Source organism: Oxyura jamaicensis, chromosome 7 (genome assembly GCF_011077185.1).
Source record: "Oxyura jamaicensis isolate SHBP4307 breed ruddy duck chromosome 7, BPBGC_Ojam_1.0, whole genome shotgun sequence".
In the NCBI taxonomy this organism is placed as follows: domain Eukaryota; kingdom Metazoa; phylum Chordata; class Aves; order Anseriformes; family Anatidae; genus Oxyura; species Oxyura jamaicensis.
In genome coordinates, this window is record NC_048899.1 from 14,441,475 (window position 1) to 14,513,563 (window position 72,089).

At 42.0% G+C, this 72,089-nt stretch overlaps 1 protein-coding gene across 1 annotated transcript; it reads left to right on the forward strand.

Moving 5' to 3' along the window:
- The first annotated feature begins 18,048 nt into the window (after nucleotides 1-18,048).
- Nucleotides 18,049-28,060, forward strand: LOC118170052 (inducible T-cell costimulator-like). The gene is made up of 6 exons (XM_035331959.1): nucleotides 18,049-18,293; nucleotides 24,174-24,212; nucleotides 25,171-25,509; nucleotides 26,355-26,467; nucleotides 27,077-27,167; nucleotides 27,679-28,060. Exons 1-5 carry the CDS (start codon nucleotides 18,236-18,238, stop codon nucleotides 27,164-27,166), a joined length of 639 nt encoding a protein of 212 aa, XP_035187850.1. The 5' UTR covers nucleotides 18,049-18,235; the 3' UTR covers nucleotide 27,167; nucleotides 27,679-28,060.
- Nucleotides 28,061-72,089: the final 44,029 nt, after the last annotated feature.

The following is a 72,089-nucleotide window of genomic DNA, read 5'->3' on the forward strand; positions in this document are numbered from 1 at the left end:
GGTGAAATTCAGAAAACTTTTGAGCTGCAGAGAAAGAGGAAAGAATCACAAATACAGGGCACCGTACTGTTGATACTGCAAATTCCTGAGCACTTGTGCATGATTATTCCTGTACTTCTATATACAGATATTTAGCACTTAAGAGACTTTGTTATCATTTTGTGTGAATGTTTTCTGTGACTGATAAAAGAACAGTCTTATTTAAGGAACTTTTATATCACATATCAAAGAAGAATGTTGAGGAACTGTGGCATGGTTGAACAAATTAACAGCTACTGATACAAGATCTTAGTAAGTCAGGGCAGGAGAGTTGTAAAATGAGTCCCTGAAATTAGTTTAGAAAATCCTTTTGTTTGCTAGAGGGATACAGCAAGGAAGAGTTCAGACAGGGGACAAAACTCCATTTGGAATCATTAATAATTCCTTTTGATGTGACCTGGCAGATATTTCCATGAAATAGAAGATTATTAACTATTCAAAATGTCACTTTTCTACTTTTCTTTCCTTTTTCTTTTGACTTCTAAAATGGAGTTTTCTTTCAATTTCCAAAGTCAGCTGCCTTAACCACATTCATGGTTTTATATCTTAATGAACGTTTTTTAGTGGTTATGAAGTTACAGTTGAACAAAAAGTTCTCAGTTTCTTCACTGACATTTTTTCTCCTTCATTCTCTTCTGGCTGTTGTTTTGAAAAAAGCAGTCCTTTAATCTGTTCAGTTTGATCTGCTTCATTTTCTGCTCTGGGGTGGAACATTTCTACACAACACCACATCTGTTCTGTTCAAACATCCACACGATACGAATGAGGTCCCAAACATTTTCAGTTACTTTAACTCCCAGGAGCAGCAAGAGGCAAACTTCTTGCAGCACAAGCGGTAAGACACAGATATTTTTCAATATATTACAAATTGAAAACAAATATATGTGATTGCAGTAAAAATTAGGATTAAAGAATAGGATGAATTCTGTTATAGTACAATATTTATTGGCATGCAGTTTTCTTGCAAATATACTACGTAGTACTTCTTTATTTGCAATAAAATTGAAAATAAGAATGCATATCTTACTTATTAATGATGAAGTAATTGACTGTTCAAAATAAAAAGTAGCATACTGATGGTTCTTTATTTTCATTACAACCTCTTTACATAGAGAGCAGCCATTAGAGTCATCTTTGGTATCACAGACAGCAACTGGGCAGCTGCAATTGCACAGCGTTGTCCTGCCAGAATGAGGGAAAACCATGGCAGAAATCTGAAACCATGTATCAAGCAACCAGACAGTATTGACTTTGATTAAAAATGAAAAAAAAAAAAAATTCTTTCTTTATTGGATGCCTTCTGGATTAGTTTGTTAGGTTTTTGGTTTGGTTTGTTATTTTTTGTTTGTTTGTTTTGTTTTCAACAGTAGGCAAACACTTGTTTTTAAGGAAAACTGAATTTCTCACATAATTAATTACATGATTCCAGTAGGTGGGACTTTGAGAAGAACACCTCCTGTAACAGGTTATGCGATACAACGAGGAGAGCTTGAATTACCAGGTAACATCTGGTTGGACCATGTTGTGCCGTGGGTGGGGTTTATCATTATTCATGCTCTGCCCTGTGAAGCAGCAGCTTGTGTTGAAAGCTGGAGCAAGCAGCAGGATGCCTTGATCTTCCTAGCCAGGATCAGTGCCCAGGATGTGGGTTTTCTGTTTAAACTGGACATTAATGTTTGGGCAGAGAGCTCTTGAAAGAAAGGACTGCTGTTTGCATGTAATACATAGGATTGCTCTTTTTATCTAAATAAAAATGGCTACACCTAGCAAATACTCCAGGCTTCTTTCAAAGTATGAACTGAGTGGCTAGACTCCAAAGACTTGTACAACTCAGTACGCACAGGAAGTAAATCAATCCTGCTCTACATGAAATGTAGACTGTTAACTTACTACTCGTTAGGCAGCTCTTAGTCTTGCTTTTAGAGCTTCTTCTTGGGGATTTGCAGCTTCCTTGAACTAGCAATGAAAGGGGCCAGCAGAATTGCTTACTTTTGCATGGTCTCTTTCCAAAGTTTGAGGGGATTGGCATGTACTGGCTTCCATAGTACTTTGTGCTGGGCACTTGCATCATCATAAACTGTAAGAAATATCTCAATCTCCTTCTTTTCTGTGAAAATTCTCCTTGGTCTCTGTTGGCCTTCAGTCACACTGCAGAGCCACGCTGCACTTCATGTACAGCTGTTTGGGGAAAGCTGAGCTGTTTGAAGTTCTGTAGGAGTTCTGATAATACTTCTTTTCTTACATGTTTTCAGAGTCTATATTCTTACCTGCTAGACAAAGTCTCTAATTCCTGCCACTGTCATCTTTTTACTTAATTTGAACCCAAACAAATAGAACAAATAGGTGACTAAAAATAGGCAGTCTCTTTGCCTATGCTAGAAACTGTGCCAGGCAGTACTACGGAAACACAAAACGTGCTCTAATTTATTTGTGTCATACAGATTAAAAAGTTAGATGCAATCAACTGGTCAAAAAATATAGAAATAATTGGGGTGGGGAACAAGAACTAAAAATAACCCCCATTTGAAACTGTTATAAATTGTGGTATGTTAGCAGCACTTAATCAAGATCAGAAAGCAAAACAGTTCATTTCTCTGTAAGTTATTAAATCCTTCTGGTAAGTGACACTCTGGAAACATTCAATAGCTTCATAACTGGCTGACTTAATGTTTTACATGCAGGAAAGATGGCTAGAACAGCAGTAATCAGCAGAATAAGTTGGTTTCATAGTTGAGCTTTGGTGAGGTGTTATATTGTGTGGGTAGCATTTATAAGAGCTCTCTCACTTTTAATTCTGTAGCAAAGATGACTGTCTGCTTCACAAATTAATAATATTTTCCTTTCTCTTATAATACCAAGCTAATTCATTATATCCTATTTTATTTTATGACTATTTGCTTAGCCTGCTCTTTATAGCACTCTCTCACTGAGATAAAACATCTTTTAAGTTCTTTACTTGTCTCTGCGCAATAATATAATGTAATTATACCAGTAGTTTCCAAACTCATGTTACCCCCTCCCATATGTGAACCACAGATACATATCCTGTGTAAAGATTCTTCACATTAACGTCATCATTTGTATTGTAACTTTCAGATTAACTTCCATTATTGTTTCTCATCTTTTTACTCTGTATTCTATGATTAAGAAAGACCAGGTTTCCATACCAGTTTTCTAAATACAGCAATTTCTCGGCTATCTCTGAGCACAAGCTACTAGTTGTTCTTTCATAGATGTGGACAAAGTCACCTCACTCTCAGGTTTCAGAGGCCTCAGTCTGAAATGCACCTTAAGCATTTGCTCTATGGTTCCTGGAACTAGGACAGTTGTGATGCTAAATGTGGACATTTATTTGTTCTCTCCTCTTTCATTTTTCAATGGTGCTTGCTCCATAGGACCAGATTGCTAGTGTCTTGTGCAATTAATATATGAAATAGTTAGGAGGACAAACAAGGAGATGAAGGCTGTGTCTTATTCAGTGGGTGGATGACATGCAGAGGAGGGTAACAACCTGCATGGAACCTGAACGAAAGCCAGGCTTCAAGAGGAAGAGCCTGGAGGAAGCGAGAGGAAGTCAGCCTGTGTGCACATGGCATAAATGTCTTCTTTAAATGTAGTGCCTTTTTAAATGGTTCTTCCCCAAAAATGCCAGTTTAGGTGTGGCAACATAGATGTTGTTAGTGTTATTTTCCAACATGCAGAGCAGGAAACACTCAGCACCCACAACTGCTCCAGACAGATGAAGTATTTCAACTGAATACCCTTTTCCACTGATAAGCAGCTCACATAAAACATTTTGTCTATGTTGATTTTGGTAAATTCATGTGTATAGAAAAAAACTGGGGGAAAAGGAGGTATGTTGGTATTTCAAAATGAAATACTTCTTTGAAATGATGCTTCACTTTAAAATTTACTTTAGCCATGCTGAATTTCTAACAACAAAAATGTTTGTCAGATATAAAACTATCTTTTTCTCAGCTTCCGACTTTGTCAAAAAATCACATTCTTTTCAGTTATTCTCATAAGCCTCGTTTTTGCAAAAGAACGGAAATTATGTATCTGAGTGAGAAATCTTCAAAAAACAAATAATAATACCACAAAAGGGAGATGAGGCCAAATGTAGCAAAAGCTATTATTGTGTTGATCCTCCTTTATTACCTTACAATAAAGCCAAAAGCATTTTGAGTTAATTATGGCATTTTAGAGGGTAATGAAGGTACAATTCTTTTTCAATAATTGGTCAACCTTTTTTCTTTTCATGCTATTAGATAGCGACCATTACATGATTCCAAATTCAATTCATTATTAGGATGAACAGAACTTTTGAAACTTTCAGTTGGACCCAACTAGATCTTTCCAACTGCCATTTCACTTAGTTTTTTCTTTATTCTATGAATTTAATCTTCTGGGAGGCCAGTGTATGGATTAAAAGCATTGACACTTATAGCTAACTAGTCAGATTGCAAGCTTGTTCATGTGGCTTATGAATAAATCACAAAATCTTACTCATCATACAATAGTAGCATCTGTGTAGGGTAAAGTTTTGCAAAATGTTTCAGTGTTGTAGAAAACTGTCCTTGAATCAGAGCTGGAAGAGCAGAGGCTGGAAATAGTTTGTTGTATGTGAAGCAGGTGGTGTGGGAAAGTAGAATTTAAATTTACTAAATATATAAAATAAAATATATCAATATAGAAATATGCATCTGAAATACACATAGCTATATGTTGAGCATACCCAAAGGCTTCCCATGCTACCTCAAACCACACTTCATTTAAAAAAAGTGAAAAAGTCACTTATTCATAAATACATTGTTTTGCATCTGTTCCGAAATAAAACTTATAAATTGGCTGAAAAATTAAGTGTTGCTAGTTTCTGTCTAGGTGCTAGAAAATAGTTTCATATTTTGCTGAAATGCTGTTTTCAGTTCTTTCAACATGAAACTGATGTTCTGATGATATTTGATCAGTAGATACCATGGCATTTTTGTAATTGTAAAGTGTTTAAAGAGAATACTCCAGCAAAATCTCAAATCCTGTCATTTTACAAGTCATTCAGAGTTCTCTTTAGTTCCTGCCGTAATTTGTTCACTTGGATATGCATGAGTAGGTGGCTGCCACTTTCCAGTGGTGGGTGGGTTGGTCCTATTAGTCACCTTCACATAATTGGAGTTGGCCAGAAGCTTCATACAGAGAATGATCATTTGTTTTAACAAGTGTGTGTGTGTGTATAGATGTGTGCATGGACAGCAACTAAACCTTTTTTTGACAAAACTTTCCCTGAGTCAAAGTGAGATCTTCTGCTCAGTGCCAGACACAGGAATGCAAAGAGCATGAAGGTTGTGGTACTCATCTGGGAAATGAGACACACAGGCTGCTGCTCCTTTGCCTGATCCCACATCAAAGGCAGGAATGTGCTCAGACCACTGACTATCCCAGGAGAGTGCTCACTCCCTCTGTACTTTTCAGCAGAAGACTGTCAAGGCTGGCAAGCTTTCCTGGTTTTTACTGAAAAACTCTGAATGGTTGCATTTTTGCCCTGATACATAATGAGAAGTTCTTATCTTGAAACTTAGCAAGAATAATAGCACACATCACAACAATTTATTTGTTTAAATCTATTCAAGATTGTTAAAAGTATATGTTGCTGACAACACTGCCGTGTTAGAACATGGGGCACCAGCAGATTAGTGATGAGTACTGTGAATCTGTATCTTGCAACAGAACTAAGAATCGCTGTTATCAACAATTTTGAGACACTTAGAAGTCCTTTGCACAGCAGATTTTAATGACAGCAGAAACTGTATGAGGTTCCAAACCAGTAACCTTTGTTCTTTCTTATGCAAGAAAGATCTCTGGTCTGAAAAACTCCTATTACCAATTTATGTGCTAATACCTACCAAGGTTGGAGTTTTATCTGTGCTGGTAATACTATGTTTAATTTTTCTTTTCTCTTTCCAAGTCACACACATCGTGAAGTCAGGCATCTTATTTGTACAGTTTGTAGGTATTTAAGCATGAGATACTGTAGCTCATCTTTTTAAAACTGTTTCTTCTTTCCATGGACGCAGAATAAATCAGCCACTGTTAACCTACTGGCTGGGAGAACACCAAAAGATGTTCCATTCTCTGGTAGGACAACACATCAGCCATTCTCTTGAATGTATTTTATATGAGATAATATTCATATTTCCAATAATAAGGACAGTACATTATAAATGAGTACTAATCAAATAGTACTTGTTTTACAGTATCTGCAGGCCTGATTCAAGACCAGACAGCAGGCAGAAGCAAAGATAGGAATGATGCAAAAAGACACTGCAGCAGTTAGGCAGATGGTGATTTCCACCTCTGAATTCCTAGGCAGATAGCCTTTCCCCTTTGTTGTTTCTGTTGGAAAAGCTGAGTCAGGATGAAACCTATATAGACAAACTTACACAGACACATCACAATGCCAAAATTCAGATGCCTGGAACAAAGGCATTGAGAATCATGGGATGGCTGAGGTGGGAAGACACCTCTGGAGATTGCCTAGTCCAAGGCCCCTGCTCAAAGCAGGGTCAGCTGGAGCAGGCTGCTCAGGGCCATGGCTGGCTGGGTTTTGAACATCGCCACAACCTCTCAGGGCAACCTGATCTGGTGTTTGACTACCCCCAGTAAAACTGTTTTGACATTTAAATGGAATTTTTTGGACTGCTTCTTGTCCTGTCACTGGGCACCAAGAGTCTAGCTCCATCCTCTTTATCACTACCCCCTCAAGTATTTATACACACTAAATAAGACGCTTCCTGAGCCTTCCCTTCTTCGGGTTAAGCAGTCCCAGTCTCTGTGAAATCAGGAATGGCCTATGCTTGACATATATGTGAAACTACTAATGAAAATAATGGACTGTGTTGGGTTTCCACAGCAGCATCTGCTCGAACTGCTGCAGTTTCACTGATAGACTCTCTCCTCACTGGAACATCCGTAAACCAAATGTTTTTGTACTTGTATTCTCACTCCCTAGATTTGTATTTGGGAATTCATGACAATACTAGGATAACAGTTGATGCAAATTGCTTTCCTTTAGACAACTGCACATAAAAGTGTATACACACATGTATTTGCATACGTGTAACTCAGATGTGACACAAACCAAATGACATCTTGGGTGTGTAATTAAGCAGCTAACTTGTTAGAAGATAAGACATTTAACTCACTTTAAGCACGCAGTCTGCAGGCTGCTCATGGAGCTATTTTTTCAAAGCTGATTGCTTCCTTTGTCTGACTGAGTACATCCAACTGCTCCCACCACTGACTGTGTCGCAGGAGATGTGCTTCACAGATGAGCTGGCTGCTCTGTAAGGGAAATGGCAGGTTGGTCAGAGAACTGGAGTTGTTGGCCTACACGATCACCCAAAAGCGTTACCTTTTTCCTGCAAGGCAGTAAGTCCACCTGAAGGTGGGCACCACATGGCACCACTGCTGTGCCATGAGCTTCAAATGATGTGGAGCACACTACATTTTTCAGGCTTTGATGCCATTTAGCAAATCGAATTGCAATTTGCTATCCTAGTCAGCAACAATGAGAGCATAAGAACATAACTGAGTCCACAGCAGGTCAGACAAACGATGTACTCTTTCTACTATCCACCTCCCAACAGTGACCAAGAACTATATCTGGGAAGAGAACAACAACATGGAAAGTATGTTATGAAATTTCCACAAAATACTGTACCCGCCTTCCCTTACCAGCAGCTTTGGAACGTCAAAGTTTGGTGTCTGTATGTTTAACAACCTTGAGGGATTTCTTTTACATGGATTTATCCTGCCACTTTTTGAAACCTTGTGAACTTGAGTCCAGGTAAGCAAAAATGATCGGCTGTTCTGATTGTTCTGATTCTGTTCTGATTTGTTCATTGTATTACATAAGAAATGGAAGAATTTGAAAAACCTTAAATGGCCTTGAAATCGGCAGAAAAACCTAGATAGAAAAAAGGTGCTATTTGAGGTAGTTTTCAAAGCTTTGGAAACAATGAAGTGTTTCTTTTCTTAGTGGAAAAATAGTTACGTTTCCATATCAACTAAAATGATTTGTAGCTGTATTGTAAAAAAGCATGTATGTAAAGCATATTAAAAAAATCACCACTTGCTCCCCAGTAAACCACTAACACTACTCACCCTGTTACAAAAACATGACTAGAAGGAAAGATGCAAATGGACAACTTAATTTTTCCCCTTCAGCTACTTTTTTTTTTTTTTTTCTTCAAGCAAAAGAGGCACCCAAAACAGTCCATCACGCAAGCATTACAGAGTCCTCACTGATGTCAGTAGCAAACACAGTGTAACCACAGCAACCCAAAGAGAAGTGAAGTGACTGGCTCATTTTTTTTTTAATTTTTTTTTTTGCTACTGCTTTGTTCTTACTTGTTCTTACTTAGCACAGAACGAAACAAACAAATGGCCCGCAGAACTTAATGCCTGAATCGATATAATAGGAATTAATGACTTGGGAACTAAAGAATCCCATGTTTTGTGGATTGCAGGTACAGCATACACCCTAACATAGAAAGTAGTGCATTTGTACACTTCTCATTGTACTGGGAACGCCAACAAAATGAGCAATGGTTACGTACTCACTCCTGGGCACTCCCAGGGGCACTCGCCCCCCCAACATCAGGTGAAGAGAGAAGTCTAAGAAAAACCTGGGTGAGCCAGTGAGTACATAATCACATCCAAAACCACCTTTGAAGAGGTACACAGCAGCACCTGCAGGGAAACTTTCATCAAAACGAGGCTAGTCCAGCTAACAAGAATAACATCAGCTGTGATGCTGATCTCTGTGGCATGGTGCACACACAGCTTGGTCACTAACAGCTTCCCAACAGCCAGATGATGCCCCTTCTGCTAGCCCAGCATAGCACAGACCATACAAGCAGAAAGAATTCTAGCAAACAAACAGGGCAAGTGGTTGATTTTGAATTAAAGGGAGAGATGATGTGCAGGTGTGACTTTTCAATGGTCACCTGAAGCAATGGGATGAGTAGCTGATCTATAAACTGGTCTATGAAGAGAAAATTGAAATTTTCACACTGTTTTTTCCAGGGCTATCTGAAGAGCCATAGCTCCATTCTTGGCCTTGCTGCAAACCAAGGCAGCTCCCAGCCAGTAGGAGATTCCTGAGGAATTAAGTTTAAGCTCAGGAACAGTGCTATGAATAGCCCCAGACAATAATGTAACATTAATGCTTAACAGTAACATCCACACAGCAAGAACAGAGAAACACCAACTTTCACCTGTTCTGATAGTCATCTAAACAATTCACAAGAGCATGAGCCTAAGGGCAGCTGAACCAGATGAGAACAGAAATACAGCAAGTCAAGTATCTTGTCTCTCAGGTAAGTGTCCAAATGTGGATGCTTAGTGACAAATATAAGAACAGGAAAAACACATGGTAATGCTATCCTGAAAGACTCACAACCAAAACAAATTTGCAGTTCAAGGACTTTTCTTGGGGTTATGTCTTTGCAACTCAGCTGACCAAGGACACAGAAAATCCGTGATTCTGTAGTATCCATATGAACAATATGGACACTCCTATTTCCCCAGCTCTTTGGATTTGGGTCTGTTTTGCTGTAGCTCACTCAGAACTGTATGAGGCTACAGACCCAAAACAGAGGAAGCACTTTGGCTAGGACAACAAAAGCCCCCCTGAGCAAACTTTCACTTTTAATGACCACTAACCACTGAGCTGAGATCAAAGAGACCAAGAGTGAAAAGCCTGTTTCTTAAAGTTTGCCAGCAGTCCGTCATGAGCAAGCAGGGAGCTGCACGTTTCTATACAAGGTGTCTACAACTCCCTGGGCCAACTTAACAGTAATAGCAACACACCAGTTTTATTCTTTTTGCACTCTCAGGGTGAAATTCATGAGAATCAAGCTGATTTTGACATGGTAATATGTAGATGTGGAGGGCCATCCAAATGAAAAAGAATGCCATTATCTTGAAGGTTCAGCAATGAAGAAGTTGTATAACTTACAAAGTAGCTACTCCTGCTTCCCAGGGGCATTCAGAGGTGCACGAAGGCTGGGAACTTCAATTAGGAAATCCGAGTGTTTACATGGCAAAGGCTAATTCACCAGAATATACTATGGTGATCTGTAATATCATCAATGTGGTTAAAGTGATGTTCTAAAGTAGTCATTTCAATCATTCATGTTCTCTAGAGAACACAGATATCTTGTTTCTATGTTTTATTCACTGCTGTTCTAATTTTTACTTTTTTTTTTTTTTTTTTTTTTTTTTTGTGGTGACAGCAACCAAGCTGTCTCTGACAGGAGTACCTAGACCCTTCCCTTAGTGAGCTCCCAAAGAACATCAAGAACATCAAAGACTTTTAAGCACAGAAAAAGCCATACTTCACTGGATTAAAAGTAGCCTGAGACAAACAGAAAACACATCAGAAGGGTTTATGGACAACTCCCCTCTTGTCATTCTTGCAGATAGGCTTTTGCTCCCAAGCTTAATGTAGGTTAACTCAGTGACTTTCTGAGTGGCAGCAAACTGAGTTCTGACTGATTCCTGGAGGAGTTCCTTCAGTCTCCCTGGAGGCATAGCTGTCCTCACTTTCTCTTCATTATAATGTCTCCAAGTCTTAATGAGTCAAACCTTTGCAGTTTGTTGCTGTGTTTCCCTGGTCTTTCACATCCAACTGATCCTTCAGCTGTCCCTTGGCCATAGCATATTCAGCTGATCCCACAGGGATGAAGCAGCCTTTGCACCCTCCAGGGGTTCCCAGCCAAGCCTCCCCTTGTGGAGGACAGCAGTCCGACAGCTGGCCAGAGGCAGCACCCATCGCAACTGCTTCCACAGGGGCTGCATCTTCCTACCCACACCAGCTCTGCACACCGCAGCACAAGTGTTCTGCTCGTGCTGCAGACTCTGCGTGCACCATGAAACTGGAGGAGAAGACGATGCCTTTGGTCACTGGGCTCTTTGTGCAACTGCACAAAACTGTTTCTGGACAGGATCCAGAATTAAGGGTTGCTGTAACAGAATTTATTTTGCTATCAATATTTTTTGTAACCTCGAGGTTACAAAAGATGCTGGTATCAATGTCAGGGGAAGGTATTATTAGCAAGATTTTCTTCCTTGTTCTCTTGAGAATGCAATGAACTGTTAGAATTTTGTCCTCTTTTCCAGTTTAACAAGCCAGTACCACACACTTCCTTTAACATGTTTTGTGTGGCAGACATTTCCAGACCCTGTGTGGTCATACAAGCTCTGCTGAGCATGACTAAGCCTATGTTTATCAAGTAACAGCTCTGATTTCAACATGGTCATCAATAAAACTAGACTCGGTAAATTGTTACTGATCATGCAGCAAGGGGGAACCTTTCTTCCTGAAGCATCCCTGCTCTGGATGTGGGCAATCCCGACTTACTAACCAGGCAGTGAGCTTTTTCCTCACCCGCCCCCTGAGGAGGGCCTGTTAACAGCCAGAACGAGACACGGCGACATGACGAAAAAAAGTGACTTTTTTTCACACTCCTTTGTCTCTTGGCTTTTCCTGGCCTGCTGGAGGGACCGATTGTTTTCACGGCTTGTTCTTACCCATCAAATTACCGGGTGCAGCCTGACAATTGCGAAATGCCCGCTCAGAAGACAGAACCTCCCCCTCCGCCGTGACAGCGAAAACATGGAGCCCTGCTCTGGTCTGCACGCCTCGCCCGTGCAGGTGTCAGAAACGTTAAAAATGAGAAAACCCCAAATCTTTACAAACTAACGCTGTGTGTCCGCGGGGTCGAGCCGGGCACCCGCGGGCGGCTCCCTGAGGCGCGGTGCCGGGAGCAGCCGGGCCGCGGCTCCCCTCAAGCGGCGGGGCCGGGCCGGGCCGGGCCGTGTGGCAGCGCGGTGCGGCGGCGCCCCCGTGCGGCCCCGTGGCGGCGGGGCGGGCAGCGGACAGGGGCTGCCCGAGGGTTTTCAGCCCGGGCTGGCTCTGGGGCAGGGGCTTTGTCTCGCTCTTGTGCACGCCCTCGCAGCTCCCCTGTCTTGCAGCAGGGGGCTTGGCTCCTCCAGGAAGCCCAGGCCGCGCAGGAGGGGTTTTACACTTAACACATTGCCCATGTCAGCTCTTGGATCATCTCCTACCAAACGGGACCAAACCCCTCCACTGGTCGCTTGCTGAAAGTGTGGCACAGGGCTGCAGTGTGTCCAGCTTTCCTTAGCTTTGTCCTGGCATCCATAAGAGGGGTGCAGCAGGACCATGCTTTGAGTGTGGTGGAGCACAGTATCATTATTCTGTGCTTCTTTTAGCTTTTGCATGCATGGACAGAGCATTTTGTTCCCAGTACAGTAACCTCTGTGATACTGAACATGACATGCACAAAAAAAAAGAGGAAATTTAGTTACATGTTTAAAATATATTTAATTGATTTTATTCCTCCAAATCTGTCAAGGCCTGAGCTGTCTAAGTGTATCATCAGTTAACCACTAGTAGGAGCTGCAAACCAAAGCCTGGCTCAGAAACACTGGAAAAAAAAAAAAATAATAAAAAAAAAATTCAAAAGTGCTTCATGTAAGCTGGTAGCAGACAGCAGCATGGGTGTCCTAAGCCACTTCAGTGCTTCTGGAAGTCCAGGCCTGGGCTGTGCCGTTAGACCTGTCTTTGCAGTTTTCAGCATGCCATTTCAGTTCTCTCTTATCTACAGGAATGCATCACAGCTTCAGGGGCTGTTTCTGTAGGGGCAAGTTCCCCTCGTGTTATACTGTCAACTCAATGGTAGCGAAAGTTTACCTTTAAAACGTAATCACAACAATGCTGAGATAAAATCACACCACAAACCCCAACTACGACTACAGCCTGCGGCTCTTTCAGTCCTAACTCCCCCAAAGCAGCTGACCAGACAACCACATAACAGGAGGCCCTACCTTACTGAGAGCTTTGAAACAGCTGGGGTGTGAAAATGCTAAAGAATGTGTTTAATTCATCACTGTCATACCCAGAAGAGAATTAAATTCAAATCCAACAGCAGAAAAACTTCCATGGCCATCCAGCTCAACATCGGGTAGCTGTCATAAAGTGCTCTACAAGTGGCAAGACAAAAACAGCCTGAGTCCCCAAGTATACATTTCTTTTGGATTTTGTATATTTACTGTCCACTCTGGGAAACCTCCCATCTGAACCCAGATGTTGGCCGCACTGGTGACAAAGCTCCAGGCAGCTGCACATTGGCCACAGAGGAACTGCAAAGGCTTCAGAAGGTGTCCTCCCTCTGGCACACATGAACCCATGCTGCTTACAACCCTGCTGTTCTACTAAATAACTCCTGCACATTCAGGCATACGCCACTCAAAGATAACTGCTGCTCACAGTCCTCCTCCCAGCACACCTGGAAGGGCAGGAACACAGTGTTGGTTGTTACCAAGACAGGAAATCGTCCACAGCCATCCCATAGGCCTGCAGTCCAGGCCATGGGCATGTGTGTTGACCGTCACTGGTCCATGCCTCCCTATGCTCAGTGATCCTGGAAAAGTGATTAGGTACCTCATTAGGTAGCTGTGTCCCAGTGGGCAGGAGGCCAGACACACAGAGCATCAGATCTTGAGGTCAGCTGGAGAGAGGCCTTGAGGGCCTTGAGCCAGCCAGCACAAAACATGTGTCACAGGGCCTGAAGTGGCATTTCAGCCAACTGCATTTGCCACTTAGGCTCCTATTGATTGAGCTTATTGCACGTGTGTCAGATCTGGGCTTAACTCCTTAACATACCTGCACAGGGAAGTGTCTGCCCTGCCGCTGAGCTGAGCTGAGTCCCCTCTGGCACGCTGGTGGTCAGAACATTACAGCGTGGCACAGGCCTGTGGGAGGGATCAGCCCCGTGCCAGCAGGGGAGGCAGCAGAATGACGGAGGGAGCACACGAGTTCCATCTCCGGCTGAAACCTGTACACCATGAGTGACTGCGGCCTGTCTACACACCTAATAGAGAGTGATGCTGATGGGAAGGGGGATTTAAACCTATCACAGAACCTTAAAAATAGCACAGAGAAAGTCATTTTTCCCCTTCTCTATTCAAAGAAGGGGAAAGAAAAGTGCAGGAGTGTGGAGGCTTTCTTCTCCAGCCCTGAGGACATGACCCAGAGTCATGAGAATATAGGCCAGATATTGAAGCAAAGAATAAGAAGCAGCAGGAGACAACAGAATATAATTTGTGTGGATAGACTGTAACAGCCCCTGCAGAAAGAATCACAATGCATTTTATTGAGAGAATATTTTACATTGCTGTGGGCAACTGCTCATCATCCACAAGCAGAAGTGGAAAACTGCCAGTGAGACACAACAAGCTTCTTCAATGTAAACACCACCGCTATTTCATGGTGAATAAACGGATACAACACACTAGCAGGTTGCTAACATGGAAATTGTTTTGGGTGATAGTGATAAGCATAGTAAGAGTTAAGTGATTAAACAAGGCAAAGAAAAATACACATCGTACATCACAGGCAAAATCCTTGCTGTGAATCAGTCTCCTCTGGGAAGCAGCAGAAATGGTGCTTTCTGAGTTGCTTGGAGCTAGAAAGGACAAGCACTGAAGATCGCAGGGTAGAGAATATTGATGTACAGATCAAGGGATGGGCAAGCCCGTTTCTCTTTGGAACTCGGTATGCCACTGGCTGTAGTTTTAAAGGAATAAAAATATCCATAAGGAATTTCCAGGTTGTTTACAGTCAAGGAGATGGCAAGTCTGTTGTGGGTTAACCCTGGCAGGCAGCTAAGCACCACACAGCTGCTCACTCACTGCTTCCTCTAGCAGGGTGGAGGAGGAGAATCCAAAGGGCAGAAGTTAGAAAAGTTCTGGGCCAAGATGAACACAGTTGAGACAGTTCAATAAGTTAAATAAAAAATATAAAATAAAGGAAGCAAAAGAAAACAAAACCAAGTAAGGAAAAAAAGTGATGTGAAACACAATTGGTTACCACCAGCCAAACAATGCCCAGCCAATTCCCGAGCAACAGCAGCTCTGGCAAACTCTTCACCCCCCTCAAGATTTTACTGCTGAGCACAATGTCATATGGTTTGAAATATCCCTTCTGTCAGCTGGGGTCAACTGTCCTGGTTGTGTCCCCTATCAGTTTCTTGTGCACCCCAGCTTCCTCAGTGGCAGGACAGTTTCAGAAACAGAAAAGACCCTGACTCTGTGTAAGCACTGTCCAGAAACAACAAAAACAGCAAAAACAGCATTGTGTTATCTACACTGTTTTCATTGCAAATCCAAAGCATAGCATGATATGAGCTACTATGCAGAAAATTAACCCTATCCTAGACAAAACAAGTTGGAAGTGAGGTATGAGAAAAAGTTTATCGCTGGGATAGTAGTCATGGGGGTAAGATATACAGAAAGAATGTGGCCTGGGGGCAGGAGGAGCCATGTTCCAGAAAGGAGCTAAGACACATGCTGGAGAGCAGCCTCTGCTTGAGAGGAGGACAGAGAGAGGGGCATAGAGAGGGTCCATGGGCAGTCAGATTAGAAAAAGAAAGAAGGGAGATCTGAGAGGAGCGTGTGGATGAAAGACAGTCAAAATCAAAATGAAGGAGGGAGAGAAATAAGTGACGATGGAAAAAGGAAACACGTGTGTGACTCAAAATAGCTACAGTTATAGGAAGCGTGTTGTGGAAACAGGCTGCTTGTCCCAGGTGGTTAACTGCAACCAACTGTAGTATTTGTAAGAAACACTTCTAGTTGCAGTCACAGTGTCTTTGTGAGGTACAAAAGCATGACAGAGGAGGGAGGCAAAGACGGAAAGAATAAAGAGGAAGAAAGGCAATGAAGGCGTCTGTTGGCGTGGGAGTACAAGGTGAGCATCCCTCATGCTCAGCCCTGAGACAGACTTTGTGTCTCTCAGCTTGTGAACAAACACTGAGTGCCCCAGGCTCTGCTGGCTCATAATCAAATACACTCAACTATCTGAAAAAAATAAAATAAAAATAAAAATCCTCATCAAACTTCCTACTGCTGCCAATTGTACTCCAAACTGTATCCTGGGCTGGACCCTTCTGAAACAAGGGGAGTGGTGTGTTCTAGCAGTTCCAACATTATTGGGAAACAGAAAAGGAGAAGAGGTAACTCCAGATTTGAGGCTATAAGGACAGGAGAAAGAAGACGACCTATTTGCTGGGCAGTGGAACTTGCTCCAATTGTCATAGCTTATGTCAACCAAGCTACACGGGTAGCTACTCTCACTCCAGGAGGGAAACTGAAGCATAATCGTCTTTTCTGCATCAGTGTAACTGATAAAGTCCCAGAGAAGGGAGAGAAGAAGTAAGTTGCTCCAAAACAGCTCTCTTGGTTTTATATATATATATATGTAAATATATATATAATTTTCCTGGCAAAATGTTTACATTTTGAAGAAAGCCAACATGTTTTATGAAGCCCAGCGATCCTGATTTGTTTTAAAGCTCATTTCTACGTAAAGTTAAACCTTTGCTCAAATGCTTACATTCCCCTGCACCTTTACTGGCCTTCCCAGCCAGTGGTAGTCTTTGTAGAGACTTAGTCCTTGGTATGCTGTCAGTAAAGCTCTCCCAAAGGTGGCGGTGGGGGTACGTTACACATGATTCTCTTCCTTCCTTAATTTTGCTTCAGCCAGCAGCAGCTCTTTTTGCTATCAGTCTCTCTCACGGCTTACTCAGGGAGCAATAAAGGTCCCGTCCCAGGAGAAGGCTCCTCTGTATTTCAGCATTTCCTGTAAGTTTCTGTCAGGGATGGGAAAGGTGGTGCTACCTGGAACCTCAGTAGGTTGGAACCTGGGTCATAACTTCATTGGCAAAGCTCAGGAGTCAGGTGTATCTCTCCTAGCTTTATCATTGCTTGAACCTTCATATATTACCCTTGAGCTTCCGAATTAAAAGCATACTGCAGAAATTTTCTCTAGTTAGAATTGCTTGCATTTGGCTCCAGAGACCTGAGCTGAGAATTTAGATCAAATCCTGACTTGACTCTAACTTAGCTCTGATTTTCATTTAACAAAAGGCAAAGATTTGCAGGGATTTGCAAAGATTTAAAGAGAGTAAAACTCTCTGCCAGTGTCCATGTGAACAAATCTTTAGCAGTAGTAATGGAAGAAATTAAATCACTTTTTGAGGAAGAGTAAAGCAATGGGTGAAGACTTATTCACAAAGTACGAAGTAGGAGAGAATCTGTAACCCGATCCTATTATTCACAATTACCGGGTACCACTCCATGACCATTACAAGGACATCAACCTCAGGAGTGTCTGTCAGGCACCAGAATTAGTCCTTTGTGTCTTCTAACATGTATATGACAGTCAGGAATGCTAAATGCATCTAATTTATTAAAGAAACTGTTTTTCAAACATATTATCTGCCCTAAAATCAGCCAGATCTAAATGGCCGCAGAACATTTTATCCCAGAGGGTCCCACACCACTTCCTGAACACAGATGTACCGCAGGCCAGAGTACAGCGTGCTGCACAAAAGCAGGGAAAGGGAAGGAGAGAAGCTTCTGCCCTAAGGCCCTGGGGCACTGGGCCAAATCTCCTCTGCTCAGAGTTGTGTGGGATTTCTCATGTCCACCCAGAGCAAGCCTGAACTCCAGGGTGGAAGTTTTACATCAGAGTGAGCCTCCGGGATGTCACAGGGCTGAGTGGGTCCTTCTGTGATTTGGATTTGTTCTTCCACTGAATTCAAGGACCAGGACAAAGATGATCCTGCTCCCCTACTGGCCATCAGCTTCCATGCAGAGCAACACCACCAGTTACACATGCCCAGCTGAAGGTGGGGAGGAAGCCTGGTTGCCAGTGGCAAACATGGACATACAATAAGTTAATTTAAGGAACAGGTCACCAACACCTGGCTATCTGCAGGAAGAGTGCTGTAGGTGATGGTAGCCTCTGTCATGACAGATTTCACCAGAAGCAGTCTTTGCGGAAGTGATTATCAAAGGTAATGTACGAAAAATTTTTCATCTTCCGGTCTGTGACAGCAAGCCATGAGGTGGGGCGGGGGGAGCAGCAAACTCCACAGGTGTGGGCGACAGCTAATGCTGACATAGCTATAACGTAGTCAGGTGTTAAATTAAAAAGTCCTTCTGACTATCATATAATTTCCCCCATTGCCCACAAACCACTTCCTTTTCTACCCAAGAATTCTTCCCCATCTCCACAGCAGACAGAAGGCTGGTGCCTGTGTGTCAGGCAAGCATGAAGTCGATCGCTGTAACGCTCTGTCTCCTCTGCTTTCAGTTTGGAGCCCTGTATGGTGAGTAGCAGTTTGTCTTATTCTCCTCGCAGTAGATGTCCCTATGGAATATAGCCCACCCAGAGAAGGGAGGCGGTAAACAAGGTCTGATAGCACGGGGTTGGAGGAATGGAGGGAAGGAAGGGAAGCAGCTGCAAAAAGACCACTCTTGACTTTAACATCACTAGAGCTGGTGGGAAGAGAATTCCTGCCAGAAAGGGCATTTGGTCTGAGACAAAATGTACAAGTTTTCATTGTCTGTATTCTTTAGCTCATCTGCTCAGTGTTATCCGCTAGCTGTTTAGACTGCAGTGCTCCAGCCAGCTTCCCTTGCTGGGCACAACGTCTTAGAGCAGCGTGATGGTGAATGGCTTAATAAAGAGACACTAAGTTATTGATATTAATCCTGGTCATGTTTGAGCAGGGAATTTTTGTACTGTGAAAAATGTGTATGGCATGGAAGGGTGGATGAGATCATTTTGGTGCAGGCTTGAAACGCGGACAGACTTAAAAGGAGGTGTAGCTCTCCAAAGGCTGTGTTTGAGAAGAGGCAGGGTGACAACGTTGATCTCAGTCCAGCCATAAACATGGATGTAGCATTTTGCGTGGTTCGGTGTTTTGTAACAGCTATGCAAAGTGAAATACCAGAGTTCACATTTATCTGAGACCTGAGATTTAGTGAACAGAGTTTCTAACTGAAGCATTCATTATTTAAACATGTTGTTTGAAGGTCATGCAAAGGGTTATTGAATATATTTGCTTCTGAAATTCCAGTGATAGATAGGTTCCAGATAGGTTTCAAGTCCTTCTGTAGAATTTGAGTAGTCCTGAGATTTCATACAGAATTTAAGCTTTCGTTTAAATAAAAGCTCATTTCCAGCTCTTTAGGCAATGCAGATACCCCTCTGAAGGTTAACTAATACAGCAACAGCATACTGAGCTTTCAGACATTGAAAAATGGGTGATATCAAAGGGAAGGAGGATAGTGGCCAGTATCAATAAAGGGACACAAGCTGTTCTTTTTCTCCTTGAAAAACCATTCTTAAATGTAACAAAAACATCCTCTCAATTTTGTTAAATATTTCTCAGCTAGTCAATTTAGCAGGTATACTTCACCAGCACACTTTTACATGTGGCTGGAGCTATCTAACAGGTCACTCCCTTGGAAGAAATAGGCTGGAATTTTAAGGGTGCAAATAATTGTTCTATCTAATACTGGCAGTTTCCCCTTCTTTCTTCCTTTCCTTCCAACATGGAGAATAGGTCTTGGGCAGGGCCCGGACAGAGGAGATGGCAGGAGAAAGACATAGCTTCCAGTGAGAAATGGCATCTCACTATTTATTTTTTACAGGACTTTTAGTATAATAAATACTAATTATTATCATTACTGCTAAAAAGAAAAGGGCTGTAAAACAGCAGCTCTATGTAAGACACATGAGTATGACACCCTCATTTAGAGAGTGAGCTAACACTCCAGCACTGTGGCAAATTTTGGGTAGTAAAATCAGAGTAATTTAAAAGCATGTTTTTGTTGTTTATTTGTTTGTCTCTTTGTTTTAATGTAGTTATTAGGAAGCTCTACTTCTGATCTGTGGATATTGTTTCAATATAAATACCTCATGGAAGGTGATATATGTGTGTGTATGTATTGTGCAATTTGGTAAACCAATTGTGACCAAGAAATTGCCTGTAAGAGCTTCTTAGGTAGACAAATGCAGGCAATGGGATTTTGGAGTAGAGCTGTAGGACTCCATAGCACTCGAGGCCCTTGGCTATGAAATGCTGTACATGAGTCTTTTGCATGCCAACGTTTGCAAAGTATTATCATTGTTTACCCGCATAACTCCTGCTGTCAGCACCGGATGAAGCCATGGTCACTTCTCAGAAGGGTGTCTGAAACGTTACCAGCAATTACTGAAGTGTTAGTGGTATATTTTATAATAGTTTCCACATTCCACAACATATCTTATAGCACAGAAATAATTCAGATAGTTTCCTAGAGTACTTCTGGCCATTACTTGCTTTGCCCAGAAGGACTGCCTTCCTCTTAACCCTTGATTCCTGAAGGACAGGAACATGTTAGTTTTAGGCATATGACTAATGACACTGAATTGAAGTGCCATCTTTCAGAGTGCCTTGAAAGATTAAAAGATACAGCAATTTAAAAATGGTGTGTGGTTTCATCGGACATTTAGTAATAGTAAAACAAAAGTGCTTGTTTGAAAAGCAGGGTCTGCACTCTGTTTGCTCATGTTCAGTGGCAAACACACCCAAGCAAAATTATGCTTGTTCTTTTAATCAGCTGATTAGTTTCGGAGAGCTGGGGCAGATAAAACAAAATGCAAGAAAACTAAGTAAGATCCTATCCTATCCTATCCCATCCCATACCTGTTCTGTTCTGTTCTCCTACTTTAAAATCCAAGTTCCAAAATTAACCAAATGTGGTTTTTAAGCTTCTGTTAAGACCCGAATATGTAATGGATTGTGGTGTTTGCAAATAGCGTTGGGTCTGCTGAAGAGCAATGAGAAAGCTCAAAATTGCTGTCCCGTTAAAATGAAAATAACCTGCCTTCTAGTGGCCTCTGCGTCCAAGCACCACAGCTGCAGAAATTCGCAAGCCTCTGACAAAGTACTTTCCCACTGCAGTAAAGATGAAAGTAAAAATGTCTATCAAAGGAGCTGAGGTAGACACACTTGTTATCCAGGTAATCTCTTACAGAAATGTACAGGACTCTAAGTACACACAAACATAGGATGCACACACACACACACTCTTCACAGTTTGACATAACAAGATGCTTCTCTCATACCCAAATTCATCTCTTGGATTCGCATCTGCTTGACAAGAGGTGAGCTAGGAACAACTCTACAACTCTACAACAACATCAGTGTGACACTTAGAAAACCACTGAAAGATTTGTTTCCTCTTGTTATAAATATTACAATTGCATTAGTTCTTTTATGAAAAATACCAAAAGGAACCTTACAGCCAAATGCAAGCATTTTTACTGCTGAACCAGTGATATTCTTCTGCTCATTTTCAACTCTAACAGGATATATTCTTTTATTCACATTTTTGTGGTAGTATTAGGGAGGTTTTGTGAGTAAATCTCTCAATATTATTGGATGTTTTAACCTCCATTTCCTATATTCCACCTCCCTAAATGTACATTTATTCTCATAGGAGCTTGGCAAATGACATGCTTCTGGCCATTAACCTCAGAGTGCTACAGGGTTCATAGGATTACCCTAGGAATGAACCAATACAAATGGGAACAGGAGAAGGGCAATCGGCCGTAGGGAGGGGGAATAAGCTGCCTTTAGTATGCAGTGACAGAACATTCACATCAGGACTTGATGCAGAATAGCTATTGAGCTGGAAATTCATATTGGATCTCACTCATTGTGGTTACCCATGTAGACAATTTTGTGTTTTAATCTCAGGCACTGTTAATCTCATTTTAAAATATGCTCCCTTTATACTATGCTAAGCACACTCTTCTGTGTAGTCACTTGTTTCAGAAGAATACTAATTGTATTACTTTTACTGAAATGGTCCTTCACAGAAACACATTACTGAGCCTTTCATGAAGATAGGCAGTTACAGCTTCTGGGCCTGAGAGGATGCAAAACAATTTTTCAGCTTGCCACAGGGTCACATGAACTTCACACTTAATCACCTCGCTCTGCCCTTTTCCATTAAAAACAAATATTAAAACCATGATCTCTGACAAAGATTTCAAACCACCCAGTATGAAAGGGCAATTTCATTAGCCAACAGCAGAACTGAACTGTTCTCGGAGGCGATCAGACGCATGAAATTCCAAGCTGTTCCTTCACGCAGAGTAGCGCAGCCCCATTCCCCTCCGGGGTGTCGGGGTCTCTGGGACCGCTTGGCTCTGCAGCTGCCCAGACCCCGAGCCAGCATCTGCCTCTCCTCTCGGACATGCAGTATCAAAAGTAGAGGCCTCGGTCAGCTACAGGTGGGGGACCAGGCCAGCTCGCGTATACCCTGCTCTCCCTAGCTTCTGCTAGATCAATACACTTGCTGTTTTCTTTCCTTCCCTAAATAATTTATCTGCTGTTGGGCCTAATTTTAAAGGTATATGTCATCAACCCACAGGCCACTGAAACTAGAGCATTTTAAAAGACCTTTATTTCAAATGTTGTTCTCCCAGCACCTGATTTCCTTCACCACTCAGCACGCAAGTCATCAAGAAGCGTTTCCTTATTTGACCTCTGCTTTCAGCTTTTCAGGCCGTGTGCCTTTCTGAGGGCTTGCACTCTCTGTATCGAGAGCTGTAATTCAATGGGGGTTGACAAGTTGTGTTTTGTCTGTCTTATCTTCACACCAGTGGTACAAGATACCTTGTCTGTTATCACACACTTAAGTAATAGTCCTGAAAGTAGTACAGATATTTGAACTGTCGCTGTGTGACACAAGGCCACTGACTGTGCGCAGTAGACCAGGAAGAATGTGATAACTGGGAAGAGGGTGAATCAATCAAAAAAGGATAACAGTTTGTATTGCTTTCCAAGTGCACATCACAAAGCATTTTTCACAAGTCCATTAGCTTATGTGTCACACTAAAAATATTTTAAACGAATATTAATTCATTGCAACGCCCTTACCAGTGGTGATAATTGGGGAGCAACAATTCAAAGCAGAAAAAAGTGTGGACACCAAAAGGTTGCCTCAGTCCAGGAAGAGAGTTGAAACCATTCAACATTACATGAATGAGAATAATCTTCTGTTCCTGGGCATGTGCAGGCTGGATGTCGTGGATTGCAGGTGCCTTGGGAAAAGGATTATTTACACTGTGCAATCAGTGCAGTACCCAGCACAGTCGGGGACCTACTCTGCATGGATCCACATAGCAATAACAAGAATATGATTATGTATGAAAGTCTTCAAGTATTTGTCCCCTGTTTCCTTAACATCGAAAAATCTTGATGTAGAGTGCATTTCAATCTAAGCAACCTCTAAAGAATTTGCTCAGACTACCTGAAGACAGGAAAGGCTGATACAGGTTTTTTTTCTACCTGTCTGTGTAGTATATAAACCTCTAATTTTTGAGCAATACAAAAAAGGAAAAGTCTAAATGAAACACCATCAGGCTGAGCTATGCCTGCTACTAATGACACACAAACCATTTCAAAGCAGAGCGTGCTGCCAACTCAGACAGAAAATTCCATTCTCAGTATTGCCATAGTGGGTGGTGAGGGAGGTAGCACCTTAAAGAAGTCCTAAATAATTAACAAAAGTGTGCCAGGCTCCTGTAACAGAGGCTGCCTAAGCACAACAGACTGAATGCAGCTTGATAATCATGAAGAGAAAAAGTTTGAACAGAAAACTATGCATTGATGAATATTTTCTTGCTGCCTATCTTGGAGTACCTTCCAGTTATTCATTCTGGATGTGCCAGAAGAAGATATTTTGATGCAGTGTTGGGAAACAGAAAAACATAGAACAAAATGGGCACTACAGTCTGGAAACAGAATATAATGCTAACTTATTGCCAGCTCCGGATTCACGAGAAAACAAGAGTATGCTTTTTAATTTGGGATACATTTCCTCACTATCTCTGGGGAAATTCTACTTTCATCTCAGTTTCTATTCTTTAAGTACGCCTATTCCTTCTGCAGAGGTGTTTTATGAATTTCTAAGTGCTATATATGTTATCAATATTAATTCTTGCTCAATTAATTTTCTTTCTACATTATTTTTATACTTTGTGATTTTATCATATCATGGGATTTTACAGAGTAGCACTGAGACAAGATCAGATAGGCTCACGACACAAGTACTACCATTAGAAAATAACTTCAGCATCTTAACATCAGCCCCTCTTCCTGCATTTCTCTTCTTGAATTTTAAAAAGCAAACAATTTATTTTTCAGGAGCTGATACCTGCTCATCAAGACCATGCAAAAATATAGGTAAGACACATTCACATAATTTGGTGTATGGTTTCAAGTGCCATTCTAGATCAGAAAATACTGTCTCTGAAGAAGAGGGTTTTCATTTTTTTACAGCACACTTTAACACATTTTTTTCTGAGGGCATTCTCCATGCTATTGGTTACTGATTTTACAAAAGTCAAACTGTGAGGTAGCAGGAGATCCTCAGTCAGTTTGCTTTCTTTTTCTTCTCCAAGAAAATAAAAATAGAAACATTTTGCAGAATGAGAGAGTTGTATAACATCTGTCAATATTTTCTGTCAATGCTTTCAGGAAGGTCAAATATGATTTTTGGGTTGCATGTGAATGCATGCACGCAGTGACATTTGTCCTCTGCTCATGTCCTCATGGTCGTGATAAAGGTCATATAGTCATCTAAGTAATTAAGTTTAAATTGTATGGCATGCCCCAAACCACTATCTCAAAAGGAAAGACAGGTCTTATGGTTAAGGCATTTATGTGGGAGTTTAGGGTTCAAATCCTGTTTTGCATTTTCAGCTACGGCACTGACGTTCAGATTACAAACCCTAAACCAGAGATAATTGTCACCATTTTCATTCCACCTTGTTTTATTTATGAATAGGACAACACTGAGGCAGGGATTATATGTCACAGTGTTTGGTCAAAAGAGGCCTTTAAATATTATGAAATAGGTCATTGATCCAATGCAAACAGAGACCTGTCCAGCCTCATAGCAGATAGCAGGCAAGATGTTCTCTGTTTTCTCTGTAATGTGGGACATGACCAGAACGATGCACTGGTATCTCACAGTACAGGGCTGAGTGGCAAAGCCAGACTGTTCTGAGTGTTTTAAGTTTCTGTGTTTTAAGTTTCTATGACACGGTTCGCTTGCTTTGTTTGAATGAGTTTCTTACCACTTTAGGGATTCTCTTCATTGCTGTTTGAGTGACTGCACTTACTATTTTCATGTTTTCAGATCAGCTGCATGTCTCTGACCCCCAGGTGATGGTGGAATTTAAGAGTGGAAACTTTAAGTTCATATTCCACAACCCCAAAAATGTGAGTGAGTTCAGCATGACCCTCTTCAAAGGGCACGAAAAGAAGGAGATCTGTGCTCTCCATGTGAGCAAGGAGAAAGCTATCCCCAAGAGTAACGTCACCTACTGTCAGGCAGAGCATTCAAATACCAGCACCACTTTCATACTAACAAATCTGGAAAGAAAGCACATCGACACTTATACCTACTGCCTGGAGATGTTCTTACCCCCTCCTTACATAGATTGCCTCCTGAAAGAAACCTATTTGTACATCCAGGGTAAGTTTACTTCCCTTCTCCCCTCACTTTAAACAGGCTGATAAACAGACACTTGGTGTAGCTACAACTGCAGTGAGAAGAGTTCCAAGAGAGCATAAAAGTACTCAGGAAGGGTCCTCCATACAGATCAATAGCAATACTGTCTGCTGTCCTTCCCTTTCTACCCTTTCCCATTTCTCAATGCCAGGACTAAACAAAGATAAAAGCTGAAATGCTGCGTCTAAAATTATGTGGTTGGGCAAATTACATATTATCCCCCTCTGCACTTAACACATGGTGATTGCAGAATCAGGCTGTGCCGTCGTTTTTTTGTCAGCGGTGTTTTCCACTGCTGTCCACTTCCACTTTCCTGACAGCCAGATACTCATAGCTATTGCTAGCTGTTTCATGCCCTATCATATTTTATCCAAGATCTGGACAAGGTTGATCTTGTGTCCCCCTCCACTTGCCTTCCTATCCAAATATGACTGCCAAAGTCCTCCCTTCTTTTGACCAGGCTGCCCTTTTAATTACCTGTGCTTACACCTTGTTCAGAACTTCAGATCTGAAATATCATCATGCTCTCAGTCTGGGCTTGGTTTCTTTTCAATCTACACTTTTAACCTTGTGTACCAGCAGTTAGGCTTTCACTTCTCCTTCTGGGAAAACTGCAGTGTTTTGTTTCCTGCTGAATACACTTTTCTAAGGCAGCTCTTCAACTCATGGAAATCCTTGTCCAGAGCACCCTTTGGCTGTTTCATCAGATATGAAGAGGAGATAAGAAATAATTTGACAAGTTGTTGGGGGGGGTGGGAGGGGGAAGTGCTGATTCTCAGCAATGCCATTTTTTGCCTCCCTATCTCCAGATAAGGAAGACTGCATTTCGCTGGGAATCATGTCATGGGTAACTATTGGCCTGATTGTGTTTGCCATGATTTCCTGTGTCTGCTGTGTAGCAGCCTGTCGCTTAAGGAACAAGGTAAGCAAGTCTACGAGATTCTGCACAACCCTCTTTCCAACGGTCATGGATGGGGAACTTGATTTAATGATATTTAGAGGGTGGGACAGGCATATACTCAGCACGTGCTATGTTTTTTGACAAAGAGACTGAGCTGTTAATTTACCACTGAAATTCACTCACTGATGACAGCAGCTCAGATTTAATTTTTCTAAGACAGAATTGTCTATTGATTTAAGGGCTGGGAATTAAAGAAAAGAAGAGAAATGCTGCACAGGTCAGCAAAATTACTTTGGTAAGCAATTCACCTGATTGTTTTCTTCAAGAGGGGGAAACAAATCATCAGTGGAGCAATTCCAGCTCTGTTCTGGAGCAAAAGCACTTAAAGAAAGAACCAGTTGGCTCAGGGAAGAAAGGAGACTGTGGACATTAGTTATTTCTTTTTGGACAGTGCGTTTTTCATTTTCAGTTTGTTCTATTCCAATTTTTTACCTGAGTGACTGTCTATTCTGACTTTAATATTCACACTTAAAACAGTCAGATTAACTGTCCTGTTTAAAGAACAAAGGTAGGAGTGGTGGAGGTTAGTGACCACAAATTAAAGTCATGGCATTTCCTCTCTGTTTGCAGAATCAGCAGTGTGAATCCAACTCCCATGAGTACAACAGTGAATACATGCCCATGGCAGCAGTGAATGCAGCAAAAAAAACAAGGATCTGAGGTTGTATTAAGACTAGTAGTACTTGAACCTTTGCCTGTAACCGTTGCAAGGCTTTCTCTGGGAGGGGCCGGGCTGCTTGCTGTGCCTCCCATTGAGTCTAGGTGGGTGGGTGGGAAGAAGGGATCAGCACAGTAGCTTGTGCTGCAGGAAGGGGAAACAGAACAAAGTCTCGGGAAAGCTTTTGAATCAGAATGGTGGGCTGGTTCCTAGAAATGCAACTGTTTTGCTTTGCATTGGTGCCAAGTGATGATCTTATGCATGAGGAAGGCATGTAAAACTGTTCCATTCAAATTCTTCAGATAGTGTGTGCTACCCAAGGAGGTGCAACTGATTTACTGTATTTGCTCAGGGTTACTGGCTAGGGACAAACAATCTAAAGGGAGTAAGGAATGTCCCAGTTACTTAAATCCTTGCGTAGTAGCCAGAAGCAGTTTGGATACAGAACAGGAGAGGTTGGACTGATTCAAACACATGCGGGTTGCACATAACTAATTCTCCGTTTCTATTCCAGGTTTAAGTTGCTTGTGGCATAGACATTCTGGCAGTGGAAGTTTCCAGCTACTTCAACCTGGGCAACGGGAAAATCCTGGACAATGGGAAATGAACATTTCCTCACCTTCTGCCTCCCTGAGCACTCAGGATGGTCCTGTACTCAATCATGAGACACCCGCTCTACCACTGCTCTAAGCTCTGTTTTGCTCTAGCCTTGTGTGTTAACTGACACACTGCCTGATCCACTGACTTGTACACGAAATGCTAACAATGTGTTAAAGATGTCAGCTTTTAGTTGAAGAAAATGTAGGGTTTGCTTGAGAGTAGATTCTTGCAGTGGTGCTACAGAGGCAACTTCTTTCTACAGTTTCCTTTATGGTAACTTTCCACTGGGTACAAAAGAAAAAAAAAGAAAAAGAAAAGAAAAAAAAAGACTACCTCCAATGCCAATCCTTGTGGCACAGCCATGAAGTGCTGTCAATGTATTGCACAAGCCCTTTTATTAGGGCTAGTCTAGCCTGATGCTATGAAGTCATCTTCACTGTCAAACTTCTTAGCACCACATTAGGTGAGTGTGGTATGCACACATGCTCTCCTGCCTGAGAGAGCACAGCAGAGACTTTACTGTGACATAGAACCTCAGGAGCGCTCCAATGCATTTGTGCTATCAGTACATCTTTGCCATTCACACCATAGGCCTCCTCTTATTTAATTAAATTCTGAATTCTTCTTCCAAAATAGTAATATATTACTTTTGAGACTGCAATCACTATTTAAATCAGTACAAACCTACAGGGTAAGCCCCTAAACTTGGAGGCATGATGTCTCCTATTCACATGTCTTACAGCACCAATACAACAGTGTCCGTAAGGCCAGGGTATTTGTGGACTCTGGTTTGCAATTATTTTCTTCTTGTGGTTTGACATGAAACCTTTACCACTTCCCCAGTGGGTTTAGGGGTTACTTGACCTTCTGAAAATTGCTCAGTCTTCAGTATAGCCCAGAAGGTCAGCTTTGTCCTGGGCTGCATCAAAAGAGGTGTGACCAGCAGGTTGAGGGAGTGGATTGTCCCCTTCTCCTCTGCCCTCATGAAGCCCCACCTGGAGTACTGCATCCAGGTTTAGAGTTCCCAGCACAAGATGTGGACCTGTTGGAGCGAGTCCAGAGGAGGGCTACAAAGATGATCAGAGGGCTGGAGCACCTCTCCTGTGAAGACAGGCTGAGAGAGCTGGGGATGTTCAGTGTGGGGAAGAGAAGGCTCCAGGGAGACCTCATTGCAGCCCTTCAGTACTTAAAGGGGTCTTATAAAAAGGATGGAGAAGGTCTCTTTATTTGGGTAGATAATGATAGGACAAGGGGGAATGGTCTTAAACTAAAAGAGGACAGATTTAGACTAGAAATTAGGAAGAAATTTTTCACTGTAAGGGTGGTGAGGCACTGGAACAGGTTGCTCGGAGAAGCTGTGGATGCCCCATCTCCAGAGGTGTTCAAGGCCAGGTTGGATGGGGCATTGGCCACCCTGATCTAGTGAGTGGCATCCCTGCCTATGGCAGGGGGCTGGAGTTGGATGATCTTTAAGGTCCCTTCCAAGCCAAGCCATTCTATGATCCTTCATGATACTTGTGAAATCCACCAATTTGTCCATCCAATACATAACTTTGCCAACTTACCTAACTTCCCTATAAAACAAAACTATCCTCTGTACACCCACAAATACATGACATCACCAGTTTGAAAATTATTGGTGAAATAATTAGCTTTTAAAATTATCAGTGAAAATAACTAACCTTTACTGCCTGTAATAAATGCTGGATATAGGATTCTATGTACGTGGGACTCAGTGGAGAGTCCCAGTCTCTGGAAACTCTCATCAGACTGAGAAGGAAATTCATGGAATAAAGAGTTTCTTAAAGAAGGAAAAACCTGAAATTTGCCTTGAGGTGCAGCTGGATAAAGAATAAATGATAAACATGACTTGATTTTTTTTTATTATTTTTTTTGGGGGGGGGGATCCTTTGGGGACCCAGGAGTTGGAATCGATGACCCTTGTGGGTTCCTTCCAACTCGGATATTGTATGATTCTATGATAGTTCAAAATATACCGTGCTCTAGAAAGAGAAATGGTTTATACCCCTTGTAACAAAGCTTTGGGAAATCTCAGGTTCCATCTCTCTTTTTTTTTAAAAAAAAAAAAGATAAATTTTTATTCTTAATAAAACTGTTTCTATTATTATACCATGTGTCCTTAAGAAAATTCATGAGTGCCTGCATGCCACATGAAAGAAATAAGTTCTACAACCTCCACAGTGCAACAGGGAGAGGGTAGGGGCAGTTTATCACCATACAGGAAGTTAGTGGGAAACAGGAAAAGCACTAAGGAAAAAATGATCAAAAAAAATAAGTGAAAACCAAAAATTTAGAGCTGTTTCCATTCAGTGAATTAATGATGCTTTTTCAATAAGTTTATTTTATTTTATTTTCATGAAAAAGTAGTTTTTCTTATAGCCCCATTTCCTTTTGCTTTCTTTTAATCCCTTGTGTAGTACACAGATAATGTTTAGGATTCTTTTTGGACATTTTTCAGTTTCTTTCTGTTACTTCAGTACCCCCTAATCAAAAGGAGCTGGAAGAAGATAAAAGAATGGCAACATGAGAAAAAAACTATGAAAAAAAAAGTAACATGAGCTGAATTTACAGGTTAAGTGACAAAAAAGGGATTAAAATAAAACAAACAAAAAAAGAGTTTAGAAGAGTAAATAAAAAGTCTGATATTCTCATAGGTCAGCATTTCAAAAAATCAAAACTCTATTTGGAGAAGCCCAGTTTTGTGAAAAAGATTGTTTTAGCAGGGGAAAAAACCAACCAGGAATATTCAGACAACCTTTCTACAAAATCCACTTTCAAGAAAGCAGAATTATGAGTAGTATTCAAATAAGTTCCAGAAAATCAGAGTTTGGGGGGTAAAATAAACTACTAAGAAACAATCTCAACTTAAGTTTTCTGCTTGCCATGTAAAGGTTTAGGTAACAGAATTTTGCCAATTGTATAGCAGTCTGTGAGCTGAGTTCTACAACCTGGGCCTCTCCATCTTCATCTTCTACTGTTTTAAGGGGAAAATGATTGGAAAGGGGACTTGGCTCCTAGAACAGCACAAAGCAAAATCCTTGTTCAATCATTTTCCTGCTCATCTAAGATCAGTTTCTGTCATACAATAAGTAACAAGATCCAGGATCAGTAAGACACTTTCATCCATTATGATTTATCCTTGCTGCAAGTTGCCCCGTATGTATTTATTTACACTCATCAATGCCCTTTACATCTTCCTGGCCCATGCCTGTATGGACTGTATGAACTAAGTCAGTAAACCAAATAGGTTTGTATGGCAAAGAACTACTTGTAATCTTGCAGGTTAAGACCTGAAATAAAAATTTACAATTGGAGCAAAGTAAGCTGAACTTAATCTTGCTGAACAGGTAGCATGATCTAATGTGAACAGGTGAAAGATTTTAAAGATGACAACTACAGCCACTCCAAAATTTGAAGATGGATATATGACAAGAATATCTCATTTAGAACATCTGCATATCTTGGGTTGGTTTGAAATCCAAAGCTTAATATGTATTTTGCAAGTTTATCTTCCTAGCCTGAATTATGAATCCTAAATCTGAATGCTCTTGGAGTTTAATGATTGGATTCAAGATTGCAATTTTGTACCTAATATATAACACTATGAATGAAGTGCCATTATGAAATGTCATGGGCCATTTTCCCCTAGCATGGGTATTTTGTTACCTTCAAAGTTCAAGTAGTTTTAAATTCTGCTATATTTCTTACAGATTTTACAAAGTTTTTTTAAGTCTAGGGGAAAAGAGGCTCAGGAAGTAGGGTAAAGCAAATAAGTTAATCAGAACAAGGATCTAAACTGAAGATATTGTACACTGTTACTCATAAAGTGTTTTACATGTGTAGTGCCCATTACACACGTGAATCTACAACTTGCCATGCAGAAGAACGTATCAATAATAAAAGCAGAAAAAGTACATGTCACTGAAATTAATTAAAGAAGTACTTGGCTCTGGTGAGGCCATACCTTGAATGCTGCGTTCAGTTTTGAGCCCCTCACTACAAGAAGGACATCAAGCTGCTGGAGTGTGTCCAAAGAAGGGCAATGAAGCTGGTGAACGGTTTAGAGAACAAGTTTTATGAGGAGTGCTGAGGGAGCTCGAGTTGTTTAACCTAGAGAAAAGAAGGCTCAGGGAGACCTTATTGCGCTCCACAATTACCTCGAAGGAGGCTATAGTGAGATGGGGATCAGTCTCTTCTCCCAAGCACTAAGTGATAAGACAAGAGGAAATGGTCTTAAATAGAGCCAGGGGAGGCTTAGGTTGGCCATTAGGAAACGTTTCTTCACTGAAAGGGTTGTAAACTATTGGAATAGGTTGTGCAGGGAAGTAGCTGAGTCGCCATCCTGGAGATCTTCAAAAAATGTATAGATGTAGTGCTCAGTGACACAGTTTATTGGTGGACTTGGCAGTGCTAGGCTAAAGGTTGGACCAGATGATCTTAGAGGTCTTTTCCAACCTAAATGATTCTATGATACTATGATTCTATGAGTTAAAAATAAATCCAATTGTCTACTGGGGACTTCTGCCCATACGAGGTTTACCAGGGAGCTGGACCTAAGTCTTTGGTTTTGGTTTGACTTTAAGTTCAATGAAACGCTCCATATACTCAAGTCCCTTGAGCTGTCCTGTCCTTTATCACTAAAGCAGTCTACCCACCGTCATAAAAAAATCCCATTTCTCCCATAGATGAAATTTAGAGATTTGGAGAAGATGAAGGAATGGGAAGGATTAAACAGCTTTTCTGGAAAAATGAGCTGGACAGGTATGAACTGGAGATATGAAGAAGAGATCAGGGGGTGAACATCTTCTAAATGAGTATGTCTGAGCTATTTAATTCCTCCTGGGAGTCATAAGATCTCCTATGGCTTGAGATCAATTTTTAAAAAGAGATAAATCAGCTGTGATTATCAATGAGAAAGATTTAGCTGCTGCACACATCAAGCATAATCATTTTTAAAAACTGCAAACATTAACAACTTTGAAATACTGAACATCTTCCACATATTAAATCCTGCATCAGTCCTCCCTGTTTTTAGTACTCTGTTGGCAAATCCATCACCTACCATATTTCATCTTGTCTCAACACACTGCAGGAACAAGCTTTACTGCATCTTACAGAGTTTGCTGCTCTCTCTCAAATTTGAGGCAATGACTTAAGGTCTGGATTGTGCGAAGACTTACAAAGGGGTATTATTTTCCTTCTGCCAAGAAGGAGAGCTCATTTGCTGCCCTAGGATTCTCCTAAAAAAAAAAAAAAAAAAAAAAAAAAAAAAAAAAAAAAAAAAAAAGAAAAAGTCTGAAACACCAAGACAAGTGAAAAGGAAAAATGATGTTAGCACCAGCTGAGAGGAGCAAGAGGGAACACACCGCCTTCCCAAGGTGGCAGTTTAACTGGTGCAATCTCTGTTTGCACGAGAACTCTGCCTAAGCTTTTCAGGCTACTGAGGCTGAATTTCGGAGGCAGAAGCTCAAAACTTCTGTGGACTACAACAGACTAAAATAAACAACTCTTAAGACATACTGCCAGAACAAAAAATATCTTTGCTTCCAATGAGTAATACTGATATTTAGAGTGATTCCTCAGGTCCTGGAAAGGGGTGAAGACCAGCTGTAGATTTTTGTACGTTATTCGGAAAATGCAAAAAATTTGCATTTTTTTTTGTTAGATTTTAATTTTATTTTGCTCTTTGTACTTGCACCTCTGAGAAGTCTAGATTCACAGAAGGCCGTGAGAAGATCACAGAAACCCATGTCTGATTACTCAAGGGACTGACTGAAACACGCATTGGTGAATACGCACAATCTTTCAAGCACAATCTATTTATTCAGCAAAACACTCTCTGGCCTGGGGCTTCATTTCTTGTTCCAGGGACAGATGGGGACGCTTCCCTGCCCTAACAGTACCTGTTTTCCTTCTGTGGAGGTGCTCATCAGCCCTTGCCAGGGCTGTGCCTAACCCATGGGGCACCCTCTGCGGTCACGAGCAGCCTGGCCTGGCCAAGGCACAGTATCGGGGTGTGAGAGAGCTGCTTATGAGCACCTCTTTACCTGAAACTCTTTCAAGCTGAAGAGTCACTTTTTCTGTATTGCCTTGTTTCTTTTTCACACAGCCAATGCAAAGAGGCACACGGCACTTCCTACCACAGCATCTGTCTCACCAGCTTCAAAAGCTAAAGGAAACTTCATCTCCATCAGGACCCTGACCCAGATGAAACGAGCTCTGTCTTTCCTGCAAAGTGTGTTGGTAATCTTTCCGTTTAGAGAAAAGGTGTGCTCTTTACTGGAAAACAGACGCACTAGTGAAAATGGTCACCCGTGTTGAATAATAGCTCGTGAATCATAATTTCCACTGAGAATTTGAGTGAAAGAAAATATCCTATTCATTCAGGATGATGAAAACGTGCGTTTTGTGAGAAAACAAGCCTCTATCCATCTTCTTAAGCAAAATTCTAACACCAGGCACAGTTACTAATTCAAACACAAGACCACATCTCTCCTGTAATTACGACTAGCCAAAGCACCTTTCAGAGACCTGAACTATGTGCCAGTAACAGGGACCCATTTCCCTTTTCAGGGAAAACAGCTCTTGGTCAGTTGTCACTGATAAAAACAATGGCTGTGAAGACAAACATGCAGAAAAGCATTGCTATGGCTTAGCTAGTGCAATGAAACGTATGCAGTGGATTTTTTTAATGTAGACATTCAGTCAGATCACTTTGATGGCAAACCAGAGCATTACACCACATGACCATGGAATCACTTCTGAGTCATTCTCAAGCTACACTTTCTCTGCTTTCTGCGGTGCTGTCAAACGCCGACAAAGAATGAGAGTCTAGAGCAAGAGCCACAAGGATCTGTGCATTTCTCAGGTGTATAAGCGATACGCTCGAACTGAATGATCCATAACAAGTGATCAGTCGTACTCAGTGATCCATAAAGAACCTGCCTGGCTCTGTGGCACCCTTAGGTTTCCAGAGACCTTGCCCTAAGAGCCTGTTGGCAGAAAAGTGCAATTCCTTTGCCTGTGTACAGAAGCTCCAGCAGGTGAGTTCCCAAGTGCTGTCACAGGATGAATAGATTTCAGGTCAGGAAGGAAAGTTTTTGAGTGGTCAGGACACGAACCTAGAACATGTCTCATTCGCCAGTAAGCTACTGGTGTCCTGTGCGATCTGAGAGCCATCAAACAGTTTAGACACTGAAATGCTAGGCTTTCTCCAGCCCAATGGACAGATGTTTGGCTTTGGCAGTGGATACCACAGCCCTGACCGTGGTCTCACATCCCATGTGCCTGGGGGTAGCACTTCACCAGGGGACTGACTCACTGCAGCAGTCACAGAGCTGGAGATGGGATGTAGCACGGTCCTGCAGCCTCGTGGCTGCATGCTCTCAGTACCATCCTGAGGACTGCAAGTGGAAAATTCAGGGGTAAAGTACCAAAACAGATTTAGAATCAGAACTATGGCTTGTCCCTCTTTGCACTGACTGCCAGCAACTAGAGGTCTCCAGCGATTTCTCTGTCCCACATACTTTCCCTTTCCCCCCAGAGAATCCTCAGCCTGCCACAGGACGCTTAGACCACCTCTCCTGGGGGTGCTCTTTGATACCCAGGGGGACGGTCAGTAAAGCACGCAGCACTGGGTAAGCCACATGCTACTGACACAGTTACAAATCACCTCAGGTAGGCATTTTGCAGCTGGATGCTGGCTACTGCCTGTGCCTGTGGGCAGATGGGGACCTGTATCTGCCAAGGGCATGGGAACACCTATGAGAGTTTTGAATCTGGGAGGTTTTTCACAACCATTTTATGTATCATTGTCTGATATCTCACATATTGCCAGTGTTTCCTGTGTCACAGATTAACACTCCTGTAGAAAAACTATTCAGCATGTTTAGGGCTACCTCCAGTTGCTACCCTCAAATACAAGGTGAGGCCTTGGTGCAATGAGAGCAACAAGAAAACCACTGAGGGGGGTCTGGATAGCAGAAGGAACTTTGAACTTTCAGGAGAGTGTAGAAGGAAGAAGGAGAGACTCCCTCTCTCCCCCTTCTCCTACCTCCCTCCTTTGGGTAGCAGAATTCCCACCTGGGGCCCTGTGGTAGGTACAGCAGCCTACTTTCCTTCCCTGCAGGAGCCTCTGCTCATGGTGTCTTCTCTGATTCTGGAGAGAAGAAAGAGCAGAAGGGGTTTTGTATGAAGCACTGCTCATATAGGGAGCCCGGTGGAAGAGGAGAGACCTGCTCTGCAAGCCAGATGAGGGCTATCCTTTGTTGCACTTCAGGGAAGATTTAATCAATGCCTGTCAACTAAACTGGTCTCTCTTGGAGGGAGGAAGGGAAAAGAAACCAGTGCAAGGCTGAACAGATGAAAAGAGGTCACACATTCCTCTGGAGGACCTGTATTCAAATAGTGCTTTGCAAAGCCATTTTATTTCATAATGTAAACTGTATGGACAAACTTTAACAAAACTATGCAGAAGTCAAGTGATTTGGACTTTGTTAACAAACATTGAGATTCAGGTCACATTTGCTTGAAATATAGTTAATCTGTGAATTCTTTTGCTATATCTGGCTACTTTTGATTTGACATCTAAATAATGCCAATTTCACAGTGCTTTCAAGATGTGCTTGCTGCACAGTCAAACGTTTTATGAAGCTCTGTGATTTTCATTAAGTTTGTTTAAAGATTTGAGCCAAATTCAATCCCTGTATTTGCAGATACAACTTATATAAAATGAACTCTAATAAAATCAAGCCAAGATGTTTTCCTGTGGCTGCCAGGTGGTCACTGCTACCAACTCCGCAGGCTGGTTCCAGCACCACTACAGCACAGCTCTCACTGCCACCTCCCTCCTACTGCCCCCAGAGGTCCCTGGGAGCTTCCCTTCCCGGCACCTAGCTGGGGTCCTGTTACACAGGCCGGACGTTTCAGGACTAGCTTTCTTTAGGAACCTTCCCTGACCAGTTTTGCCAGAGATACAGATTTTCCAGGCTACCAGCAAGAGCATTCAGCACAGCAAATAGCTCGAGACTAAACTGACTGTGTTGATAACTGTGGAGAATTCCCAGAAGGTTGCGTGGCAGAAAACCATCTCTGATGCCAGCCTCTTTCCTAGCACAAATTTCTAAAACAGAGTTTTCTCTGCCACATCAAAAAGGGCTGAAAATCATTGGAAAGAGCTTGAAAAGAAGTTGATTCTCCGATTCTGTGCATGTGGATCTGGGTCTACAGCATGGTTCTGCTGGCACCTGCACCCGTGGACAGCTCTAGGGGCAGTCCCACGGAACACATACAGAGAGATGCCCAGGATCCTTACGCAGCATTGCAATATGTGGTACACGTAATGGTGCTTGTAAATAACAGTAAATAAAAATAACAGTAAATAAAAATAACAGTAAATAAAAATAACAGTAATGTGAGCACACATATGGACAATCAGGTCTTCGTTTAGGAGTTCAGCTGGTGAGGCCAACCATAAAAAAGCATTTATCTGTGTGTCACTGCTCTGCAGGGCCACCAGCAACAAGAAATAAATTAAATATTCTCAGAATGAAACTAAGAGTATACAGCCCTGAATGCACAGAGTAAGCAGATCTGCTGAAAGATGGTATTCTCCCTGCTTGTAAGCAGAGCAAGCATATGCTGCTACTAGCAGTCTGCCTCCTGAACAAACCCAGACAGTGTCTCATGACAGGGATCAAAATCAGCAACTTCAGCAAGACTCATCTTCGGGGAAGAAAAAAGGCCAGAAACCTATCAAGATTGGCTGTGTGTTGAGAATATTGATTTCAACATTACCAAGACAAAATTAGTGATATTGAAATGAATGATTAAACACACAGCTTCCAGGAACTGAAACCCTACAAACTAAATCTCCTTTTGGAAGTTGTATTTTATCTAAACACAGTGAGACTTTGATGATTAAATAACTTAATCTATCAAATATGCTGTAGTGTTTCTGAGGAGGACGGAACTGTTGCACCCTTTCATACTTGCTTGTCATGTTCCCAAATACATAAACATATGTACCTTCACTTTTTTTTTGCTAAAGAACAAGTGACACAAGGAGCTAACATGCCATTTCTCTCTGCTGTTCTGTTTCATTCTTCTCCTCCTTCTCCTTCGTATTTGTCTGCTGCCTCTAATTTGGAGGTTCCTCAGTTCAGAGACCACGCTTAATGCTGTGTGGGTACTGCAAGGTACTCCTCCTCTCAGCCCCTCCAGCACACGTACTGTGAATAAACTAAAATCACAAAAGCCTTGCCCATCTCTGCACATCTCCTGAACCCCACCTGCCCCCAGCCCAGCCAGCTGTAAATGAGCAATGCTGACGGGGCTGGAGGCAGCAGCCACCCCAGCCCCGCTGCCTGTGTGTGTGCTGCGAAGCCACAGTGAGCGTGCCCTCATTATATGTGAGCTGATAAGGCGCCGACATCCAGCTTTGATCTTGACCTTCACCTTTTGACTATGAACAAGTGCGAACCTGTTTACCACAAAGCAGAGCCTGCAATAGGTGTATCAAGGGCAGCTGGAGTCCAGGTACTTCGGGCCCAGACAGAAGGGGTTCTGTGCACAACAAAAAGATACTTCTTTGTCACGATCACCAACTTGCCTGTGAGCGTCCCTTGGCAGTTCAGAAGGTCCCAGATAGCCCACAGCAAATGACGTGTGGATTCAGAGCACCCTAATATATTCTGGGGTCCAAAATATATTTAGTGTTACCGTAGTTATGTTCAGGTTTGTAGGTGATGGGTTACTCTGCTCCAGCTAAGCCCCTGAATCCTGCAGTGTGGGTTCTCCACCTCTGGGTCCCACTCATGGACACAGCTGGTGAAAGCTGGCAGTCTTTCAGGGTTGAGGCTCCCTCCTCAAAGAAGGGCCTTTCAGGACCTGCACCATTATCCCTGGGCAGGGAACTGCTTTTCGGGAGTGCAGATCCAGTTTGTGAGCAGAGGCACGGTGAGAGCTCCAAAACTAGTACAAACTTTGGCCAGAGACAGGCCTAGCACTTGGTGGGCTGCTCACTTTGCTCTGGAAGCCTTTGAAGGTTGAGGGTGTGTGTTTTGGAGACCTGCATGATGGTGGAGAAGGCATTCCCTTCCCACTCTGTGAGACGTAAGATCACTTTTGCTTTCAGAGGTTTTCAAGAGGCCACCACCACAACACTGCTCCAGTGACAGTTCTGAGGAGAATTCACAGCACAATAGATGTAGCTGTGACACAACTTCTGCCTGTCACTGTGGAAACAGCCTGAGCAGCAGGAATTAGGGGAGAGGCACTTCTGACGTGATGCCCTAGGGTATTCTAATACATAACAAGAGATGGTGTCAAGTGGATTAAGATAACACAATCAATAACCTGTGTTTTATGAGCATCTTTGGGTCCCTAATGCCTACTGGAGACGTGAGGATACATAATTATAGCAGTGATCAGAAATGATCAGTGCACAGAACATCACATCATTTCAAAACCGTATGCAGGTCAATATTTGGATGTTTTCTTTCAGTGAAGTAAAGGTGTGTTCATTTGTTTTTTTAATGTGTGTCACTCCCATGCAACCCGAGTGCTTTCACCCTTGTACATGTGGATCTTTATCATTTCACCTGGATGAGAAATGCTTCCACAGTGAGCAAAACATGTGAGCTAACACCAGACATTATGCAGCCATAGCCATGAGTGTTGCTACCTCCTCAACTCTATCTGAGTGAGAAGGATGCATGCAGCACAGAGTGGCCTCTGAGATGCCCTAGTTGTAGACGGTATAGTTCTAAAAACTGCTGAGATGCGTAAGCGGTTTTGACTTCCGAGAACTGGGTTGAATGATGGTTGAAAACTTCAGGTATAGATGCCACTTGTGTGTACTAGAGGCACATACAGATGATAAGGAAATCATTATAATCAGTTTCTTACTATACTATATAGAAATAAAGACTACATACACAGTATGTAACTATTACTGCATATATACACACATCTGTGCACATACATGATTATAATCAGCCTGTTCTGGATGCCACATATACAGTCATGGCTGTTTTATGCTCAAAAAAAAACAACCCTGGAAGAGTAAGAAAAATAAAATTATTTACAATTCTGAGTATACAAGAAGAGAGGGAGATACATACCCTACTATGATTTAGCAATAATTCCAAAATGGGAAGAACATCATTGTTTAAGGGGTGAAGAATTTCTTACCAAGTTGGTAAAAGATTTATGGGCACAAAGTTGATGGACTGTAATTTCAGAGTGCCCCATTCTGGAAGTTACTGGGGATATTTCAGTTGTGGGTCCAGTTTCGTGAGGGGTAAGACAAGGTAGACTTGAGCACTCAGGGCAAAGAGGGTGATCTGGTGTGCATGAAGGCCAAGTACCTGAGCCTTGGGTTCGTAGAGCAAGTTTTTTATCCTTAAAAAATGGCATACACCCCTAGGACAAGGGATGTGAATGCTCTCAAGGGTATTGCCACATTTTTTTGCCATTATGAAAAAACTTCGTTATGTTGGTACTTTAATGAGGGAGGAATACTATGGCATTGACAGCACGAGGCCTGGGAAGAAGCAGAGTTGCTAGAATAGTGTCAGAACAACAGGGTTAAGCCTTGTGATCTGCAGAACAAGGTCCTGCAGTGCTGCCAGCAGGATGAATGTGTTTTGAGGTGGGCCTGAATCCTCACTAGGAAAGAGATCCACAAGTGATGAAGAACTCCTTTGTTCCAAAGGAAGAGAAAAAGTTCAGGACAGGAAAAAGTATTTAGAGCCTTGCCAGTACATAACCTTGGTACAGATTTATATTTTTCAAGTCCTGGAACACAGCACTTCCCTCAGGCAGCTATCACAGACTCACAAACATATTCCATCCCATCAATACAGAGGTTGTTGTATGTGTCACACAAAGAAATCACTGAAAATTGTCCTGCACTGAAGGGTGGAAGCATTCACTTTTAGACGGCGATGCAGTTGCTGTTGGGAAACTCATAATCTCTGAATTTAACATTTCTTTTTCCCCACATTTTGTGTCCTGCTATTGCAAAACAGAGTGATACCTGCTAATGAGTCCAATACACAATTTTCTTTTTAGCAGAACAAGGCACAAAATTATTTCTCGCTATCTTTGTGTCTCTAAAGCTAGAGATACAATTTGGACAATTTATGAATGCTAGAATTGGTCAGGGAGCCTGTGGGTTTTTTAAAGGAAGCTCAACAACTGCAGTCTCTAGACCCTAGGGATATTCTTTTCTGGGGAAACAATCAATGGTACGTGTTTGTATTACAAGCCCAAACCCCACAGAGAAATACATTATTATCATTTTACCAGTCTATACCCTCCTTCCTGGGTATCTCAAAATCAATCATCATAATTCTGACATTCTCTCAAATTAATCTAGAATTGCCAAAGTTAAAACATCTTCTGAGAGACTTTTCTCCCTTACACCATTTGTCAGAGTAGGTAACAAACTTGAATTCCCTCTCTAGCACATACACAAAAGGAGACATCAGGAAACAGAGTGAGGAAAGGGCCCTCCTGGGGAATCAGAGCAAAGGTTAGAGGATAGCTAAAAATCTGCAAGATTTGTCATTTTGAAGAGAAATATAACGTTCCCTTTCTCAAGAAAAAAATCCATCTCAGGCAGAAGTGTGAGGCCTCAGGATTTCCCACATGGCATACAATCCATGGAAAAGGAAAGGAGCATGCTAGCAAGTTCAGCCAGAAAGGAGTACATTTATGTAGGCATGTGAAACTGGAGACATGCACTGAATGAAAACCAGCCAAACTTTTAAAAACTTTCTGTGCAATAAATTTGACCAAAAAATCCTCCCCAAATTCAGCACTGTGAAAGATGCTAGTAAATTCTTCCAATGTCAGCTTTCCCCAGAATACATGGCTTCAGCATGTGACGTATAAAACACTGAATGGAGTTACAGAGGTGTCTCTTTAAAACATGTCAGGAACAGGTCAAAGACATATACTGCTGTGTATAGACATTACTTATACAAATTTATTTCATAGCCTGTTTTACTGCTGTTTGTGCTAATTTTGAATGATGCAACTTGTCAGACCCATTGCAAAATTCCTGCCTCAAGCATGACATAGATGTGGTGATACCTGAGGTGTCAAAAAAACCCTTCTCTGAGTGGTAACTGAGGATGAGAAGAAATCTGGCTTTCTTAGAATTTCTTGTCCAGTTCTGCACCTCATGCAAAATAACTCTATTATACTCAGCCTACAGTAGTTACAGTCTTAGAAAGGCCCTCGGTGCTTTAAAATGACTTTGAGAAGTCACCAACTGGCATTCTGGAAAAGATGTGCAACCATATGAAAAGGGTGGGAAAGAAAAAGCTTTAAAAAAAACTATGGAGGGAGAGAAACAGCTGGGAGACTTATAGGGCTAATTGCCCTAATGACCTTTTTTTTTTTTTTTTTTTTCCATTCCTTTGATCCTCTGTCTTTTGATTAAGCAACAGTTCAGCTGAAAAACTATACCACACTTGGTAGCCAGCCATCAGCTGGGTTAAGGTTAAGATTTTACCTTCAAAGAAGAAAATACCAGAATCACCCTGAAAACTCACTGGTGGCTGAAATGAGAGCTACTCTCTAAGGGACATGTGTATTTGAATACGGTAAAGCTGAGTCTTACTCCTCCGTGCCTCAGAAATACCTGGCCCAGACTAAGTTGAGTGATGTGGATAAAAGAAACTTAAGGCTGCCTCACTCTGAGCAGGAATAGTGTGATCCTGCCGAGTATCTGCTGACTCCAAAGGTTGCTGCTTGGCGCTCTGGAAGTGCTGGAGTGGCTCAGCAAACATTTTATATTTGCAGGCTGAAGTACTATTTAATAAGATGTGTCACTGTAAACATACTCTTGAAATGACTTACACCTTTTAACTCTTTTAGACATACGACTAAATCCATAGAGACCTCCAGATCCAACCCTTTAGTGTGTCACAGCTCCACGGAAAGACTTTGCTGTATGACACTGGTATGAAAGGTGTGACTAATCCTTTCTTCTTTGCCATGGCAGCACAGGTAATAGGGGAATGCCTAAAAACATCTGCAAAAGACTACAAACACAGAATTACCACCACCTGTAGAACAAAACTAAACAACATGACTAAAAAAGCTGATCAAGTCCCAGTTCATTACTTTTTATCTTCCACTTAATGTCTCTTCAGACTTAAGATCACTAGGTCACTTTTGGAGCTGTTGAAAAATAATGAGCAAGAAAAAAGATACTTTTAAAATTAAAATGTCTGGAAAGGTTTCCTATCAAGGGATAAGATGAAAGGTATATGATTAAGCTTGTTGAAAATGTTTTGCAAACATTCCAGACATATTTGAAGCATTGCATTTGCTTTCAACAAATTGCATCACCAATTAGTCATTCGTACTGAGTTTTGAAAGTCTGTTCAAAAGATCTCTTGCTGTGCTATGTCACATACAACAACAGGTGCAACAAAATGAAGGTCTTGTTTTCTTGCTGTAGTTGATCCTGCTTGAACTGGCCACGTATAAATTTTGATTAGAACTCCAAAAAAAAGAGTTGCTTGGGGCTTGCCCAAAGCAGTCAAAAAAATATCCACCCAGGTTCCCTGTCAGCCAGCCTTCCTGTAGCATGTGTGCAGTGGGTACGAGTGTATATATCCATCTGTCAAATCTGATGGCTCTGCTGTGAGCAAGTCACCACAGTGTCACTTTCAGGGAACCTGTCTATGAATGTCTTCTTCACACTGAAGTACCTTCATAAAAGACAAGTGAGCTGAGCAGTGTCCAGACTCATGTGCAGCCAAGTTGTCCCATGGTTTCTCTCTGTAACATTGTCAAAAACTGCCCGCCTGGACCTATTAACAGTGGTGTTCACTTTGTATCCCTGCAACAAAATTTCTGCCCTCAGCTTCCCTGCTTTTATCAAGTGAATACGGGCTGGGGCATCTCTGGGTGGGAGGCAGGTCACACGTTATATCCACAAAGCCAAGGCCATTTATGATGGTCTTACTTGCCCTTTTTTCTCTGGTAATGCTGTCAACATGACTCATGGGAACTTAGTGCACATTGTCCTACATGTGAGGACAATAAATGCTATTTGTTCTTTCCCCGAAAGGGTATACAACATAACTCGTGTATCGAAAACATGACACAGCTCTACCATGAGCATGCATATACACCAAATAGAGATGTTTTGTGACTATCTGTGGTGATGAGGAACTCATGAGCAGTATTACTTAATGTAAGGGCTAGTTTACCATCCCCGGAAAACATTTAAGCACCACTAGAGATTTTCAGGATAATCTTTCCAGCCATCTGCTCGCTGCTCAGCAGAATCTCAGGTGACCTGGCCTACTTGTCCTGACTTTGTTCACGTGGAATAGTAATTCCTGAAGGGATGAATAATAGCACTGCAGCATAAATTATGCCCATTTCTTACCTCCCTAAGGAGATTTGAAAAGCAGTGTCTTTAAAAATGTTGTTCCAGCTGTAGGGATACAATGTGAGAGATTCAAAGATTTAACTGACAGGATTGTAAAACCTGAGCTGATGATTTATGGGCCAGGCTTTGCTGGACAGAGACCAGTAAAAGCCCCCATCACTTGTACTCTCTCCTCAAACCACCCCTGTCCCAACTGCACACACTTATAAGACTACAACCCAGCTGCTGAACTTAGTATGTCATGCTACTTCACCAGCCACTGTTTCTTTTTCTTTCCTTCTACAGCTATAGTGATTTCAACCATGTAAACCTTGTCCATGCTTGCACGGCTGATTTTTTGTAATTCTTGAGTTCTTCTATCATTCTTGTTCTCTGCATTCTAAAATCTCTACCTACTTTGAAATTTTCACTGGCCTACATCTGTTAATAACCTTTTCCAAAGGTTCTTTTGATTTCTAGCACATTCACACAGTGTCATATGATAAAAAGAGGGCCCTTCCCTTCCCTTCCCTTCCCTTCCCTTCCCTTCCCTTCCCTTCCCTTCCCTCCCCTCCCCTGCCCTGCCCTGCCCTGCCCTGCCCTGCCCAGTGGCAGAAAATGGAGCCCAGAGCAGAGGCAAAGGATTTGCACCCTTCTGGCAGGTGTTGCTGACAGTGATTACAGACAGATCCCAGTGCTGAAGGAATTCAAGTGGTCACTAAGGGGAGTCCAGACCCAGAAAGTACTCCTGCTCCTTGCTGTAGGTGATTTAGTTCATCTGTTCTAGCATTTCTCCATTCCCATCTGCTGCTTTCACTGATAATCAGTTTCTCCTCTCCCATGGGTAGTTTAGGTCATTGAGGAAAAACTACCATATGCTGCTTAGGAGATGTAAACCTCAGCTCCGAGTGAGCGGGACGTAGAGGGAAGGATTTGGATGCCGCCTCCAGCCCAGAAGGCTGGACCAATGGAAAAACTCTCGTAGCACATTTGCTGCCTTGGATTTCTATGGCCTGATATATTTATCTAAGGCTTAATACAAAGAGAGACCTGCAGAAGCCTTGGTCTAGGCTCTCTTTGCAGGAAGGCTCATAATTTGGCTTTATCAGATGACCGAGTTCTACAGTGGAGGAGGGGAAAGGCACTCATGTCACTAAAAGCTGAAGTCGAAATTATCTTTACTGGCACACGCTTTACCAGTTTCAGCACAGGTGACTCAAGAAACACAGAACTGAGTCATTCTTTCAGTGACATCAATGCTACCTCCAGCGAATAGCCAAAACTCACCAAAAGAGCTGCTTGATAGCGCTGCTTCTGTTTTTACTCATCCTGTACCTGTCACAGGACAATTACTGAATGCTGGTTTTTGAGCTGCAGCAACCTGTCACGTTTTCTAAATGGGGGAAATGGTAAATGGTGCAGTGATTGTGGCCAGAGGCAGGGGACCGTTCTGGGGACAGGCAAAGTGACGTCAGGCAAGCCTCTGTAAGCTGTGCCCCAGAATGGGCTCTGGTTCTTGAACCAAAAGGTTTGAGCCAATCTTTTGTGATGCCTGTAGCCACAGAGCACAAGTGTGCCAACTGCCAGCCCTCTCCCATGCAGGAGGAAGAGAAGTGTGAAAACACACGTAGGCAGGGAGCCTGGGTTCAAGCCTAACCCCCAGTGTGATGTGATAGCCTGTGTGACACACACCCATCAGCAGTAACTAGAAATTTTCTCTCTTGGGGACTGAAATCATAAGGGGCATAAATTCACAACTTGAATTGAAATCAAAGTTATCTTACCCATATCTTCAACCCCTACCTTCAGGACAATACTGACAGTGTCAAAGCTGTAAGAAGATACAGTATGTTTCCTGACATCATTCCTTTACCCACTTTGATCCCAACACATAAATATAGGATGCAGCAGTTAGAACAAGGTCTCAGTGTGGTGAAATAGGATGTTCAAAAAAACCCTCGCATTTTGTTTCCTTTCTGCTGGGTTTAAACTTTTAGATTAAATCACCCTGAAAAAGATGTTTGTGCAACAGGAAAATGTGGTATCAAGATTATCAGAGGAAGGTAGACAATAATACATTTCGTGTAGACTTGATTGCAAAAAATGACAAGGAAACCACAGGACATCGCTGTGAATGCAATGGAACAAGGCCATGAAGTGTGTGTTGTGCGCCACAGACAGAAGGGTTTATATAGACTTGAATGAGATTCAGTTTAGATCAAAAGGACCTTCAATCTTTTTTTTTCTTTTTAAGATAGAAATGTCTTTTTGGCATTACACAGCTTGTGGCTATTGAGGCAGATCTGAAGGTAACAGGATATGGAGCACTCACTGATGATTTACTAGCACAAATGGCTTACCCAGGCATGGAAAGTAAACTGCTTTAAGCCCTTCAAGATCAGAGATAAGACTCATTAGAAGGACCGGCTGAGGAGTTTTTTCTCATCATTTCCTTGCCATGCTAATTTGGTACTAAGGTACTTCCCTGACTGGCCTATCTGCACAGCACGACACCCAGATTTTGTAACACATTCCCTGTGCTAACCTCCGTGCCGTGCCCGCCCCCCTCCCTGCTCACTCTGCAGTGCATTTTCCCGTTGTCATCTTAACCTGCTGCCTCTCATAGTTCCTGGCTCAGGACTAGCTCTTCTTCTGATTCCTGCTTTCCTACAGCATCTTCTTCTATGAGCAGGTGGGAAGTAACAACATTACAAACACACCCTAAATATTGCAGAAATGGGCAATTTGATCGCTGGGACCACCTGACAGAATGGCACTTCGCAGCAACCCAAAATGCTCCTGCCTTGAACAGTAGTCTGCAAGAATTAAAATGCACACACATCCAGTGCTGTGACAACTCACAAAAAGATGCTTCACTGTTTTTTTTTTTTTTTTTTTTTCTGTTTATTTCTTGCTATTCCAGAATCCATTGGACCCTGAAGAATTTTGTGCTGAAATGTAATGCCCACTAGAACATCCTAGTACAGATCATTTACTTTGTAGAGCTGCTGTTAGGAAGCTATTTTCTCCCTCCTTTCCCTCCTTTAGAAAGCTTTGTCCTTTTGTTCTTGTCAACTTACCAATTTTCCAATTTAAAGCTCATCACAATTTAAAAACTGCAAGTGCAGATTCTTAATTACCACTAACAAAGCACCCAGAACAAGATGCACTGCATAACTTAGAACACGCACAAAACAGCCTCTGTTGGCCTGATGTTGTTGGTGTCTCCTTCGTACATAAATAAATACTTCATTGTCAGCTTGGTGTCCAGCCGCATGGATCGAAGCCAGTCCCACGGAGCAGACCTCCCTCATGCTGTGGCTCCCAACCACTGACCTGCTAAGTAACACCCACTCCTGAGACCCATCCAAGGGGAATGTAGACAGAGCAGATGCTCCTTAAAGAAACTGTTCCTCAAAAGCAGGTGCTATGGAACATGAGTGAAATCAAGCTCTTATCCTACCACTTGTCTACTGCACTCCCTAATTCTAGCTACCTAGAACCTGCTTTCCTGACAACAGCTCCCAGCAATCCTACAAGTTTCACTCCAGAAAGAAAAAAGTCTCTTTGACCTCCTGTTTTCTAACCACTAGGCTCTCCTCATATCAGCTTCTCTTCAGCATCTTCTGGAGAATACTGAAACAGAGACACTTTCCTTACTGCTCTGTCTTTTCCTGGTGCTTGGGAGATCCTAGCATGAAGAACCATTGCGCTGTTGACACCAATGAGAAATGCGCACATGAGCACAAACAATCTGGGCTCAGAGCCATTCCTAAGCAGGGCACAGGCATTAATGCTTGAGAAGTTAATCAACATGAATTTTGCAAACCTGAACCATTTTAAAAGAACATTTATTTAATGCCATCTTCACACTTAAAGATCTGGACAAAATCAGCTAACTGATTTTAGTCTTTTGAGGAAATAATGCAGGGAAAATGTGTTTTAACAAAGAACTCCCAAATATACAAGGAACATGTAATAACCCCTTTCATTCTGTATCTTTCCTTCTGGCTTCCTCAGAAATAGCTACTCTACACACCAGATTTTCTTGCCTTACAACTGAGATGGTGCTGCCCAAAGTAATAGGACCATTCTAGAACTGTGGTGCTATTCAGTGTATGCGAGCTCTCTATTAAAATACCTTTATGTTCTGAATTTTTATGCTGGTACAAGCCTAGATTTCTGTGCAATGTACTCACACTGTCCAGGAACGAAATCTTTTACATCTCATTTTCTCACATCAAGATTTGTTGTTGTTGTTGTTGTTTGTTTTTATGTTTGCCCAACACACGGTGATCAAACGGTTCTGCCTTCATCACAAAATAAACCAACCAGTGGAATGGGTCTCTGCTGTCATGAGCAGTGTTTGGAAGCAGGAGGAAAAGCAGATGAGCCTAGCCCACATTAAAATTGTTCTATATCAGAGAGTAAATGTTAATAGAACTCAGTGCTCAGAAAAGACTGAATCAGACCTTATACTACTGGAAGCATATATTCAGAAAAAAGGAATATGCTATTGCTACACCTAAGGTTTTCCAGTGTGTTCGATATACTTGTTTTTTACAAGAAGCACATCTCTCTTTCATAGAAACATTTCACGTGTCAATGCAAAAGTGTCCCGATTTTGCTTTTGAAAATAGTTACTTGTCCTACTACGTAATACGACTTTCAAGATTAAAATACCAATTTCAGGTACATGATTCCAGAATTAGCTCATACATATCCACCCCCCCTAACAAATATGGCTACATAGTCAAGATGATTTAGATACTACTTTTTCTTTTCTTTTTTTTTTTTTTTTTTTTTTCTGAGAAACTTGATAGATTCAACATAGAAAAATGAACAGATTTACAAACCATGTTGCTGAATTCAGGTAACTCGCTTTCACGCAGTCCTCATTTCAAGAACAAAATACAGTTTAATCTCCAAATTCGATAAAGTCTGAACACTTAACTGAAAAGTGTCTTTGCAAATCACGTTACATATTTAGGGAGGACTAAACACAACCAATACTGAGAATAAGACAGCATTACTTTATGAAAATCTGGTCTCTCTTTGCTTTTATTATTAAAATTGTGCCTGTTGGAAATATAAACACTACATTGCTATTACTCTAGAGCAAATTACCTCACAGCCTTTCTCAGGTTCTTGCACGAATGTTCCTTTTATGTTCTTCATTCTGACTCTTCATTATGTTTTCTCTCCTCTGTTTAGGCCCGAATGACTTGAAAAATTTAACACGCTGACTCTTATGGAATAATGGAATATAGGGCTTCTCTAGCCTGTCTTTGCTTGGAAGACAGGTTGGAAGACTTTGCTTGGAAGACTTGTGTTTGATTAAAACATCAAAAAAATGCAACGGCAGGCTGATTTAAAGACAGCAAGAAATGGAGAAATCCCACCATTTCTTTTGAAATTTTATGCTGCTAGTTGACCTCTTTCAGAGTTAAAATCCTGCTTAGTTATTTGTGTGGGTAAATCCTTCTGGTCAGGCAGTCTTCTGAATTACTGCACATATGCTAGGGCTGTGTGGATCTCTGCTCTCACAATATTTAGAATTTGGAACTGCAACTTGAAAAAACTTGCTCAAATCTTTTGTGAATACTGTTGTTTGCATTAGCAGATCGACTCTGCCTAAGATTTCACCGATAAGTGCACAATAACTGTGTTTCTGCTGCAGTACCAAAAAGACAGACTGAGGGGTTAGAGAAGAGTCCCTCCATTTACAGATGAAGAAATGAGGCACTCTGAATGCTCTTTTGAGTTCACTTAGGGTAGTTTTGAACAACTGCCACATGTTGGGTTCATCCGAATTATTTTGCGTTTACAAAGGAATAAATTAATATCAGAATCTGGCTCTGAAACTCGCCTGAGACTACCAGGAAGTTTGTGGGAACTGAACCCAGAAAAAAAATTCCTGTCTACACAGCCTTGGAGAAGAGCCAAGCAATTTATGGTTAAAATAGATTAGAGCTCCTGCCCTTATTCTATTTGCTGATACCCAACTGCTTACTGTCTCATATCCTGTAAACTCAGACTGTGCACTGATGCACGCCCACATATGTGGCACCAGACTGACACCACTTTCATCGCTTCAGTCTAAGCCAGCTACAGATTTGGAAGCTTTTAGTCAGCAGCTAACTTGAGAGTTTCACTGTCTTTAATGGATACGAACAACATGCGTTATGCCTTGTTACATACATTTTCTTGCTTTGCCAGTAAAAGCTTTCCTGCGGCCAAAGTACTGCGTGGCACGCTGACTTTCAGTGGGTGTTTGGCGACAAGCTGAAGCAAGCTCTTAGCTCCCTACTTGAGGAAGTGTACCAAATTTTATCTTTTGATTGAAATTTTACGGCCTTCTAGAGTGGGACACTAGATCCTTTCCTGAGCTCCTGATTGTCTTTTTCATGTTTTGGCCTGTTACATCTCAAGTGACACAATACAGCTGCTGCCTTCCACTCTCTTGGATGGACCAAAATGGATAATGGGGAGACCTAAATAAACATTTCTAAAGCAAGCTTAGTAGTCTTCATTTTGGCATATGGTATTTGACTGCTACTAGCTACTGCTGTTTTAATCTTGCCTTTGTTTCTTTGTAATGTACAGAGGGCATTTCTACTAGTTCGATTATTTAAAAAAAAACAGTTATTTTCGTGCTATGTGGAAGATTTGCATATATCACTCCTGTCAACTGTAATGAAAGTTACACATGTGAAAACCCTGGTGGCAGATTGTGATAAAGCAGATTTGACACACATCACTCTGCAGATAAGGATGCTACAAGACTTTGACATTTGGGCTGAAATGCTTCGAGGAAGGACTGTATATAATCAATAATGAAATGCAGATAGCTTGAGTGAAGTGGATGCCTAGAAGGTGACCAGCCTTGAAAGGAAGTTTCTGGCAGAGCTCATCCCATAGAAAAGAGCAGAGACAGAAAAGGCATGCCATTTTTGCTCCTCCACTGTTACTGAAAAATTAGTGCTACTAAAAGTAAAAAGGCAGAAGGATTGAAAAGGGGGAGGAGAGAGTGGGGAGAAAAACAGGGGAGAAAACAACCCCTCCAAGATCAAAAGATGGGGCTAGAAGATTTTACTCTAGCATGACAGTCTGCCTGCTTCTTCCTTTCTCCTTCCATTTCATGAGAGACTTTGCCCTGAGTGCTTTGTGGAGGTTCCCTTTCTAAACAAGAGACTGTGCCTCTACATACACGATTAAAAAAGCAAGCAGTTACTGAAATGCTGTACATCATTTCCCACACCACCCGCATGAAGAATTTTGTCTGTCTTTACACTAAAGAAATGGCATTCTCTATTTACTTTGAGTGACAGATATACCTTCCACTAGGTTCTACTTGAAATAGTTTTGGCTGTTACTCATAGCTGTTTTAGAACTATAATACTGATTTCCTTGCCACTACCCTGGTGATTGGTCATGCAGTACAGCCATTGCCTGTGAACGATGGCAGCTAACCTTGAAATCAAGCCAAACCTGTAGTGTTTTTTTTTAGTGGGACTTTGCTCAAAAAGATAGCTCCCTCAGTTTAGTGAACTTTAAATGGTGAGAATCTGCCTAAAGAAGCAGAGTTATCACCTGCAAATGAACTAATTCAGGGTCTGCAAATCTTTAGAGATCTGGAAGCCTGAAAAAAAACAGATGGAAATCTTAAAATCATCAAGCCTGGGAGAAGGCTTTAAATTTAGGTTTATGATTTACTGTTTGCCACTTAATATCGATGCAATAAGGCTGTTCTCTACCCCACGAACATCTTTTAATGCTGAATTCTTCTGGCTCACAGCCTTCTTTCTGTGCTTAAAGAAAGTGCCATCTAATAGCCTGCTACCTCAGAAAGATGCAGATACGTTTTTCCATATATTATCCACAGACACAAAACCTTGCATCAAGAAGTTGTTCAGCATTCACAAGCATTTTCTCTAGCCAGCTAAAACCAGAACTTTCAACTGTGTGAAGAAATTGAAGATGTCTCAGATATCTGGTTAGACGACTGGCTGCAGGTCAGCCTAGGAAAGCTTGGTATCTGAGGCAAAAAAACTAGCAGTTTTCACGTACTACCGGGGTCTGTGCTGATGCTTTCATGAAAAGATAGCACACAAACTATTTGACCACAAACAAACCATGGGCTCTTGGCTTATAAAAAAAGAATGAGAAATACACTGAGCTAAAAATACGGAGAGAACAGTATCTTACGTTACATTTTATGGACTCTATTTTTTGTAGTGAAAAGGAATCTCGAAAAGCCAGAGCACAAAGATGCAGGCATAAGACGCTATAAGCAAGGATTATGCAACAAATGAAACACCTCCATAACTGTATGGTCCCCTTTTGAAAGTGAACCATGTGAGCTGATGAAATGCAAGGCCTCTCTGTGCCGCACAATTGAGGACAAAGAAATTAATGCCAGAGGGCACTGAACTCCCTCTGCAAAGCTGCAGCTCCCGCCAAGCTGGGCCCAGGCTAATGTCTGTGCCCCAAAAGCCCAGGTGAAGCAGTGCTAAGGCAGCTGTCCCTCCCTTTGGTGACTTTGGGCTCTCTGTGGGGCTCAGCACGCTGCCTGTGGGGCACCAACACCAACATCTCTCGGCTGCGCTGCACAGGGCCATGCCACAGATGTCAATGGCGAGGCTGGCAGACCTGTCCCAGGTGATCTATTGAAATCTCAGCTTGCCAATACCCCTGCAGTGCCACCAACCAAGTCTTTAGGAGTACCTGAGTGAAATCCCCATCTCCACCCCTTGCCAAAAAAACAAACAAACAAACAAAAAAAAACCAGTTCTAACCTGTTGTAAACGTTGTCCCACTGCTGGGCCAGAATTTTTCCTCACCTCGTATCTTTTTCCTCCCACAAGAGGGCACCAACACTGCATCCTTTGAGACTTCTTTTATTTCACACAACGAAACGTGTGCCTCAAAAGGAAACGGGGGGGTGGGGAGGGGGGGGGGGGCGGCAAGAGAAACAAGAGGGACTCAAGCAGCAGGTTTCAGATCTGCAGAAACCCCTTTTCCTCGGGGCTCCGATATTTTTTTATTATTATTATTTTATTTTACTTTTTTTTTTCCCCCAAGCTTTTGATTCAGAAACAACTCTGGTGACAGCTTCATGAAGCCACTTACAGGAGGTGGTTGCGTAGAGCCACTAATAGGAGATGGTAGCTCACAGGCATATGTTTGATTTTCTTTCCCTATTTTGACTCTTGGCCCCCACTTCAAGCAGTGAGACTACAGAAAAGGATGTCTCTGGAGTTGGACACCTTCACGGACCTCAGGAGGAACCAGTCGGAGAGCTGAGAAATACCAGACTCTAAATGTCTCTAGAAATAAAACATAGATGAGACAGCCAACAGACAAATCTTATTCAGGGAAATCGGAGTGAAATAAAAACACAGTTAAAATTGCCATGGGAAGGGGAGAATCTAGTGAATAGAGAAGAAGCTAAAAAAAAGCCCTTGTAATGCATAACCTGACACAGTGACAGCCATGGGTGAGACAAGATAAATATGCGGAGAAAATGAAAATCAAGAAAGGAAAGGAATTACCTAGTGTAATCTAAGGGTTTGTGATTACAAATATAGAAATAATTCTAGGGAAAGGAAAATGTAGGCTAAGTACCAAACAAGCTTCTTTTAGAAGATAGAGAGCCTACATGATATTTTGCAGACAGAGAATATCTCTACCTTTAAGCCACTAATTTGGCTCCCTAATTCTGGAATTTGTAAACATTGGGCTAGGCTTCAGTGGCTGGAAACAGCTGCCAAGAGGGTGTTGCTTGGGATTCTGCTAGAGCTCTAGTTTATGCAAACTATTAACAGACACATTTTACATAATTGTGTGATGAGAGAATTCTAAGAGACCTGTGGAACGCTCTTTCCTTGTATCTCTTTCTCCACCTCCACTGCCTACAAGCAATACTTCCCAAGGTAAAGGCAGAACTGTTTTTACCAAGTCCTGTAACTTGAGAACCAGGGACACTTCATGTTTGTGGTCAAAACAGATAAAAGCAAGTGCTTCTTTACACAATGGGTAGTGAATTTCTGGTACTTGCTACTATAGGAGGTTGTAGAGGCAGGCATAGCAGCAGATGAAATAAAGGTTCAGACAAATTCCTAGACAACAGGTACATAAACACAAAGTGAAAACTCTGCAGGGATTTGTTTTCTAACATCCTAATCCAATGATTTAGATGCTCAGGGAGTACAGGGGGTACGGACAGCAAATGGTGGCCAAGTTTGTATGGTGTCCCAAAACAGCTGCTCCTACTGCCGCCCCTTAAGAGAAGACACTGAATGACAGACTGTTGGTCTGGCTCAGGAGTGCACTTCTACACGCTCTTGTCCACCCCTCTCACTCTTCTGATTTAGGTAGAGCTATAGTAACAGCAACTTTTAATGCTATGTTCACTTACAAAATGGTTAACTTAGAGGCTGTGTAGAAAGAGTGATCAGTACAAAGTGGTGCACTTTGAATCGTTGATTTGAAAAAGGCCTAGTGAGTATTTACAAACCTTTGAACGCTACCATGTTATAGGGTTTCAGAGGTGGATGCTGTACACAGAAAACCTGGTAAATGCAGTGTTAAATGTTGGTGGAACCATTTGCTCTCAGAGGATGCAATTTCAATAAGGTTTATAGCCTTCACCAAAATGCATCAGTTTGGCTTAAGCTTATTTTGGCAACCAAACACCAAAGGAGACGGGAGAGCACTCTTGGTTTTGTCCAAACATCCTGCCTCAATGTTTTTTTCAATGAAACATTTTTATTTTTCTTGCTTTGATTGGGCTTCAAGAACATTTTAAGTCTAAGGTATAAATAAAAGAGGCAAAATCAAACTTTTATGTGTGGTGGTCTAGGGATTCTGAGTCTTACGGAACACAAAATTGCACTGAACAGTCAAAGACTGAATACATCCAATCTTAACAGGCACAGAAATGGTATATAAAAAGGTAATGCTTAATGCTTTATGGTACATGAATAGCCATCATGTCCTCATTGTTTTCTTTACATGAAGGTCTCACTAGGGAAACTCATCAAGGAAAGCTTAGTGTTTAGAGGCACACAGAGCCAGTAAACCTAAGTCATTGCAGGGGAAGGCCTCAAAAGAAATGCTCCTGGACAAGGCTCTAATTTTCCCAATGTCCATAAAGGAATGCCTTTCAGGACCATACATTTATTGCACAGAGACCAAATCCTGCAATTTCTCTACATGGGACTAGGCAAAGGACTTAATTCTGTTAGAAACAATTAGATTATTTAGAAAGTCAGTTCTGCAAGGAAGACTCCAAGTCTAATTCAGATAATTCAGTTTCTGGATCTACCTCTTGCATGGCCTTACGGAAGTCATGTACTCAGCCCTATAGGTACTGGCAGTGATGGGTAGATCACAGCAGGGAAGTTACACTAGAGTACGCACCTAATGCAATGCACCAAACAACTCCATTTTCTCTGTCAGGCTTGAAACCTCCTTACCTGTGAGAAGCAATATTTCCCTGCCTTATGAGGAGGAGGGGGTATCACGTCAGAGAGAAAATCCACTAATAATTGTGAAGTATTCAAATGCTTTAGTGGTGTAGGCGGCAGGAAGAGAGCTGAATTGTTATCATACCCTATTTACACCTACTCATGGACATACTGATTCATATCAGGAGCATCTGGAGAATACACTGGATTGCATTTATTGTTTTTCATTACAAGTATGAAAGTGGTGTTTGAATTTAGTAAACCCTTCTATGGTTTTTCGTGCACCTCTTCTCTCTTGAGGTGTATTTCTTGAAATGACTCTTGTAGCTTTTGTTCTGAAAGTAACTTTGAATAAAAACTACCGAAAGTTATAGTAGTTCCTGTACTATTTTTGACACATTTTACAATTCAATCCCAGGTTTCACATTAAACAGTTCTACTGCCTGTTTTTAAGGCAAGGCGGACAGCTTCATTCAAATGACTACTGACATCCCAAGTTGCATAAAAAGACATAATAAGAACAGGCTTTTGTCCTAGGCTCACCCTATGGGGTGTCACAGAACAGGTAGCCAGTTACTCACTAATTTGGAATTTGCATAAGTGATATTTCTTTCTGTCACAGCAAACATTTTTCCCCCAGCACTTATTTGGGGTTCATACCAGCAGATTCAAAGTATTTAAAATGGGGAAAAAGAAGTCTGGAACAGTAATATTAAAACACTTACCATGTTCCATGCATTATCACAGTAAATGCTGTAGAAGTTAAATTGTCTGTGGACTCAGCATGGACAAGGTGCCAGGAATCTGCAAGTTCTAATTTCATCTCTGAAGCTGTAGAAATAAGCATAAGAGAATTAACTCATCACACTTTATTGCTTGAAAGCATCCATAAACTAAAATTGTATTTCAGATATTCTTCCATAATTGATTCACAGTTTTACTACAGTTATTTTCTTAATGGCCTTTCCAGGCCATAACTCTTAGTACATAAGCCTGTCCAAAACATGGAAGCTTGTTTCCTCACTCATTGCTGGAAGTAGCAGGACAGCAGACACGTTCCAAGTGAACAAAACTCCTTATCATTTTACCATGAATTTTTGTTTGCCCCAGGATTTTTTAGCTGTACCCAAAAAAGTATTTTGTAAGCTCCTCTTGGTGTCAGAATTCGTTACAAAATCTCCAGCCTAGAAGATGTTTCCATCCTTTCTTCTTTTCCCTTTTTTTTTTTTAAAGTGAGATAATGCTTGAGAAAGATGCCAGATCAAAAGCCCTCAAGTCCTCCTTGTTACACTCCAAATCCCACGTCGAGAAACACTCATCTCTCCTCCCAGGCATGACTCTTAACCCTCTGTCTAATACAATAATTGAAACCTGCTCCCAGGCTCTCCTGTGCTCAGCCATCTCCCTTGAAATTCTCAAATAGGATGCCCAGCTGTTGGCCTTTGAACCTGCAATGAGTATATGGAAGTCAAAGTAATTAGTTTAATATATCTAGAGAGCATACAAGTTCCTCTCATGTCTGGATCTGATCCTGCAAGGGGCTGCATATCCTCAGCTGCTTTGGCTGAGAAGGCCATGCATAGCTAAAATTAAAACTCTGAATGGAAGAAGAATGCTAATATTACAGGAATGATAGATAAAGAGATTTTGCATTAGTAAAAATAAAATTTTTAAAATGAGATGATGGTGTAGAATGATAACAAAAGATAAAATTAACAGCAAGGAATGACATCGAGGAAAACTAAAAGAATGCAGCTGATAATAAAGACAGTGATGGAGATTATAATGCTAATTCTCAAGGTATCAAACTTGGCAATACACCTGTTAGTAAAATCCTGGCTTGTCAGAGTAGAATCAAGATTGTAAGGGATAACTTTAGGCAGAAGTTTATATTGTTATCTCTTGCGAGGGACATGTCACCACTGGTAGCACTTGCTGAGATGGAGAAAGAGATATCTAAACCAAAGCATTCGAGGCACTTCTCTTTAACCCCAAGGTACCTGCTGGTACACGGGAAGATGATCTGCAAATACAGGTCCCAATTTCAGGGAAGTGGAATTCCTACCAGCTTTTTTTTGCTTCTTGTGAGCCTGTAAGGGCCTCCCTCTCCTCTCAGGACACCTGTTAGCCATGCCAGATCTCTGCCTCCCACAGCCTGAGCTGCTGCCTCCTGATCTGCTCATGTCTCTTGAACTGGGAGAGAGCTGCTGAGATCTCTGAAGATTCTTCTGCCTGTAAGTTCTGACAGTGAAATAAGAACCCTTGTTGAAGAGCACTGACACCTTCACAAATGAGGCAACAAACCTCACAAAGTAAGGCTTTTCTCAGAATAACAAAATATAAGGGAAAGGGACACAGGCATTCAGAGAAGAACACAGTTCTACTGGGAAGAGTCTCAAGGCAATTTTTGAACAATCCGGACACATTATTGCACTTTCTATCAAACTTTTTGTATTTTTCTTGAGCTTTTATTGTACTTTCTCTTGTACTTTTTCTTGAAGAAGCAAAATACGATGGTACTAAGCTTTTCAATAAAAATACTGTGTTTGTTACAAGCTCTTCTACCTCCCAAGAAAACAGGTTGCAATAGTACCCTGTTTTATAGAGGAGGTGACTGTTCTACTTTCAGAGCCCATTTTTCAAACATCTTCACTTCCTGTCTACATCCCTCTTTAGAAAAATAGATTGTCCTCCACATGTTTTGCACATCTATTTTGGTATTTTAATTGCAGTGGCTACAGTACTAGGCCAGACTTCAGATATTTGCATTATAAGAGTTGACTGTAGCCTCTTAACTAACCTGTTGCATAAATTTTGATTCAGCAATATATTACATGCTGGATTCATTCTTTATATTAATGGAAATGCAGCTTTTAGTGCAGTTGGAATACAGTGCTGGAAATTTTGATTCAACAGCAGATTATCTGCTGAATTCGTTTGTAATATTAATGGAAGTTTTAAGTGCTGTTGGAAGATGTCACTGGAAGATTGTTTTTCTTTTTCGTTCCACAGTGTTTTCAAAAAGACATTTTTTAGAAGTTGCAGCACATCTAAATGACACAGCAAAGAGATGAAGCTCTAGTTAATTCACCAAAAGCCCTGGGTTCAGATACCCTGGTACCTCAGACTTCCAAGGGCTTAACTTCACTCTTCTGGATCATGAGCTTGGACCACTGGGGGCTGACGTGCAATGATCTGCTGCAAGAAGTTGTGGCGTAGAAAGGGTTTCAGCAGAAGAGTAACCTGCATAGTTAAAATCTCTGTGATCCCCTGAGTGTTTTGAGGAAGGACTGTAAATTGCATGGGCACATTTAGCAGAAAGGACTTCATGGGCCTGCAAGTATCTCTAGGTCGGCTGGGAAATAGAGGCTTCATTTTTTCTACACTGTGCCTTCCTGGTAGGAGGGAAGATGCAGGGGCAAGTACAGAATGTATACGTAGTAGCAAGAGAACAGAACAGAACAGAACAGTCCATTTAGAAGGGACTTTCAAAGATGGTCTAGGCCAACTGCCTGACCTTTTCAGGGCTAACCAGAAGCAATGACAGAAGCAGCTGTGAGAAGACAGCATGGGCCTGGTTACTCCAAGTCCTATCAATAACCCATAAAAAAAGCCCTGTGAAAAGTGCCCTTTACTTTCCACAAGTCACTTCACACTGGTCCTGAGATTGCTGCAGTCTTCTGGAAGAGGTCTCCAACATGGGGTGTTTTAGCCTTTGGGGCAATGCCTGGTTTGGTAACACCATGGAAAAATTGCTTAAACCCCCATGGCAGGATAAGTAAGAAGATTTCCCCCAAATGACCCATATTCCCAGTCTCTCTTTCCTTCCCACAAAAGCACCTGAAGCCTTGCAGCTGCTCGGCTGCTTCCTTTCTAGCACGGCGTGCTCAGAGCTGCTCAGAAACCCATCAGGAGCCCAAGCTCGTTGTATCAGAGAGGTGTGGGATTTTCCATCTCACACATCATGATAGTCAGTGTGTAGATGCTATTAAAATTAGGAGCCACCTGCACGTGGTTTCAGAGCTCTGGAGAATCCAGCTGAGCTTGTAAGATAGGAGGAAGGGAGGGTGAGTGGCTGCCAGGGCCCAGATATCCCCAGTGTATGAACGCATAGGGGGTAGTCATGAAGCGCATTGATCCTCTTGCTAGATGCTGGAAGAAAGCCCAGACCTCTGCAGGCTGAGAACTGTTCTGTGCCAGCAGAGCCACCAGGATGGCTGACTTGCAATATTAGAACAACTCATAGAAATATGGACATTTTATGATCACAAATATGCCATTCAGAAACAGGTTTTCAAATGAAAGCACACAGTTCCTTCTCAGTATTGTAAAACACTGCAGCTTAGTCCTATCTCTGCCTGAAGGCGAAGTTCCAAGTGCATTAATCAGTACCACAGAGATGACTCGGTTCTCCGTGGACACTGCAACTCCTGAGGAGGGGCATCCTGGATGGATTTACCCTACTGCAATTATTCCAAACTCTTCAGAGATATGGGCATTAGCAACAGCATACATGTAAGAGTCTCCAAGTCACAAAAAATGCTGGCGAACATGACTGTGTCACACTTTGATTTTTTGCTGACATCTCATTTCCTCTCTTGTTTTGTGGTGAAGGTATAATCATAGGTTTATTACCTAGTCATCCTTCCTGTGGTAACAGATGGAAGTAACAAAAACAGCAGAAAGAAGGATTATTAACATCTATGGCAAGCTTTTCAATACTCTGGCCATTAATTTTGAGTACTGCAAGCTGGAAGTTATTATCACATCCAAATGCACCCAATCTCCAAAGAAAGGTAAATAAATAACGTAAAGAACGGATATATTTGATAGAATATTGATCCAGAAAGAGAGAGAAAGTATCTGAAAATGTATACAACAATAAAATATTATTAGGAATAATACAATTTTTAAAACTGAGATAAAAATTACTAGTTTTATGGACAAGCACTTGATTTTAACTACGTTGGGTTTCAGCTGCAGAAGAAATTGGTTGTTTCTGAACAATGGGCTATTACATGAGCAGTGGCCTCCTGCAGCTGTAAGCTCAAAGCCTGCTTTTGGATACAGAAAGAATTTGGTGATCCTAGCCTTGCTCCTTTTTTCATGTAGCTCATAAAACACACTGACAAACCGGCTGTCCCGTTGCAAAAAAATGTAAGATTGGATTAACAGGATTCAGGGTTGAGGTGCACTGGCTGAACTACAAGCTGAAGCTTGTACAGAACATGCATTGTGTCTAGTTCAAACCAGAGCAATTAGCTGTTCACTTTCATGAGTATTAAATGCACTCATAATTAAAATTTAAAAGTCTGAAGTCTACACTATTTTTTCCAAGCCCCAATTATGAGTAATAAGATTTAAGTTTAAGTTTAACTTGTCTCTTAATAGAGGGTAAAGAGCTGTTATAAATCAGTCAAATAGGAATTGCCATTGAAGAGCTATTACTGAAGAATTGCTGTCGAAGTAAAAGTAATTAATATCTGTCACTGCAAACAGTTAACTACAGAAAACTTTCCTGCTTAACTACCAGCACTATTAAAACACCAGGACTTACATCATCAAATGAAAAAGTAGGAAAGAACACACTGTCTCTTTTGACACCAGCTTTTATCTGCTGCTCTGGTGAGATTCTGAAATCTTTTTTCAAGAAATCTGACCAGACAGAACCGAAGCCGGGCCTGGCTGCCCAATTAGCTCCAGTAATGTGGTGTCGGATCACGCTCTCTAAAACCTTCCCCTTAACTGAACTTTTGGATCACAAAAATACAGAAAGAGACACTCTTTGAAGAAACTGAGAGGGTGACAAGTATCACTCAAGTGACCTGGAGATGGCTCTGCTGCCCTTGGGCCCAGAAGTGGCACCCTGCCTCTGGGATCACACTGTGGCACCCGGCGTCTCCTCCACGACTGCCTGAACTGGGGGAGTGCTGTCCACGTGCAACAGCAGGAATCAAGCCCACTCACTCATTTCTGTCCCTGGTCCCTGGTGAGATACATTTGCTCCAGTAAAGCACTTGTGCCCTCACACACATGTATTACTGTGGCAAAAGAGATAAAAAGACACTTTAAAAGATCTAAAGGACAAGATCTGATGGCTGCCTGGTGCAATATTAGGGTTCTTCTCTGTTTTCAGACTTCTCAGCATTAAATGCACATTCTTATTAGTGGAGCACTCTCTGAATGAGTTTTATGAGTTAATGCTTCAAAACACACTAGATAACACACTGGGATCTGTCCCAGCCCTGGAAACCTGGAGCAGCCTCTCTGAAGAAAGCTTTTGATTGTTCATTCAGAAGTCCTTATCAGAGACTTAGCAGAAATGTTTGCAGTGCGAACATCAAGGCTCTGAGCAAGCTAACATAATTTGTAAGCTAGCCCTGCTCTGAGTGGGGATCGGACGAGATGACCTCTAAAGGTCCCTGCTAACCAGAAGTGGTCTGTGTTTCTAGGACCATGCTTTGTGTTCCACTGCACGTACAGAAATACCTGACAGTAAATGTATATAACATGATTAGGCCTAATCAACCATTTGATTTAAAACAACAACAAACCAGCATTTCTACTTCGACTGTACTCTTCTGGTAGCAATTCCCCAGCGATAGCTTTCCTGAAAAGCTATTTTTATCACCTGTGACTGTAAACCATGTATACAAAATATTTTCCTGGCATAAATAAATGATAAACAACATTATGTTTTCTCTTGAAATTGACACAACACACTTCCAGTGGATATTCTTTTTCTCTACCCCTCTCCTTTTGGCCTGACACGTCAGATTTTCCGTGCCCAGTAGCTACCAGTATGGGACTTTAGGTTGGTGGCAGTCCTGCCTCCACTGGCACCGAGGCAAGGAGCCTGCAGACAATGACGTTTTTCCCAGGCACCTCAGAGCCAGGCAGATGTTGGCAAACTGCAAGGAATTCAAAGAGAAAAAGCAACAAACCTGGCTAACAGAGTGGAGTGACAGATTTATGGAGCTTAAATACATCGTGTTAAAACATTTGGCCATACGATGACTAAGGAAGGGGATATTAACTATACTTAGTATGGCTTTCTTTTAGTCTTTGAGAAGGTAAAAGGCTGAAGGCAGAAAAGTGTCCATCTACATAGACCAGAGAAACAGCTTTAAATGGTCCAACAGGTTCTAACGGGGACGGACTGAAAATGCAGGTTTCTCAGGCGCACAAACCAGGACAGTGGACAAACCACTCACTTTAAGAGAGGAACATTTCTTTATATGAGCAGAAGATCCCAGCCCTTCTGATTTTAATCTGGGTTCTTGACTGAGCACAGGAGCAACAGACTACACTTTCCTGTACTCTCTCTCCACTGCTAACCCACTATGCTGCGGAAGCAGACAAGTTGGGAAAATATAAGGAGAATGATCCAAAGACTAGAGGAAATAAAAAGGAACTGGTTTTAGTGTAGGAAATGGGTGAAGGGTTGAGAATCTTTCTCCTGTTAGGAAATTAACCTGAGGAAATGGTTTCAGCTGGAGAGCTCTGACAACAGCACATGCTTGGCTTCCCTGTGCATAAACTCCTCTACATTTCCTATCTGACTAGCAGAAATCTCCTTAAGAGGCTGCAAAAAAGGCCAACATGCAGGTCCACTATGTTGCTCCCCCTTCTAGACAGTCCAAGTAATTGAGACAGCAAAACCTGCCTTGGCTCTGCAGTTTTCAGCTGAGTGCTGGAGAGGAGCAGAGCCACCTCCTGTCCATCTGTGCCTTGGAGGTGAATTACTGTGCAAACCATGATTAGTTAATCCATTGTTTTGGACGAACATTCCTTAGCATTCCCAAGAAAAGAGAATATTGTACTTTTCAGTTCATAATAAAGACAGTCAAAATACTCAACTGTTAGCAGTTACTATGGCAACTGCTGGCAATTTATTTTAAAAGGGGGAAAAACTCATTTTTTTCACTTGTTACTCAGTTTAGTTTTGTTTTCTTTACTTGAAATCTGCTATTACATGTAAAACAGCTACCGAACACCATTGTCAAGGCTAGCTCCAAGATACAGAGAGATCCAAAAGGCCAAATCCTGCCTGCTGACCTTGAACTGAAGTTTCAGTGACTTCAGCAGAACTACTTGGAAGAACAGCTCAGCAGGATGAAGTTTAAAAACCTCTGTCTTTTGTATGCCTTCTTCCATTTATTGTGTTGAGAAAACAACACAGCCAGTTCAAGAGCTCTTTATCTGATAAAGGTCCGAGCTCAGCTTCAGTTTCAAGCTCACCAACCTCAACTTGAAATTGGGAGTGAGGATTTGTTACTACTCAGTTGATTATCACATTTTCAGCAGTAAACCAGCATTTCTCATTCTTGCTTTGGTAATCGCCATTGTAGTCCCGTCATGTTTAATGCTGCTACCACCTGTACAAAACATATAAAACCTGGAAACTTCAGGTCCTTCTGTATATTTTCATATATTTTCCCTTCTACAAAATCAAAGCTGCTTGATGCTGGAAGCATGAATGCCATTCTTCATTCTGGAAAAAAAAAATAGCTTTTGCCTTCATAACAAGCCAAATGAAAACCACCAAACTTAAATTTAGTTCCAAATTTTGCAGCTGGATCCAACATCAGTGTAATGTCATGAGGCTGGAGGAGAGGCAGATCTATCTTTAATGACAAAGCAACATGTATCCATGTGAATCCGTTTTACTGATTTTACAGGTTGGAAGGGAATATAATGATCATTTAGCCTGACCTTTTATGCTACACAGGTCTTCTATGCTATGAACTTCACCCAGAATATAAAATACATTTCTACTCAAAAATATAGCCTACTGTAACATGCGAACATTTGGGAACCATTAGCGGCATAAATGAAGTATCAGACACAGCCTGTGACATCAAGAACAAGCAAAGCCAAACATTTTAAATGAAGACCAAGAAAATACCAAGACACAGTCTAAATTTGTAGTTAAAAAGAAGAAACTGGCAAGCACCTTAAAGTGATATTATGAAGGGAAGGGGAATTGGCACAGCTTCATGAAGTTAAGTAGTTGTTCTTGGAAATCAACTAAAATACACGGCATGGAAACATGCAATGATAAGAACTATTTGGCATGATGATCCTATTCATAAAAAATCATTTCTACTTTAATAAATCAGGCTGTTTTAGGAAGTGCTGACTTTGTACATTTTGGCTTTAGCAACAGTACTTCAATAATGTTTAGGAAATAAACTTCACAGGAAAACCTCGGGTGTTCAATTAGTTTTAAATGTTTTAGGGTAGGAACTGAGATAATGAAATTATAAGGATAATGGTGGCTTAATGCTTTGTGGCTCACAGGAGATTTATACGTTCCAACATAACCTCAAGCTGTACATATGGCATTAGAGAGAAAAAAAAATGAAGAAAAAAAAAAAAAGGTTTGTGGTTGGAAGAACAAGAGTGCATGGGCTCTGACTGCAGTGGGTGTTTTCTGGCTTCTCGCTTTTGTTGGTTTTGGGGTACTGGTGCTTTGTTGGGCTGGAGTGACTAGGAAATGCTGCTCTTTCAAATGCCATCTTTACTGCTGCCCAAGCCTCTGAAACCATGAACAATGTTAACTGAACAGCATCTAAACACACCAGGACTTATTTTGCAAGAGTCATTTCCTCTCTATGTAAATTATGCTCAGAGGGAATGCAGTGCAAACCACAAGCCTGAAGAAGCCTGCAAAAAGATGTCTGTCCCTCTCTCAAAGTGCAGCTACTAAAAACAAGAGGGTTAACTTTTGCCGTGCAAACTGTGGGAGCTGGGGAGAGGTGGGGGATGTGGAGACAGCAGGGGAGCAGTGAGCAAGGGAGAGAGAGTGGGCTCCTGCTGGGTGACTGGGAGCTTTGCAGCTCCAGTTTAGCAGCCAAGGGTGACTGTTTTCCCCTCTCATTCTCTGGCTGCAATTCAGTCATGCACTTTTCCTTGTAGAAAAGGGCCTCTTACTCTGAGAGCTCCCAGTATCCCCCAGGAATGCTCCTGTCAGATTTCTTGGGAAGTCTGGAAGGAGCTTGTTAAACCACATTCAAACAGTGGAAAATTTTGAGGTTTTAATTTGAAATAAGATTGCCTTGAAAAAGGAGGACACTATTTTGGGAAAACAAAAACAGAGGGAAGGCTATCATCCCTGAAGACCTCATGGCAGGAGAACAAACTTCAGGAATCCCTTGTGTGCTAGTGGTGAGCTGCCTTCCTCTTCCCTCTTAGGAGCAAAGGCAGTACTGGGCCAGGTGGGGTCTCCTGGAGACCTTGGGCTGCCAGATCCAGGGGCTGCAGGCTCTCGGAGCATACAAGGGAGCCTGCCTGCAGCTTTTGTGGTTGTTCAGCTCTTCTGCCTTTCCATAGCAGGGATGCTTCCAGACAGATTGCCATAAATAAATCTGAGACAGTGCGGGTGGAAAATCCTTAGCATCTGCAATGGATCTTTAGGCTATTGACAGTACAATGGAGAAGGAGAGGGAGAAAAGGGGGTGAACAGAGTCCCCCAGGGATGAAGAAACTCAGCACAAAGCCAGCTGACACTTCCTGAAAGAGCCATTCAAATCCCTGATATCAAAAAGTCATAATATTTGAAGTATGCAAGCCTCTGGCTCACACTCCTTTCTCCACTGTGAGAGCCCAAGGGGAACCCTGCAGCCAAATTGCTGGGACAGAGGTGGACTGAGAGTGCAGGACAGGAAGAGATGATCTCATCTTCACATGTAATGTCACAGCCCGCCCACTGACAGCTCACTATCTCTGAAGCTAAAGGAAATTAAAAGAAGATGGTACGTACACAAAAGTATGGCACATCTCTTTGTTGCCCTTCATGGTAAATCTGACTCCAGTGTACTCATTACACAATACCAGGTTCTCTGGAAGAAACCTCATTTCAGATATCTTCAAGGTCATATAAGCCATAAAGATAGCACTTTGCAAGCTCCGAGGACTGGCCAGAGATTCATTCAGGGCAAGGAAGAATGCCCTGTGGCCATGGCAAGAAGGGAACTCAGGGAAGTGAGTTCTCCTTTCCTCTTTGCCTCAACAATCCTGAGCACATCAGTTCTTTTCCCAAATTTTGGTTCTCCCGTATGTGAAATGCAACATCTCCTACCACTGCTCACCCTTCTATTTTAGGCTCCTTGAGGCAGTGACTACCATGTCCTGAGCACTTACCCAACAGCCAGCAAAGCAGCACTGCTCTGAGCTGCTCCAGCAGCAGTGAGTGCATGAACTCCCTGATTCCGCTCGTCTCTACTATTTGACTATATGGTGGTACACATGGATTCTTTTAATTTCATGCAGACATGTTCATGTTGACTCACTCAGCAAAGTTTTTAGATTAAATATTTTGTTGGAATCTCAGCTCATTTTGCAGATGAATGAACACACACCCAAGCTGTGTAATATCTTTTCTTTTTTTTTTTTTTTTTGCTGGACCACTGATAGTAAAAGAGGGGTGTACTATACTTTTGAGAACAGCCCTAAAAGCCCCTTTAGCAGCCTTTTCACTTATATATGGAGAGCACTCAAAGGAAAATATTATTCCCTGGCTGCTGCAAGTGAAGGTCTTCTTATCAGCTCTTTGATCTGACCAGTGCCTTTTTGAGGAATGACAGCAGAGAGCTTTCAGGAAGACATGGACCAGTTGCAGAGTCCAAAGGAGAAAACCAAGAATGATCATATGTCTAGAAGAATGTGATTTCCAGGGAAAGAAGAAATGAATTGGGACTGCTTCATCTAAAAGACACTTGGAGAGGACATGATAACAGGCTTCAATACGTAAAAGACTGCTTCACAAATGAGAGGGATGACCTGTTCCTCGCAGTGGATATAATGAGAAGTAATGGATTTAAATTGCTACATGGCAGACCTAGGCAGGATATTGAGAAGAGCTCTCTAAGGGTATAAAGCATTGGAATAGATTGACTAGGGAGATTGTACGGTCTCCATTACAGGGAGACAAAAAATGGCTTAAGTATAACCAATCCCTCTTTGGGACTGAGGGACGCGATACATGACCTCCTTCCCAATCCTGTGAGTCTTTGTGGTCCCAGATCTATCTGCATGTATAATGCAGGAACTCTGCACACTGAGCAATGGAGATAATAGAGAAACCAGCATAAAGGAAAACTTGCACTGAATGAAATCATCACTACTTGAAGTATAGGAAGTACTTTTAAAGAGCTTTATTTTATTGGTTATTATTCATTTTATTTCAGGTATTCATTTTATTGCTTGTTACACACAGGGCTGAATATTGGACCCAGAAAGAAGAAATGTAATGGAAACCCTTGGATATTGTTATTTTATGTCGGATGAGCAGAGCTCTAAACTTGCAGCAAGCTTGGCAAAAGCAGGTGCTTTTACACAAACAGAGCCCAAATGGAATCTGTGGACTTCTGCCATCTGAGCAGCTGCCCACATCTGCCTGGAAGCCTAGGAGCACCAGCAGACACACTTCCAGTCCTTCCCCCTAGCAACAGCCTTGAAAACCATTCGTGAGCTTTCAGAGATTGTCATTGATTTTTCCTTAAGATCACAGGTTATTCACAGTTCCTCCTGCAGCCCCTTGCTGCATGCAAAATGCCTTTTTTACTGTTTTATTACATCTTTTTTCTTTTAAATAAACTGCTGAGAACATTGTCAATGCTTTACTTACAACAACAGCAGGAATAATAGCGTAGTCAGGTTCAGCCCTTACAGGATAACACTGAATTGATAAAACATGAAACTATGTATTATCTGATGCATGAATAATGTTGGTAAAAGCTATTATTTTTTTAAGGCTCAGTGGAGTTAAAAATCAATAAGTTTTGTAAAGATTATACCATTTCTAAACTTCTGTATTTCAGAACACCAGTTTTTGAGAAAAACACCTCAGATATTTGACAGAGGGCTGGCACACAAGAGTCTCGTGTCACATTCACTTTATCATCTTTCCTTCTCTCGCTGAAAAAGAGTTTCTGCACCTAGCAGTGCAGCTGCCTTGCTGAGAACATCCCAAGGCTGTGGCCATAGGCCTGTGGGCAAGTGGCAGAACAAAAGCTCATCCTGTCACGAGGCAAAACCAAAGAGCTGGGCGCTGAGGCTAGAGCTGCAAAAGGCACAGGGAAATCTGAAGATGTAACACAACCTCACCCAGAGGCCTCTGTTCAGCAGCTTGTGCTCCACTGAAACATATCCACAGGAGACACACCTGCAGAGACTTGCAGCTCCTACAGTGGGATTCCCTTCAGTCAGCAGCGATTCACTGCCCTGGTGGCATGAGGGGGCAAGGAGTCGCGCCCAAGGAGCATGCCAGGCATCAGCGGGGGCTGCTTGGCTCCTACAGCACTGCCAGCTGTCAATCAGAAACAGGAATAGAAAGACGGCATAACAGAAGGTGCCAATTTTCTCCTAGCTGCCTGACCAAAGTTGAAATTCAATAAAGGAGCATGAGGAAATCTGGAGAGAAGGGGTAAATTCAGCCCTGAATTACTCACTGTGGGGGAAGGGGTGCTTTCCCCCAGCTTAGAGATTTGGCCCACAGATAGACAATAAGCAGAGCAGAACTACGAGCTGCTGCAAGGAAGTGAAATATATCTGTGGAAGCACATCACTGTCTTTACCCACCATTTCTTATTTTTCTTTTATCTCATGAGAAGAGATCCATATAAATATAAGAAAGATATTCAAGAAGTCAACATCAGAAGAGACTCCAGGGAAGGAAGTCTGTACTCCTCCTGTACTATTAAAAGCAATTTGGTGCATGCATCAAAAAGCCTCTGTCAGGAAAGCCAAATTCTTAAGAAAAACATGGAGAAAATTAAGCTTCTAGCAGTAGCTGATGGTGTATCATTAATTAGACAGGAGCTAGTATGGCTTGAGGAACAACTGCAGCATGAAAAGTAAAGCTAATGACAGTACCAGGCGCACAAAAGGGATGCACAGCAGAGCCATGTATATGCTGTCCCCAGACTTCTGAATTCTCACATTGTTCTGATTTTGAAAGGTGTCATATGGCAGCACAGCAGGCTAATGATGTACCATGTTCAGAGGAATTAGTTTAAGGGGCTCTTTTTTTTTCCCCCAACCCAGTGAAAAATAGTAGAAATGGTGAATTTTTGGAACTTAATGGGATCATACTGTTCTTTCCTCACATTGTCAACTACACTTAATTTCCTCCTTCCCATTAACGTGTCTAATGCATATGTCAGGCGGAAGCCTGACACACTAGTGGCAAACAGACTGTTGTACGAAGGCGGCAAAGTGTTAAAACAATTGAGCAAGTGAGTACTAAAGTTTGCTGCTCTGGCCATATGGTACAGTGTTTAATTTCCCGTAGTGAAAGAACGTGGCTGTCATAGAAAAAGATGATGAATAAATTTACTTGGGGCAACTTATTATAATGAAGAATGACTTCTCTGAGGAAGCAAACAGAGGAATTTAAACTCTGATGAGAAGCATATGGGAAGCATTAAGATATAAGCAAGGGTAGCAAGGCTGTGTGCTTTAAAAATGAAAGACATTTAATCGATGCTTGTTGCTGGTGTTGACATATGGAAGTGAGAAATGGGTTTTGATTTGGAAGACAGGAAGAAGGTTAATAGCAGTGAAGGTGGTTGTGGAGTGATTGATACTTGGAATAACTAAGACAGAAAGGGAGAGAGCACTTCATGCAGTTTCAGGCAACATACTCGGGAGAACAATGTAATCCAGCAAATAAAGAACATGAAACAACTGTGGGCAGGTCACTTGGCTGTAAGGAGAATTGACAGGCCAAAGTAGCAGTGATGAAGTAGTAGCCCACGGACAGCAGGGCAGACCAAGACAGGCAGGAGTGGCTGGGCTGGCTGTGCGAGGGCAGAGCCGAGATGGGCTGTTTGTCTGCTCAGACTGGTGCAGAACCCCTGTGCAGAGAAGGATGGAAGGAGACAGGGTGGGAAGCAAACAGCAGGAGTGAGGTATGAGGAGTACCCAGTGCTGCTGTCTGCAGGTGTATTTTCCCAGTGTGTATGCAAGGCAAATGAAGGGGAATGAGTGAGGGTGGATGGCTGTTCTTGCAGCAACTCATGCTTTGTGGGGGCATTTTCTTTCTCAAAACTGGAAGGCCATGCTCAGCCCTGATGGCTGGTTCTTCCCTCTCCACTGCAGCTCGCCCACAGCTCACAGGTGTTGCAGGGCAGTAAATGGCACAAGTGTCCCCAGCTCTGCAGTATGGAGTGACAGCTGGGGGGAAAGCAGCCTGACCCTGCCTCCCTTGGCCCCTGCTCCTCAAGCAGTCCTGCCTGCCACATGAACACAAGGCCCACAGAGGCCTTACACCTCGCCGTGGGCAGTCCACCCATGTCAGTGCCATGGAACACACAGGTGAAATGAGCCTGAAGGTTCCCTACTCAAGAACAGGCTCCCTCACATGGTCCAGAGCTCTTGCCTTGCCGCTTCCCACAGCCTGGGCTGGCAATGGCCAGCATCAGGCTCTAAGTTCTGCTTTGAAACTCTGTGAGGTCAGACAGGTCCTGATACCAGCGGCCCCCCAGAGAGCAGCACTGCACAAGCTGCAACACCTGCAAGAGCTTACGGATAGTCCTGGGCACACCTGCCCTGTGAACATGCACCGCCAATTGCCTGGGGTGTGCAGACCTGCAGAGGGGCTGAGCTGCGGTCGTATTTTTCTCCCTCTGATGAATTTCTATTAAATCCAGCTTCCCAGAGGTGAAAGGTGAGTTCACGAGCTGCTACATGATTTAGCATTTAATACCAGCTTACTCTGACTTTTTCTGTTACTTACTCTAGATGACAGTCATAACTCCAGCACCCAGAATTCATTCTTACTTGTTAAGTGCTGACATTGTGTCCAGATAATAAACAATATATAATATGAATGCAGAGCTAACTATCTCCATACTCAAGACACCTTTTATTTTTCAAGTAGAGAAATGTGCAAGTCTGACCTTCATGGTATGCAAGGTTAAAGAGGGTATTTCAGAATGAAGAACTATTAAAGACATGAAGTTAAAAGAAAATGCAACATAGGGTTTTACTCTTCAGGGCAATGATCTGCTTTTTACTAACTGGTCTTCAGTAAGGCATTTAATATGATGCCACATAGAAAGATATGGGTTTAACTGGAGAGATCAGACAATTTTAAAGTTGTACGAGAACTTCTTACAGGGAATGAGGCAATTGCCTCACTGTAAGGAAGACATTTGTGGTAGGAGGCTGCTTAGTGTCAGCCCTCAACAGCTGGTATTGAAACCAATCTGATTCTGTATCTTCTGTAATTTAATGACCTTGGCACAAAGAGCTGGTGTATGCAAAAGAGATTTAGAGATGCACAAATTTGAAAGGCACTGTCAGGAAAAAAAGACTATCGCTATATCAAGTGGGAAGAACTAGAAAAACAGAAATGGAATAAAGTTAAGTATTGTGAAGTCATGCACTTGGAGACTAGTAACAGAACTCCCACTGTAAGCCTTGGCT

Coding starts and splice junctions, on each gene's coding strand:
- LOC118170052 (XM_035331959.1), top strand. CDS start 18,236: ATGAAGTCGATCGCTGTAACGCTCTGTCTCCTCTGCTTTCAGTTTGGA. Junction 18,294..24,173: donor TCAGTTTGGAGCCCTGTATG/GTGAGTAGCAGT, acceptor TTTATTTTTCAG/GAGCTGATACCTGCTCATCA. Junction 26,468..27,076: donor CCTGTCGCTTAAGGAACAAG/GTAAGCAAGTCT, acceptor CTCTGTTTGCAG/AATCAGCAGTGTGAATCCAA.